Genomic DNA, 72,089 nt, shown 5'->3' with positions numbered 1-72,089 from the left:
TTTTTTCTAAAATGTGTTTTTGTACTTCCTCTTCTAACCGACTTCCTGGGGGAAAGTCCTGCACATACTGCAATGTGTCCCCGAGTAGCTGCAATGTATTGTTCTTCAGGGGCGGTTTACATTGAGACGTCTGCCGGAGCCCTCTTGTTTGGCCCGGGACAAAGACATCCTAAATATAAATAAATAAATATAAATATATATATATATATAAATAAATAAATATAAATATATATATATAAATAACACACCTCAGCAGGCACACAGGAACAAGCAGTAAAATAAACCACAGACGGATGTGTTAGAACCCCCCCCCCCCTCTCTCTGGTCCACATGGGTTTTTATAAATACTTCGATACGTTCAAAATAGAGAATGTGGCCAAAGAGAATATCTAAATAAAACTAGTTTCTGTGAATAGATTTGATCCAAAACAACCTCAGCCCCCCTCCTCTCTTAGTGAGGTCCATTCCAGAGCGAAGGCCAGCTGCTGCCAAGCAACCAGATCAACACCATAACTGGCAGGAGTGCAGCAATTCAACGCACACACACCAAAATGACTCACTAACTTAAAGAGAACCCCGCCCCCGCCAGCAAATTACTTGTCACTGAAATGTCTGACGGTTTCAACAGATTTCTGAGAGGCTTTCATTTACAGCGTTTCTATGAAGTGACGAGTAGAGGGGGGGCCCGACAGAACATGTTTAATACCAGGATGTTTATGCTTTGCCTGAGACACGACCGAGGCTGGAGCGGCTCCAACTACCGCTAACCGCTAACTGAGGAACAGTGCTGGTCCCAGGTCAGCCACGACCTTGAGGACACGCTAAGGGGTGTGACTCGGTAACTCATCTACTAGCTGGTGGTTTGCCCAAACGAGGCATTTGGGCAAAAAAAACAAATACGGCATCTGGGATGTTTGAGTCAGAGGAACTAGCAGCTTTTTGAGAAGATCAACCACAGATCTCAAACAGTTTCAGACCAAATCTAGAGAATCGCTGAAACTTGAGTGATGTTCTGCTGGAGTAGTTAGAAGACTCAGGATTTTAAAAGAGGAGCCAAAAAGGTCCTCTACCGGCCACTTATGACTGAGTGGTTAAGTAGAGCTGAAACGTAGCCTAGCAGCTAACGGTGCTAACAGTGTCAACGACGGCAACGGCGCTGAAAGAGCCAACGGTGTTAACCTGGGAAGGTGAACCTGCGGGGGGGGCACTGTGCTTCCGCAACACGGCAGCGATTAGCTAACCAGCGGGGCACGGTAACATGTAGCAAAAAAAAGGCGTGCACGGCCGACCCGGCTACGTAAACAAGGCACAGAGAAGCTTGGATTACAACGCACTCAAGAAACAGACACCCCTCCATTATATTTTTACAGAGACAATAGTTGTTTGATGCTATATTCATGCTCTGAATATCAAACCTAGCATGTTGAACGTCAGTTTTGAAGCAGGGACATCGTGGCTACGGCTTCTCAAATGTGAATTTGGTGGGTTTTCTCGGTCCTCTATGACAGCCGACTGAACACCACAAGGTTTTCCGTTTGGTTTAGTGTTGGCAAGACAAAACCAGTCAAATGAATCTTTAACTTAGTGTGTTTGGGCTCTTTTCTTTTTTGGGGCAAATGAATTACACTCAAAATACGAGTGTAGGGATTTCAGAGGCGCTAGGACGTGCAGCCGCTCTGTCTTAAGTAGGTAATGACGTTAGGGCAGACATAAAAATGGCCGAGCAGATAGGCTACCTGCTCCGGTTTTCACCGCATTTTTATTGTCTCACATTCCACACCGAGACAGATGTCCAAACACATGGGGGTCGTCGTGTCTTCCTACAGCCTTGCCTGCCGTCCCCACAGAGAGACGTCTCCTTCTCAGCAAAATACAAGACTAATGTTCAGAGTCGAGTTTAACTTGTGTGTCGTAAAGGCGGGTAAAAGGTCCTAACAGCTGTGACGGCATCCTCACACTTAAAGAGAAACTCTGAAAGTGCTTCAGGTATCATCCAGTGTGAGATCAGCCCCCCCCCCCGGGTGTCTATTTCTGCCTGATGCCCCCGCGAGTACAGGGGGGGTTGTAGAATGCTGTGCATGCTGGAGGTCTGCTGTTCCCATAAGTCTGCTATATCACCACACTCATGCGCCCCCCCTTCCTCCCCCTGTAGCCTCTTAACCCTCTCAGTGTCTTGTGTGATTTATGGGAACAGGAGGACCCCCCCCCCCCTTATTTTTAAAGAGACAGACTCCGCGGGGCCGGACCCCTCAACGACCGCACGCCACAGTTGAAAAGCGTTTCTTCACATCCACCGGACTCGTCCGCTCTGACGGAACCCTCTCTCTCAAGAGCTCTTTAGAAGCAGTCAATAAAAAACTAAAAGGGTTAAAGTGGAGTACGTGTTGAAAAGAGAGGAGGAGACGCCCTGATGCATTAACGGTCACGTTAAAAGTCACTTCTCAGGAGTGTTGCAAACACTTCTTTATCGGTGGCTAGTTTGAGTCAGGACTTGGACCCTTGTCGCAAATTGCAAGCTTCTCAACTCCCGCTGAAGACCTTCAACACTGACGACTAAATGTGTGTGTGTGTGTGAGTGTGTGGCTGCGACATTACCATATGTACGACGTAAAAACCATCACGCTGCCCATGCATGTGTGCATTTGACTGATCGGTGCAGCTAGACTGGAGTCGTGTGCCGGACTGAGTCTTTGTGGAACAAGAACCTCTTTTAACATGAACACCACTAGAAGGTCGGGTCCACTTTCTCATCAGAAGTCGTCGATGACCAACACAAAACGCTGTTTCTTTGGCCTTCTTAATTAAGCAACAAACTAACCCAGAGTAAGGGTGCTTCCATTGAAGAAAGCCTTTTAAAATGCTACATTGCTTGTCATATTGTGACTTGGCAATTCATGAAAAGTAACAGAAATCCTTTAAAAGACAACTTTAACCTGTTCAATTTGGTCAGTAACTTCCAAAATAGTCTTTAAAACCCATGGCATGGTGCCTGAACGCATCGTGTGTAGACGCAGACAGCTGGAGCTGCTGACTGAAGGCCTGTCATCTGTGTGAGATAGTGGTAGAACTGTGGCTTAATCATTAGCTCTCTGGTCCCTGAACAGTTAGACTGAGGGAAAGTGCAGCCCACTGCTTCCTTCTTCAACACCAGCACTTTAGTTGTCATTCATGGTTGACGGCAATCAGCTATGGATGATAGTCGCAGGTAACAGCATTTCCTATTGGGGTTTCCTGGGCCTTAAAGAGTTGGCGTGTGAAAAAAACACCAACATCAAAAAAACAAGTGTTGTTCAAGCTAAACGTGTCACATCTCTTCAGATTTCGCCATACTGAGCTGACCATGACAGTTCATTGTAACATGGTAGAGCTATGTTGCCTTCAGGTGCCCGCTGGAAATATCAGTTTAATGTATTTAAACATTATAAACATTGCAAATAATACATTATAGAACGTTATAGAAATGTATTTATTTTTAATCTGGAAAGGCCATATAAATGTGGCGACATTTTGAAAACAAAGTCGAGCACGAGACAAATAAATGTGACATTTAACAAAAGGATAAAAGGATAAATCAACAATAAAAAAAATGTGATGAAACACGACAAAACTCTGCCTTTCAATTTGATAAAATCCTAAATCCGACACTGAGTTGAATAATTTATTATTCAATTGACAGAATATTAATCTGCAACATTGTCTCCAAAGGTGAGCTCTGTGGAAGTGACCCGGTGGCTCTCCAAACCTGTGACTCATCACTACTTTCCATAGAAAATGAATGCTGTATTTGACAGTCTACTGCTGCGTGAAACAATGACGCAGCAAAAGTTATGCACGTCTAACTGGACAAAGAAACGCAAATATCTCAAGAAGCATAGGGGGGGGGGGGGTTACAATTGCACTTCTATTTTTTTAGGTGGAACCAATGTTGACTGCAACACCTTAAAACTTTCACCACCAGCTTGCTTACGGTCTGCAACATGTCGGCCTGTAGTGGACCTACTTAACATCCTCTGTTGTGTCTCCATTTCTCTCTGCAAAGAGGCTGGAAGTGTGACCTTTATCAGAGCGATTGATGAGTGGGCGACACCCCCCGCTTTAATCTGAAAGTTGCTATGGAAGAATGTATATTTAAAACGAATAGAAACGACCAACAAAGACATCGTCTGCTCTTATAATCACCTTCTGTTCAACCCCCTCATTTCTGCACAGACGCGATGAGACTGTCGTGGCACGAATCTGCGATGGCGCGTCGCGATGGACGCAAATTTGCGGCACGACGGACGCGAATCTGAAAGCCTCAATAAAAACCCACAAAAAACAAATCTTTTATTCGCAGGGGACGCATTTATTTACAATTTTTTTTAAATTCTGAATATGACTGATTTTTTTTCTTTGACTTTTTGTATTCTATACTAAAATATCTAAACTACCGTAGACGCCACGTCGACGGCCTGTTTAGATTGGTCCAGACTCCACACATGACGTGTGTCTTTTACTTTGTCTGAGAGGGGAAACAGCGTTTTAGTCTTTATTGTGCATCGTAAATATAAATTATAATTATTAAAATGTAAAAGTCTCCAAAGAACATATGTTCAAAGAATACTTTGTGTCTGTAGCTGATTACACATCAGAGCTGACTAAAATGACATGTGGTGTTCCCTAAGGTTCAATACTGGGGCCTCTTCTGTTCAACATCTACATGCTTCCACTAGCTCAGATTATGGAAAACAACAAAGTGTGTTATCATAATTATGCAGACGACACACAAATCTACATAACTATGTCACCAGGGGACTATAATCCCATACAAGGGCTGGGTAACTGCATTGAACAAATCAACAACTGGATGTGCCAGAATTTTCTTCAATTAAACAAAGATAAAACAGAAGTAATTGTTTTTGGTACCAAGGACGAATAATTGAAAATCACCGCTCAGCTTCAATCACTGATGTTAAAACCCACAAACCAAGCCAGAAATCTAGGTGTAGTTATGGATTCAGACCTCAACCTGAACAGCCATATCAAGACAATAACAAAATCAGCCTACTATCACCTGAAGAATATATCAAGGATTAGAGGACTTATGTCTCAACAGGACTTGGAAAAACTTGTCCACGCATTTATCTTCAGCAGACTGGACTACTGTAACGGTGTGTTTACAGGTCTCTGTAAAAAGTCCGTCAGAAAGCTGCAGCTGATTCAGAACGCTGCAGCTCGAGTCCTCACTGATGCTGCGTTCACACCGGTCGCGTTGATTTTTTGACGCGCGTCGAGATTACATACAAAGTCTATGCACAGACGCGATGAGACTGGCGCGCCTCGATTTTGCGATCCCGCGGCGCGTTGGACGCGTTATTGCAGTGCGGTGGACGCGGTGGACGCCGCAAAATCGCCAACGCGCGAGTTGAAATTTTTCAACTTCAGCGACATAATCGCGTGACGCTGTGGCGCGATAGCCTATCAGCGTTGAGTTGCTCCCCCTGTCGTCACTGGCTTCCTGCCGTTGTTGAATCAGGAAATAAATCCTGTCGCCGTCTGTGTTCACCCAGAGCGCTACGATACCTCATATCAATAGAGACCGGACCAAACTATGTGTATGCATGTGTGTGTGTAAACCATACGGTACAAACAATAAATAGACGCTGCCGTATTTACGTCTACGTGACGTTATTGAGTGCTGGTGGAGCTGCTACGATGTTAGCATAGCCTAGCACCGATCCATCAGAGCTCCATTGAGAAGACCAGTAACCTACAAATCGGTATCATTACGTAGTTATTTCGGAGTCCCTTTTTGTCGGAGAAGACAAGTACAAATCGGCATCATTACGTAGTTATTTCGGAGTCCCTTTTTGTCGGAGAAGACAAGTACAAATCGGCATCATTACGTAGTTATTTCGGAGTCCCTTTTTGTCGGTTTATTGCCGTTGAGTCACAGCCAAATCAGTTTATTTTGTGTTCCTACAGCTGTAGTAAACAGCGACCGGTGGCTTGCTAGACACAGTGAATACAGCTCGATACAATCCACGGAGCTCCTCTGAACAATATTATGAACCAGACATGACGGCGTTTGGCATTCCGATGTTTGAGGGACTTCCACAACACGTACAAAGCAGCAATTGTCCTTATTCCTGTCATGGTTGACGGCGGAAAACAATGGCGGCCAGATCGAGGCTTCCAGGACGATAAACCACGCCCCCTCTCCGGCGCTACGAGATTTTGCGGCGACCGGTGTGAACACGACCGGCGGCGCGTTGGACGTTTTTTTGCAGTGCGTTGGACGCTTTTTTGCAGTGCGTCAAAAAATCAACGCGACCGGTGTGAACGCAGCATAAGACCAGGAGGCTGGATCACATCACTCCAGTTCTGAGGTCTTTGCACTGGCTTCCTGTCCAACAAAGAATTGACTTTAAAATCCTGCTGTTGGTTTACAAAGCACTGAATGGTTTAGGGCCAAAATACATCTCTGATCTGCTGCTACCTTATGAACCATCCCGGCTCACGGTTCGGTACGCATAACGAGCCGAATAAGTTTGAATAAAAAAAAGAAACTTAAATTTTTTTCTTTTTTTTTTAAACCTTTATTTAACCATTGAGATTAAAAATCTCTTCTGCAAGATGTAAGTAACAATACAAGATGTAAGCAAGATGTAAGTAACAATACTACATAACATTAAGGAGCAGTTTTTGTTTTTTATGCTTATGTGTTGCTAAGAAGACACCCCAGAAGATGGGTCACTCAGGTATAGTTCCATCATTGTTCAAAGTCAAAGAATCACTTTATGATGTTAGTTGTAATGAATAAATATATTTTAAAATAAAGTACATTTATCTGGCATTTATAGTTTTATACTGTACCGAAACGTACCGAACCGTGGCTCCACTGTATCGTACCGAACCCAACCGTGAGTTTTGTGAACCGTTACACCCCTAATATATTAATTTCTATTGATATAGTGGCACTATTTGATTTGTAAGGACAAAAAGAAAAGTAAAAGTAGAGCAGATGAAGGGAAGGAGCCTACAGCAGCTCTCACATTGGGGAGTTGGGGGTGGTCTCTCGTGGTGGTTTCCATTTCCTGAGTCCAGGATGTTGGGTGATGGCTCGTGGAAAAAATGTGCGTGGCGTTTAGCTAACGCCACGCACATTTTTTCCACGAGCCATCACCCAACACGGGGCCTGGACTCAGGAAATGGGAACCACCACGAGAGACCACGAGAGACCACCCCCCCCCCCCCCCCCCCACAGAAATTGGGTGGAGGATGTAATCCAAACAAAGCCATTCTCCAAACCCGAGCGAATCTTCACCGCAGACCCACTCACTAAAAGACATTTCTACCGTCTTATTATCGACCCATATTGTTAAAAGAGCCTCCGTCAGTGATTCTAAGCGGTTCAACCGCGAGTTTGATTTCACAACAAACTAAAACTATCGCGTGAACTTATCCGTTTTGGGGCTAAACGCACTATTTTTCTCCATTTTGCTTTTTTTTTTTCTCTTCTTAATGCCGATTTAACACGTGAGGCGGCTCTACCTCGGCACGTTAGGGTTTGCTGTATAAACTATGATATTCACCAGCTCGTGGATGTTTATTTGAGTTTTGTAAATTAACCACACCCACGCCTTTTCTACCTATTTATCTTGGCCAACCATCATTTCGCCATAGTTTCCCTAGTGGCGAAGGAAAAAAGAAGCCCTCATGCGGTTATTCAGGCGGTAGAACGGTTGAACGTACTACATCCACGAGATGGAACGTTAACGTGGATGTTATCCCGGTGTCGTTCATTCATACAACGGGCCGGCAGCCTAAACAAACCAACACAGACCGCTGAGCGCAGAGAGAAGGAGGCGGAGGCGCCGAAGTGAACGCCTAATGTGTTAAAATGAAAATAAAACCAAGGCGTGCTGCTCACCCAGAAGATGAAGTTGAAGAAGAAAAGCAGGTACTTGATACATTTGGTGCAGCCTTCGACTCCCATGGTGGTCCGTTTAGTCGAATGTATTCGGAGAAAGAGTTTATACGGGACTGCGGCAGTACAGTGTAGTGGGCCGGGTGTCTCACGAGGTGTGTAACGGGGACTGAGTCTCGACTGGGAATCCTGAGGCAACACCCAACTCCTCCCTCCCTCACGCACAATCAATCCAGTCCATAACGCAGTGGACTTCCGGTAAACGCCTTCAAAATAACACGTCGATTTGCTAACACGCTTCGACACTTTTGGAGGGAGAGGTCTGCTTTGCTTCTGTGAATGAATGGTTTCTAATCAGGACATTTAGAATCTCCCACCGTTAAACAAAACAAAACCTTCTGTCAGGTGAGTATGGAAGACTATCAACGCCAAAAGATGTGGAGAAAAAAAAATTAACTGAGTTTACACACGCTGTAAACTCATTGCTATATTACTTATGACGGCGCCCTCAGCAGCATTATGGAGGTAGGTGGAAAACGTTGGTTCCCATGCAAACAAGACAAAGAAGAACTGAGAATCGGGCATCAATAATACCTCATACCTCAGGCATGTCCAAAGTCCGGCCCGCGGGCCAATAACGGCCCGAGGTCAGATTTTATATGGCCCGCACCGTCTGTCTTAAAATGCATTATTTATGGCCTGCCAGCACAGTCAAAACGGAATGAATAAATCATACAAATTCAACATGCAATACCTCTTTTTACCTCATGGTGGCAGCACCACTCTGTAACTGTCTGGCTGTTTGAAATTTACTCTGACCCTTGAACTGTCATGTCTACAGCAAGTAAAAAAGGAAAGTGGATAATGAGGGCCACCGATTCCAGGAGGTGGAGATCGCAATATTTTTTCACCGAAAACCAAAACAACTGTGTCTGCCTAATTTGTCATGAGACTGTTGCCTTGTTTAAGGAATATAATGTAAAGAGACACGACGAGCGGTGCTTTTCACATGAAAACATCATCAAAGTAAGCTACAAGTGGCCGTGGTAATTGCTAAACATGAGAAACCTTTTACGGAAGGTGAGTTTATCAAAGACGGTGTTATGAAAATAGCAGAAAACATAATTGCCCCGAGAAGAAGACAGTTTGCTAATGTTTGCCCGGCTCGTAACACTGAAGAGCGATCATCAGATACTAAGAGACAACTTGATTTTTTTCGTTAGCCTGTTTCATGTGTGTTGAACTTAAATGTGAGAACTTTTCATCACCTCACTAAGTCATATTTAAGATTGTCTTGAGGTGAGAATATTGATCGGTTCCTATGTAATTAGCTTTTAGATGGCTTGTTCTTTGTGTTATCTGACTTTCAAGATGTGAAAGAAAGGCAGAATAGTTGTTGAGATTTGTTCATACATGAATGCTTACATTTGGTTACATTGCTATTTGCTGTCATTGAAAATAAAATGATTAAATAACAATGTATGTATAGGCTACTTGTATTGTTTCAAATAATGTCAGCACGGACTGTTGGCCCTTGGGCATTTTCACATTATCAAATCTGGCCCTCTTTGAAAAAAGTTTGGACACCCCTGTCATACATGGACCCGACCGTACACTGTTTTGTGAGCTGTAAATGTATTTGATAAAGCATCGATGAAATGCCCTCACCTCACACTCCTGACTCTATAATACTCACCACGTTTATGATTTAATATTTGATCATTTATACTTTCTCTTATTATTGAACAACTTGCCAACTCTATAATTTCAAAACCACAAATGTGCACCAATTACACAGAGAGAAATGTTATTATGAGACGTCAGTATCTTGAATTGGCCTATAAACCTCAGGGATCACTACGTGTAGTCTGATGTGTACTTTCGGCAAACTCTGGCTACTCCGTCAACTGGTCCAAATCCTAAATCTTAAGTTTTTCTCTCAATATTGCTGTTTGAAATGCTGAGATCAGAAAACTTCCAGCATCAAATACTTAAGAGATTTCAAAAGTAAAGACTTTTGAACTCTACACCATTATGGCAGCCTTCCAAGAGGACCCAGAGAAAATTAGCAAATTACCACTTTGGTTCCGTCTTGGCTGCATCTCAACTGTAAAAATTAAAATACTCCCAAATATCCTTTACACTATTTGATATGACCCCCGTTTCATACCAGCACAATGGTTCAATAAACTAGGCAATGTCATCACATAATTCTATTGGGGGGAAAAAATAAATAATAATTAAATTGATGAGAGAGCAACCATTGTTTTCTTTCTATACCAAACACTGGGCAAATGTAACCACACAACTCATATGTTTGGACACATGGAGATCATATCCATTACAGAAAGATCTGTCATTTATCAACTCCTGAATTAAGACCATGCCGCTCTATCAAGACCCAACAAACGTCACTCTTCAACGTACACCTCCGTATACCATTTTCTCTGACATCCCATACTCGACTCTAACATCATCCCAGGTTCAAAACAAATCACTTTATCAGCCATTTTTCGGGAGCAGCATGGCGACTACAGAATCTCTTTCAGGATGGCTGCTTCATGACCTTTAACCAACTATCTCATAAATTACAACTCGTCTGATAATATGTATCACACATACAGTCTTATTGGTTGGGGTTCATTAGGTGGCTGTCCTACAGTTTATGCTGGAGTCTGCTTGCAATTTTAGCAATCATTACCATCAGTTCGGTCCAATGGGACCATCTCACTAACAAAAGCAACAATGAATCATCTTATTTCATTGGTTTACAGTTGAACAATGACTCACTCACCAAACTCTCAGCTCTGGTCCCTGGTTTGCAAATAGATTGCTGCATGGACTACATTTCCTCTTCATTATAACAATACAATCTACAAGGTTGAGTGGTACTCAACATTGTGGGATGTCAGGGTTAAAGGTTATCTGATGGCCCATCGCCTACATTTGATGGGAACAAAACGTTGCACTCTGTCAAAGTTATTTCAGTTTCACTATTACTTTTACTTTCTATATCACTTCAGGATGTCTTGGAATGTAGATAATAACTTTCAGATATGTAGATGGTGTGTTGAAATACTTTTAAAGTATGATTAAAAAAGGATATTAACAGTTGAGGCATTTTATATTTTCCATATATTTCTATATAAGCCTGTATTTTCCCAAAGTTAGAAACTGACATTCATTCATATGACTGGGTCTTGATTTAATGACTTGTTGTTTTCACCTTCAGCAGACTTATCTTCTAGAATCTAGAAGCACAACAGACGTGAAGGAGAGTATATAAAACAGATTGCTCTGTCACAGGGCCCAGAGTGTCATTAAATAGAACATAGTTACACAACTTGTAATATAAGTTACGACAGTAAAAACCTATTTCATGATTCCGTGACATTTGTGAGGAAAAGGGTCGATTGATACATTGTTAATGTGAATGCATGGCTACAATGTTGTTACTTTGCAGCGATCTTATTCAGGTCAGGATGATAAAAGCACTCTACTGGACATACATCATGTAGAGACCTGGACAAAGCAACTTAAAGCCTGCGTTGCTTTGCACAGATTGACTTTTTTTGTTCATGGGAAAGATGAGAAATTATCCTAACCCTTTTCACACAGAATACGTTTTCACATATCACAGGAGGAGAAGCACAGTTGTAAATAAAAGGCTGTGGAACTTTTGCATCAAGCTTTTGGAAAGTCACACCTTCAAATAATATTAATCATAAAGTGGCAATGTGGTAGCATAATATGTCCTGTTCAAACATGTCCTCACTTGCCACGTGTGTTAACAAGCTTAATGGAACATTTTAGAACACATTTGTGATTTCTTTACAGGGTTGTATCAGATCATTTTTATTGTTTGGTAGGAATATTTAGACTTACCTCCATTGTGTAGGTTCCGTCTCCCCAATGTGGGACCAATTAAGTTCCAACACCATCATTGTTTAAGACTGATTTGTCACCTGTTTATCTGTAAATACTTTAAATCACATAGTAATACAATTGAATGTCTATTTGTCCATTAAAGACAATGGTCGCTTTGTTACATATTGGTTGCTGGTCATTCTAATTAGGCCCACTTACTTGCAGAGTGTCTGCGGTGTTGTTAGCTTACCTGTGCTGAGCCTGTGCTTGATATCAGTAACATACATTCAATGTGCCCTCTTTCAACCATTTCTCATGTGTAAACGAGCTTGTTGAATTGCATTCACATGTTATCTACAAGTATGTTCACTGTTACAAGCAGTTACTATGCCTTGGCCTGCTAATATCAGTTGGATACAAACACCATAGGCACGGATCTTTATTGTAAGTTGCTGCCTACTTTGATAAAGGAGTGGTTGCTTCAGCTGTCGAAGGGATAATTGAGTGTGGATAGTTGGCACCATAGTGGTATCACGGTTCCACCTTGTGGCAAAGTTGTGCATATAGTAAATCAAAATCCGATCGCGTGACAAGACTTAATCCAGTCCTCCATTTTCCTAAGTGTAATAGTCTTGTAATCAGTACACCAGGTCTGAGATTCGTCATTTTGATCCTATGCTGCACGAAGCACACACACACACACACCAGTCTGAGACAAAAATGGAAGTGAGGAAAGCAAGCAGACGACTAAAATCAATATGGGAACGCACACACAGGCTTGTCTCATGTTTCATCCTCATCTCATCTGATTCAAGGGCAACGTTTTAGCCCAAACACAGGAGACGTGAGGCTGTCTGTTTTATGTGTATCCGGGCCTTTAGACACGCACTGTGTGACTGCAAGGTTACCGGTTTGAACGCAGCTCGGGAGCATCGGTGTGTTGTCTGAATCCTCCGGTTTCTCCGAACTGAACTCTGTTCGCACACTCTGTGACACTTGTGCTTTAAAAGTTGTTTCATGCATACGTGTCAAAAAACAATGTGCTCGGACGCCACTTGCAGTTATATTTGTTTTTATTGGATTGATATCCACTCCATGAAAGCCTGCTCCACACCCGTTTAACAAACGACGTTGTAATCCATTGTCGTCAACAACACCTCATAGTGCTCCATTAACAGAGGAAAGGTACAAATAAGCAGCGGCCAGCAGAAACACCAAGGATCCATCTTTACACTGTGAATTGGAGACATTAACCTTCACATTGTGGCAAATCTAGTTTAAAAATGTATATTTTTAATAGTGCTGGGCAAGTTAACGCGTCATTATCGCATTAACGCGTTCATTAATTAACGCCGCCAATTATATTATCGCGCATAAACGCAGTTTTTTTTGTTTTTATTGTTAAGCAGAAATTTTTAACACAAGAACCGGGCAGCGAGCACTGAACAGCTGTGTCGCTGTGATCGTCTCGTTACACGATCAAACGTGACAATATCAAAATACATATTGTCTTGTTTTTAAATGAACATATAAGCACGTGAGCACAAACTGCTCTTAACTGCAACTCTTTATTAGCATAACTTCCTCATACAGGTTACTGTCACGCTACAGACCCCCTACAGCACAGGTGTCAAACTCAAGGCCCGCGGGCCGAATCCGGCCCGCCTCGTCATTTTATGTGGCCCGCGAATCCGCCAGCAAAAAAAAAGAAAACCTTTGGAAAAATAATTAAAAGTTAGACTTTAAAATAAAAGTATCCCCATGGTCAAAATTATGAGATAGCATGTTGTCTGTGTACCAACATTAAAACTATCACAACAGGTAGACAGGAGAGGCAACAGCCCGAAAAGCGGTTTTCCAACGATTGAAAAAGCTCTTGGATGTAGCTGCCATGCACAGGACGACGACAGGGAGGAACATTAGTGATGCAGAGAGGTGAACAAACAGCTTTGAACAAAGTTAATGTCATAACTTGTTTGATATTTTTCTTTGTTATTTTCTTTAACAGTTTGATCTTTGATAGAGTCATGTGGGTTTCTTAACCCTCAATTAAAATGATTTATGTTATAATAACAGAAATGTGTTTAAATATCATTTTTCATTTATATAACTGAATGTACAATATTTTTACACTTGAATAAACAATAATCAAATGCAGAGAGTTATTTAACAATATGTCAGGGAGAAGTTAGTTATACAGTCTTACAGTTACAACCGGCACTTTGAGGGCGACTGTGATGCTGATGTGGCCCAGAGTGAAAATGAGTTTGACACCCCTGCCCTACAGGTTCCCTTGCTTCACCTACATTCCCCTGGGTCCTAAGCCCCTCCATGTACAGCTTCTTATCACCCTCTATGTACCAACATACATTTATAACAAATACCACACATATTACGGTAATCAGTGTTGCATATGTGTCTGACCAAATACCAAAAAAAGCTAAAAATAAATTATTCATTTAAATTATTTTTTTAGAGTTTTTAAAGTGTTTTGTTTGTAATATGTATAATAAGCATCATTTAGTTATCGCTACTGAGAATTTAACAAACATTAAAAAAAGAAGAAAAAAACATGACGTAGATTTCAAATTGCATTTGTTACACATGAAAGTAAAGTTGTGAACACCGGCTGAATATCTATTGTCAGAATCATTATAACTGTATTTTAACGGCTACTGTGTAAAGGGAATACTACTGTTAAAAATAACCTTATTTGTTTAAAGTGTTTGCAAACCAAATGTTATTGCACTTTTGTTCATATAGCAGTAGCCTACTTTTAAAATAAAAGTGCGCAATACACTTCTTTTGAATTCATTATTGAACTTTGCGCATAACAATGCGATTAATCGCAAAAAAAGCATGCGATTAAAAATTTGAATCGTTGCCCAGCACTAATTTTGAACTTTACAGTTTTTCTCGATTGCTAAGACACATTTCTTGAAACGGTCGCCCATTCTCTCAAAACTGTAAACACAAAACCTCATCTTCAAGCACTATTTACAAAACCTCTGAATCCTCTTGCAAAATGAAACTTTCGCCTCAAAACAGTTTTACCTGTGCTCAAAATCAAACACTGCTCTCAAATCACAAACAAAGTGATCAAAATAATATACACTATCAAGCAGTCAGTAAACAATACACCAATAAATAGAAAGCACATTGTTCAAAACATATAGTTCTCAGGGAGAAGTCGATTTTTAATCTCAAAACAAATTTCATATGAACGAAAACATGTTCTATTACAGTCGCTCAAAATTGATCAGAAATGACTACTGTGCTTTGCTCTTTGCAATTTATTTTGTTCTTCCTCCTCCTTGTACCCCTATTTTTACAGTGCTGTACCCTGCATCTCACAAACGTGTCCTTTGTCTCTGTGATACTGTAATTCTTGTTCTTTGTTGATATGAACCTGCAACCAGTCAACATCTATTGAGCAGTCAGTACTGTTACTGTAACAAATAGAAAGCACGATGTTCAAGGCCATACAATTTGTTTATTGTACATTATACAGCCTACAATGCACTGTAGGCCTACTACAGTATACAATACTACAGTGAAAGGGACAAAAATCAAAGGAGTCAACATATGATCAATGTGCTTCCTCTTGTCTTTGGGCTGGGTCAGGCCAGAACACTGCGTCGACATCACCTTCAACCACCTGTTTGCTCTCTAAACAGGCTTATATTGGTTGTGTCACATCATTTGATACAAGTGAAATCAATTTTGAGTGATTGTGTTTAATCAATGACATGTGTTCTCTATTTGTATTTGATTGTTGCCACTTGTGTTTACCAGTGTGGATGACATGTGCATGAGAGTGCAGAATGTGTTTTGAGACTGAGAATGTGTTTAGAGTTTTGCTGAAAAGTCTAAGTGAGATCTGCAAATTGTGTTTCACCATGTGACATAGTTTAAGGTATTGACAACAGACTGCACAATTAGCTAAATGAGTTCAGGCAACTGAGAACTTTGTTCAGCCAATGGGTTTTAGTGTTTTAGCAATTGAGAAAAACTGTAATATACATTTATACAAATTCAGACTGATAGGTGTTTGTTGAGTCGGTTCAGGGCGTCTTCTACAATGTCCAGCTCATGCCGGATGTCTTTCAGCATGCTATTGATGCTGTTGGTGTCCTTCAGGACATCCACACTCTGGGTGTAGGGGTCGTAGCGTACTGTGAATGGCCGCCAAATGGTCTTAGCAAACTCCCTGCAGACACACAAAAAGTCAGTTACATCAATAGCCCAGTTCAACCTGAAACATTGTAGCTACAAAATCATTCAACCAAAGCTTTGTGTGTGGTCATTTAAAAACAATTCATAAACATGATCTCAAAAAGAACAGTGAAATTCCAGGATCCATCACCAAAGTGTAAAAGACTTTAGGACTTTAACATACTCAGAGGTTTAACTGACTTGAATATATATACACAAACAACAACACTGTGAGTTACCGCCTTGGGAAAAACATTTTTACAGCTAAGCCATGGTCCAGATGCTTGGGTATGCAAATTGTCACCGCATGGAGAACAAAAACTAATTTTGTTGTAGATGCTGCTGGTGAAGAACGTTTTGGGGAATGCACTCATTTGTGTGACCTGACCTTGCTAACACATTCCATGTCTGTGCACCAAGTATGGAACTAGAGCCAGGAGGTGATAAACTTAGCTTAGCATAAAGACTGAAAGCAGGGAAAAAAAGGCTAGCCTGGCTCATCCAACTCTACGAAGGACAGCAAATGATGAAACTTTTATCTGATAATGTTACTACAGTGCTGGTGTAATGACAGAAGTGACCCTTTGCCAAGCTACCATCGAGCCCACACTGTCACTAACTGCACTCCCTGCATAAATATATGATAAAAAGTGAAAGCAGCATGTACAGTCAGTATACCTTCACTAGCTAGTGACCAGCTACAAGTCCACATAACCAGCCTGAAAATAAAGCAAATCTGAAATTGCATGAGAGTCTATGGAGCGGTCCTTGGTCCTTGGTCGGAGCTGGCCAATGATGCGCTATGATTGGCCAGTCTGCGTTCGAGGGCGGGACTCAACGAAGGGTGAGTTGGTTGGATTAGCCGCTAACTGCTAACACACAGTGATGTTGTAAAATCTCAAAATCAGGGAGTTGACCAGAGCTACATTATTAAGGGAGGAGGCTTCTACTGACCTCATTTTGTTCTTGGCGTCCTCAAAACTCTCAGAAACAAAGTACACGTCCTGAAACGTAGTTATCATGCACTCCTGATTACAGGTCACCACGGGGTCAAAGGGAAGGATATGGGCCTTGTCAGACAAAGCATGCTGAAAGAAAACAGAGACGTTGTGTGGTCACATTCACATTCCGAGAGAATGCCCCTCATGACCTAGTTGGTCAAGTAACACGGTTTGGGCTGACTGCATGTCAATACAATTATAGAATTAAAGTAACCTGGATTGCCACATAGGAGAAATGTGTTTTGTTTTTTTATTCTCATAAGTGGTAGTGAAAGCTAGATAAGAATTTCCTCTGAAAACCTTTTGCTGAATATGAGCTGATGCTACAGAAATGTGATTGGTTTAGGTCAGTATTGATTTATTCATTTAAATCACGAAACAAATTCAGATGTACAATTAATGTCGCTATATCAACAATCAACGGGTTTGCGGTAAACAAAGGAACTGTCATGGGAAAATGAAATGTTTCTCGGCCCAGGAGATACGATCCAAAATCTCAAGGCATTTATAAATGTCAACATTGTCACCAAACTTACATTACAGTCATTTAGCAGACGCTTTTATCCAAAGCGACTTAATTCAGAGTCTATCACATTTCTACACCATAGGCACAGCTACAGGAGCAATTTTGGTGTTAAGTGTCTTGCTCAAGGACACATCGACATGCAACTAGCAGAGCCGGAGCCGGGGTTTGAACCCCGAACCTGCTATCCACTTAGCCAAATATTTAATTCATGATATATGTAGGAAAACCTGAGTAGGACCAATTGGCAGCTACTCATACAGAAGTTCACAGTGTAAGCAACAAGTGCAGCAGATGCACATGCACTGTGTAAAGCTAGACAGCAGCTCGCGTGTTACCTTGAGTTCACTGATGGAGGACAGGAGTCCGGCTCCATAGGCACTTAGCCTGCCATCCTGCTTACATAGGCCAAACTCCACTGTGAAGAAATAACACTAGAACAAAACGGGTTTTCATTTGTACACCATCCTTTTCAAACACAGCATGAGAATGTAAGTAATATATGTCACTAACTGAGTTAGGTGTGTGAGTTTGTGCCTATGGTAGGGATGTTATTGTCTTTATCAATACTGCGTTGTCTCGGTTCTTTTTCAGGTGTATTGATAAAGGACTCACTTCATCAATACACCTGAACCTTTGGTTTTATTGCATTTACAGTACAAGTGTATTGTGCACAGTGTTTGTGTGTGTGTGTGTGTAGTTGGAGGACCTCAGCTCCAACACAGAGAGCAGAGGAGATAAATTACACCAAAACGTTAAGAAGTGCTGATAAAGAACAGACAATGTCACACTACTGTCTTAAATAATTAAGAACCGGGGCCTGTTTAATACCGTGTTTTGGTACCCATCCCATTACACAGTTCTATATCATTATAGCAAATTATAATTGACAAAGTTCATATCGACACCAAAAAGAAAAAAGTGTAATGACAAAATACCCATCGACCTCTTTAGTTTTAGTCTCCTCGTTGGTTCCTTTTGGTTGTGTGTTCCTTAAGCTTAAGCTTTGTTAAAACTCGCACGAGGCACCGTGGTGCGAGCCCCCACAGAGCTACCTCCTGTTTCTAAAGCAACTAATAACTAATTAGCTGTCTTCGGAAAGTCCTCGTGTTGATAGTGCTTTTATCAAATAATTATTCGTGTCAGTCCTGTCTGAAAAAGCCCTGAGCGGGTTTCCAAATATTCAGAGGTGCGCGACCAAGTGCAGTAACAACATCGCTCGATGTGCAAGCTGTGATGACGTCGTCATTAGGGGTCGTTGGCATGCCGCACTTTTTCCGTCCTCAAATCCTTTGTTGTCCATGTAGATGCGCAGAACGTACGCCCCAAAGCGCTCTCCTATTATTCAGGGTGTGACAGCTGCACACCGAAACAACAATAGTTAAAACGTTGTCATGTGACGAGAAACAACCAACCACAGCTGGCAAATATCTTTTCTTTCTTCCATAAATATCAGTCTGAGATGTTTTTAGACGAGAGGACCCTTAGCCTAGATCAGGGATTCCCAAAGTGGGGTGCGCGCACCCCTGGGGGTGCGCGAGCTGCCTCTAGGGGGTGCGCGAGAGGAAAAGTGTAATGGCGGTCTGATGGTGTAATAATATTAAATATTTAAAAAAAATGTAATTTTAATTTAAAAACTGTCAGGTGGGACATCTGAAGCTATCAGTCGTAAAAGAGGAGAGGGACAGAGAGAGAGAGAGGAATCGGAGGCGAGGGGAACGGAGAGGTGCAGCACAGACAAATCGGGAGCACATCGGCCCATCGCGGAGTCAAGGTGAAAAAAGAGGAAACGAGAGTGAGCATCAGACTGGGAAAAAAAGAGGAAATATGATGAAAAGTATGTGTGTCTGGGCTTCACTTGGATTGGCAACGCAGATTCCCCAAAGCCACAGTGCGTGGTGTGCAGTGAGGTTCTGGCTAACAGTCTGAAGCTCTTATTTACGTCGCCACCTGAACACCAAGCATGCCAGTGCAAGTCAAAAGCCCCTTACATTGTTTATATCGAAATTGGAGGAGTTACAAAACAGCCAAAAACAACTGGAGTCTCATTCATGTGTTGGTCTATAAATGACGCACTACGGGCTTCATATCTGGTTACAGAATAGCGAGAAAGGGGCTACCGCACACAATCGCCGAAGACGTGAGCTCGCCAGCTGCCAGAGAGATGGTGGAATGTATGATTGGGGAGAAAGAAGCAAAAAAGTTGTGCATGATCCCGGTGTCCAACAACACTGTGTCGCCGCATCGATGCTTTGTCCGAAGACATCCTGGCTACATTAGTCGCTCATTAATTGTAAATTAAATGTGATAATCTGCCTCTGAGCCTGTGTCCTCACATCCGTATTGCTCTTTAAAAGTGACGCCTTGTGTCACTGAAAGTTATTGAAACTTTGTTGCAGTGTTTCAGGGCGTTTTCACACCTTCAGTTCGTTTGCTTTGTTGCAGTTGCCTTTGTTCGGTTTGTGTTCACACTGCAACATTTAACAGCGGACTAAATCTTGTAAACAAATGCCACGCGCGAGCAAACTGTTCTCTCATTGGTCCGATTCTTATGCGGCTATGAAGGCTTAAAAGGCTCTGTTGCTTCTTTTTTTTTTTTTTTTATTAAGGGGGGGGGGGGGGTGCGCGAACCCAGTCGGGATGTAGAAGGGGGTGCGCGGCCTAAAAAGTTTGGGAACCGCTGGCCTAGATGAATGTAAGGTTATGTAAGGTCACCAAAAGCGACCTGAGTAAATGTGTGAGTGATGTGTGTGTGTTTGTGTGTGTGTGTGTGTATTTTCTCACTGTGGCCAGTTTCTGCACAGCATCATCTGAAGCTCCCAGCGATGCTAAACCAATTTCTTGAGAGAACTGGGCGAAGCTGGGCTCAGCGAGCAGAGGAACGTGACCCAGCAGCTCATGGCATGTGTCTCTACATCCAAACATGAGAAGGCAAATGCAGGTATTGCTTCACTGAAGCGCTTAAAAAAACAACAGTAGTATGAAGTGAATGCCTTTTGTGCGTACACGCGTGTACTCACGGTTCAGGTGTGTACAAAGGATTGGAGCTGTGGCGGACATACTGAGTGCAGTGGAACACTCTGAAGGCCAGGCCCGCTAGGAAGTCCCTGGGGGAGAGGTACCCAGCTACTGGCCGGATGATGAAGCCTGAGTGCTCTACACACACACACACACACACACACACACACACTGCATGTTAGTTTCTTTGGTAGAGAGAAGTTCCGTTGAAAACTGTCGACAGCGAAGTCTATAAATTACCAAGATAACCAGGATCAATTGGCCCTTAATCAAGAACCATGAACAGATTTACACTTAAGTGACACATACAAGTGATTTAAAGGTCGTATTGATAACATTATTACGTCGACGAATAATAATAGGCGATGTAACCTCACTATGGTGAGAAACTTTAGTCTTTTCCTTGGAAAAGTTTGGCAGAAAATAATGTACTTTTTAAGATTGTAAATAAAATAAACAACTATAAGGCACGGTAGAAGTAAATAAAATAAACAACTATAAGGCACGGTAGAAAAAAAGATCATGATATTCATGTTTTGTCTTTCAATCTTTCTATCTCTTGAAGATTTTGAGAAGCTGGCATCTTCTTGTCATTAGAAAAAACTGCTGTGTAAGCACTCGGCCCTGGCGAATGCTGAAACACACTTGTCCACAGCTTTGACCACACTGAAATGCGACCCACCTGATCGGAAAGAGATCGGACATAAGAAGAGTCTGTAAAAGGCTGGATAAACATTTGTAATTTCGCATAAATTCCATACAATAAAAGTCTGTCGTCACTTTCTGTCGTCTTCATCCCTGCGGTATTAGTAAACCTGTTTTATTGAAGAACAGTCACTAACAGTATAGTCCCTATAAAATCCCTAAAAAGCTTTTAATTTGAAGGAGCAAAATTGGGAAATGTTGAGTTTTTATCAGCCATAAACAGGGCTCAGCTGGGCTCCAGCCCCAGTTTCTTGATTTGGCGGGAGGACGATGTGAGACCTGTGTTTGATAAATTGTCCGGATTGTTCCCACATGCTGTCCACACCTCACTCAGCTTTTGAACTCCATGCGAGCCAGACCACCTCGGCGCGTTTGTCTGACCGAGCGAACAGACTTGACGGTCGATGTGTTCATCGGGCGTGATCGGGTCGCATTGAAGAGACAAGTGTGACCTCGGGATTCAAACAGTTTACCCCTGAGGAAGTGCGAGACGTCCTCCAGCTGGGGGATGTTGTCTTCGCTGTAGTTGCAGTGTTTGATCAGCAGGGGGAGGTTCTTCAGGTGCTCCTTGCAGGCGTGGCTCGGGTACAGCTTGTTGAGCTCCCTGAACACCACTCCCCAGGTACGCACCTCCTCTGTTGTGAAGTCGATACGAAGAATAGGATCGCCACTGACCAAACACGAAGAGGTAGTTAGCTTATTGACGTCATAAAATAGAACTTTGAGAGATGGAACATAAAGATGGGAGAAACAATGTGAATTAATTAACACCGTCATTTTGTGGTACAGTATTAGCATATCTCGACAAGCATTACTGTATTTAACTCTTAACTTCGCAACAGTGCGTTTCTTTCATCTAGTTGGTCAGATTAACACCATTACTTCTTTATTAGTATTATTTTACCATTTTCCAACTGAGAAAACTGGCTCGATAATTCATTCCAGAATTATTTCCGATCATCGGTGACATAAAAAAGCAACTTCAAAACACATCTTCATCCTTCAAATGTAGTTTACAATCAGGGCACCGGAACCAGGGCAACCATTTAACCAGCGGCAGTGGTTGTGTGATGATGCATTTAACTGGTTCCCACTTGACTCTGAGGCATTTCCATCGGTTACTTTTTTTTAACGCACTTTTGTCAACAATTCTTCATATTATTCCATTTAGCTTCTTACACTTAGACACACTAAATTACCTTTCTTTGTTATTTCTTTCTGATTTCTAAAGAAATTGGGGGGGAAAGCCTTTTCAAAAATTACACATACTATATTTACCCAAATATGTGTGACATCATTATATTTCTTGTCAGTATCACCTCTAGACTGGACTATTGTAATTCTGTGTATGCTGGAATCGGCAAAAATCTTTTATCACGCCTTCAGTTGGTGCAGAACTCTGCAGCAAGACTTTTAACTGGTGAACACATTTCACCGATCTTAAAATCTCTTCATTGGCTACCAGTCGAGTACAGAATTGGACTTGGTCCGATCTGCTGCAGCCCTATACCTCGCTCACCTCGCTCACTAAGGTCTCTCGACCAACAGCTTTTAGAACGAAAATGACAACCCGGGCCGACCGGTCTTTCTCTGTTGCTGCCCGTAAGCTCTGGAACAACCTTCCCCTTCATATTAGGTTGTCATCCACCTTACCAATGTTTAAAAGCCGTTTAAAAACCTATTTGTTTTCCCTGGCCTATCACCTTTGATCTTAACTTGGCACTTTTGTGTGATTTGTGTTAGTTTGTTTTGCTTTTACTTTTAGTAATCCAATCTTTTCGAATGTATGACTGCTTATCTATGTGCAGCACTTTGGGCAACCTTTGTTGTGTGTTACAATGTGCTGTATACAATCAATTGTGTACATCAAAGCAAAACGAAACAATTTGCATCAGTCAAAGAAACAGTGGAACTCACAATTTGTAGCTCATAGCCAAATCAGCAAAATACTTTCTTCTTTTAAGGTACATGCTGTCTTTAAATCCCTGGGAAAAAAAGAAAGAAAGAAAGAAAAGACAGACTCACAATGTCAGTTTTCACAATTCCCCTCATTATAAAAGTAAAGAATGAATCAGAGCTGCTCTGTAACTGTGTAAGCTGTGTATGTCTTTACCGGATGGTCGGCATCTAGTTCAGAGCCATACATCAAAACCCTGTTTGCAGACTGATCCAAATCAGAGATCTTCTTAGGGAACCAGGGCACTTCAGCCATAACTGTAAGACAATTCAGGTTCAGTTCAATTAGAGGTCTGCTTGCATCTCATTACATTAATGTCTGCACTTGTTGACAGGCCTTGGTTATGGTATTTACTGATATTTAAGCATGGAAAGATACATTCTCTTATTGTCAATCATGTGGGCCTACTTTCATCAGGTAGAGTGGAGTTCTCAAATGGAGTAATCTCAACAACATCGGTGTGTGTCCTTAACAGCTGAGTCAGCTCCTTGAGCTGTTCATTGTCAGTGTCGCAATCCACAAAGATCTCAAAGTCTGAATTCCTCCGCTGGGACTTGTGGGACTCGATATGAACGAGGTTGATGTGTTGTTCCTGCACACACATAACATGCAAGATGAACAGAACATGTGGAATAAGCTTACGTGCATGATCAGACTCATCCAGGTTAGATCACTACAACAAACAAAGATTAAACAATTTGAATTTAAAGATAACAGCATGCGTTTTTAAAAAGCTTTCAAAATAAAACACCCACCTGAAAAAGCCGAAGTGCCCTGACGAGACCACCGACTTCATTTTTCAGTGAGAATATGATGGCTGCAACTCCTTTCGCAGAGCTGGTGGGCCTTCCAGTGGAGATGCTCCTGTTGTCCTGCTTCTCACCAAATTCCCTGAATGCAACCTCGAAGGAAATAAGACATATGCATCAGTGATTTTCCTACAGTCTGAAAAAACCCCACATATTCTTCAAAGCTCACTGAGATCAGATCACTCAGCAGCAAGACTGTAAACGTATGCTAGCATGGGTTCGCAAAGAGTCAGTGAGTTTCCGGAGATTTTCCAAGGTGAGTGTGGGGACTGCCCATTGTTCCGAAAATACACAAACAGAAGCACATGGCAAATGATTATGCAGAATGAGGACATTGGAATGATATACGTTAGGTTCCGGGTACAAATATCAGGGTATGCCTACCAGAGGCAGAGTAGGGCGGGTCATGCCTTCGCCATGGTTGGAGGAAAACAAATATTGCCACTGCAACAGCCTTTTGCGTAATAATTAGCCATGCGCTGTTATGTGTTGCAGGGAGAGTTTGTGTTTTTGTGGCATTGGGCCTTCCGAACAAAGGTTTGTTAACTTTGAGATAACAGGCTGTAGGATAAATGGACTTTCCGATAACTTTCCGAATAATGGCATGGCACCAGTTAAGCTGGGGAATTCTGCTCAAATATGAAAATCCTACGCTGTTGTCCGGTTTGGATGTTCGTAACATCTTGGTCGCCTTAAAAATGTCTTGTTCAGTGTTCGGTTGAAGTCTTGTGTCACTTCTCTTTCAAAACAACAAGATGGCAACGACCAAAAAGCAAGACTTTCGGGTCAGATGTTCCTACCAGCCGAAAGCGTAAATTACATTCAAAACATGCAAATCACCAAAACTGACTGGACGTCAAAAGCCAAGATGCCCAAACTCAAGGCATCAAAACGTTCGTTAACAAACCTATAGTTGTCTTCACGGTGACTACATCCGCTTCTCATATACGGTCTGTGACAACTTCTTGATTGGCTTTGTTGCAAGTTGTAGTGAAATGAATCAACACAGAAAAAAAATGGCTGAAATGATCCCTTAAAGTCCAACTGAATTTAAAGGTGCAATCAGAGAAATAATATAGCAGCCAACAACTAAGTGCTATTTAAAGCGTAGGGCCACTCTTTAAGTGTCAGTGTGTCCCACTGGTTAGGTCACGGCTGCCTCTGCACTGCTCCCATGCTGCGGTCACAGCTGTTAACGCCACCCCGACCCGTATACATTGACTTTAAGTATTTCAATTACATATAAAATTTTCATTTAATTGTATTACATAAGTTCAATGTAAAGGGTCACATTAAACACTGTTTTTCTATCACGTTGAGTCAGTCTGATTAAATTGACTAATCCTAATGTGATTTTATTAAATAAAATGAATGCAAACTTTTACATAAACCTTATTAGTATTAATTCAAGTATTTGTAATAAATCACTAAATGCATACAAGAACAGTTCTGAAGGCTTTATTGCCGGATACATTCAAATTTATAAAATGCACTATGACATGGGTAGACCAACAACTGAAAATGCAAAATGCAAATGTTTAAAATGCACTATCACATGGTGTTGGGAAAAATCTAAATAACTAATTATTGTGAATTAATAATTAGTGAATGTTACACATTTAACATAGGCTCATGTCCTGTGTAAGTGTTTAGAGCTGTGTGCTCAAATGGTTTCATGTGAACTTTCTGTAACACCAGTCTCAGCAAATGTTTAGGCTATTAAGAAGCAGTTGACGGTCGAAAGAACAATTCAAGCTGTTTACGCTACATAAGCCATAATAAATGTGGAGAGGCGTCAAAACTTACGCCTGGCTGATTTGCAACCATGACTTCCTGATTACGAGAAAGTGACCTTTGTACTAGAACTAATTGTGCAAGTGATGTTCCCGACTTTGTGATAACTACACTGCGTGAACGCAGTGTTTGTGTTTTCCTTAGTGACAAATGCCTTATCATAAATGACCCTGTGCCAATGTGTTTACAAGTATACCAGAGGCTCTGAGTCAGAACTCCGAGCGGTTTTGATGTACATTCTGTATGTGAATCAACCCTGTCTCCTTCTTGCAAGAATAAATGTCCTGTGATTAATGATTTTTACATCGGCTCGAGTGAACAACTGAAAATACAAATGTTTAAAATGCAACACCGTAAACTTTTGGAAACATGTATAACACAAACTAGTCACACGTGGCTTCATTACAGTCTTTAACAGTTGAACAAAATGTCAATGTCCAACAGGCCAACATGTGGCTAGCTCTGTCCTCGTGCGCTCAATGAAGCATCTTCATTTTAAGTGCTTGGACCTTTGGGGACAGTTTCTTGCCATCGAAGTTCATCAACACTTTCTGGAAGAACTCAAATCAGGCCAAAAAGCATGGCACATCCAAAGGCAATGCTTCTCAGATTGCTTAGCAGCTCCACACCCTCGATCACCACTCCAACATCCTCTGGCTCCTCCTCTTCATCAGCATCTTCTTTGCGAATCACGTAAAGCCCCACGGTGGTCTGTGCAATCTCTCTTTCAGAGCATTGCTGTCCTCATTGAGGTAGACTCTCAGACTTCTAAGGACACAGTCCCTCTCGAGTTCAATGTCCTCACCATTTTAACAGAAGGGAAACACTATTCGACAGCAGAATACACCGGCAACATGAAGGAGATGAAATTACAGTAGAGGTGGGGAAGAGGCTCACGGCGCACGTTGCCTTTGTTTACAAGTGTTTTTTGCAGGCGAGACATTTTTCTATCAGCCTATGGCAAGCCATTTTTATATTTATTAGCTAGACTGGATATGCATTGCAGATACCCGCAATAAGATTCTTCCTAGTCAAAAAGAACATTTCCGATATCCACAACGCCATTCTTCCTATAGTGTTAGGACCGGCTCGGGAGTCGCAACATATAGGAGGGGCGCAACACCAAGTTAGGTTAAAAACAACCACTGCCAGTTCATTTACAGGACACAAGTAAACTATAATGTGCAAATCCCACTGCAGACCAGGGTCTGGTGTCAGGCAGATGAGAGAGAGTGAGGGCGGAGTGTTGGGATCTAAAGGAGCGTGTTTGGGTTATCAGCATTTAAGAAACTGAATTCTTGACATCAATAGAATTATTGATGTATGTAACAATTATTAATGATTATTAATATAAAACGGGGCACCACCCTGCGAACAGGGACCAATAACCAAACGATAAAACTAAGTCTCATAATTAGTAGTCACTCATGTCAATAGTCTGCGTATGACTATACATTCAGTGACAGTGAAGGGTTTTAAGTTCGAGCACAGGCTACTACATACAGTCTTATCAAATACATATGCACAAGTAATCACAGACGACTGCTCCTGAAAGTATAACAGAGTTTATTAAATCAAAATAATAAATGATCAAATCAATTAATATTGCAACCAACAAACGTTATCATACAATTTTATATGCCTAAACTAAAGAATGAATAAAATGGATGAGGGTGTATGTCTGTGTGTGTAGGTGTATGTGTGTGTGTGGGTCTGTGGGTGAACAGGAAGGAGAGTCTTACAGCTACTGCTAAAAACTACAAAGATGGCGGAGTCGAGTAACTCGGACAAAATGGCAGTTAGGCTGCTGTATGTAATCACGTGTGCCTGGGCAGCACGTGATGTGAGGCGCTCGTTTGAACGGGGTTTCTCCCGGGGCAGAGAGAAGAAAGAGAGAGCAAAGGTGGGGGTCATGAATCAAGCTTCTGCGTGCGGTCCGCGTTGTAGTGATAATGGGGGTCGCTGGCGTATCGTACACAACGTGCCGTTGTCGGTAGAACTGCCAGCAGTTATGTACGATAGCCGAGATTCCACACTTCACTCACAGAGCTGATTTAATGAGCAGAGAATACTACACGAAGTGTAGTAAAACAAATGAAAAGAAATCAAATAAATCCCAAGCAAACAGTCATAGTTGATACACAAATACAGCGGAGCTTCTCTCGTCCGCGAGGAGTTGCGCCATATCTCGATATCACGCGACAGTAACTTAAACACACAAAAACACGGGAATATCAACATATAAATGAATGGCCTGAATTAAACTTAAGTTAATTTAAGCTAAGCTATGCCCAGACGCCATGAATCTTACTTGTCGATGCTTCGTTGCAACGTTGAAGTGTTCGTGAGCAAAGTTGTCCTTTTTCTTCGAGAGGAAAGGGGGGGGGGTGCTTCTCAGCGCGGCGTTTGAGCTGGCGCTGTTTCGGTCCGTCGTGGCGCAGCTCGCTCTGGAGCAAACGCAGACGTGATCTATCCTCGCGGCAGGGAGGGTGATCTAACTTCGGCTGACGGCGTGGTCCGTGCGTCTTACCGGGAATCGTCGGTGAAGGAGGGAGGCGTTGTCGTCTTTCCTTCGCCGGAATGTGTGCACCAAAAGAAAAAGAAACAAAAAGCACTGAACTGATCGCTGAAGCAGATTCGTTATCGCGGGCTGTTTCTTCCAGCGAAATGGCTTGTCAGGGTTTGAGTAGGGGAGAAGGGCCGTTGCTTCCTCGTGGTCTCCGTCGTGCTGGAGGGGGGAGGAGAGGCCGATGTGTCTTCATGCGTCCAGGACGAAGGTCCGGGCGAAGAGAGCGTGGTGTGCTCCCTGTTCGACGGAGGTCGACGGGAAAAAGCGGAGAAGTGTGAACCTGCAGACAGTTTTGTAGAACAGGGGTTGAACCACAGGGGTCCTGGGTTCTCTTGGCTCTCGGCCAATGAGATTGCCGCGGTTACCATGGTTATTTGGGGGGGGGGGAATTCACACCTGAGTGTGAAATTCCTTTGCTCTCCTCAACTACAAATCAGGATGAAACCTTTGCTTGAAACAGTGAAGGCCTGATTCTCTTTGTCCACAGCACATGTTTAAGCCATATGGCCAGAGCCCAACAGGAGCAAGGAGGCGCTTATATAGGTAAACCACATCCTCATCCAGGTGCCCTCAATCACTCGTTAGGGAGCTGCACCTAGAAGTCAAAGACACAGAATACACACACACCCAAGCTCAAACATTCACAGCAGGACATAGAACCATACGTAACAATTTCCCCGGGCGCCTGTCATTGGCAGCCCACTGCTCCCTCTATACAGGGATGGGTCAAATACAGAGAAAAATTTCCCCCTAAAGGGATAAAGATAGTATAAATTCTATTCTATTCTATTCTAACACTCCCTTCCTTAAAATGACAGACATAAGGGTGTCATCCAAAACATACTGTTATAACAGAATAAACCCTCATACGCATGAGGATACCAACCTCCCAGTAAAAGTGGCATGAGTAGTACCACTCTCATCCTTAGGCAACACTGCTACCATACACTTGGCCAAAGGAGGGTCAGCCTTCTGGGCTGCTATCAGCTGTTCCTTGCCAAACCTCATCGGCAAGCACAGCAGCCTCCTCCACTTTAGTCACTCTTTGCTCACTCAGATAGGTGGCCACCACTTCAGGGACACAATTTCTAAATTCTTCCAGAATAATCAACTGCTGAAGTTCCTCCTTGGTTAGAACCTTTTGTGATGTGAACCACCTAGTGAAAATGATTTTAAGCATGTTTAAGCAATTCATCACATGTTATGTTACCCACCTAAATTGAAAGGTTGCCTAGACAAGATGTGAACTACTTTGTTCATTTTATTTGTATTTTCAGGCCACCTCAGTATAACGAGCCAGTGAGTGACGCAGTATAGCTGGTACCGAGCTCGAGCAGCAGGTGCCAGCCGGTTAAGATGTAGGTAGCCTGTGTTAGCAAATGACGCAGCCTGAGCGGCATTAGCCTAACCGGCGGTAGCAGAAGGGCGTTCCGTCTCGGGGCATAGTGAAACAAAGCCTAGAAAGCCTAGAATCAGACGTGGGTTGTGTGGAGGGAAAAGTCCTCCCCCAAGGAGCGTGGAGCAGCCAGCACACGTGGTACTGATAGCTTTTCAGTCACACGGCGCTAAAAACGTTACCGAAACTGGTTCACCGTCAGAAAGGATTTTAATCCTGCTGTTACAATTACAGTTATGCAATGGTGTACATTAATCTTTGAAATATTAAACAATGAACCCCCCCCTTGGAAAAAACTCTCCCCGTCCCAGGACAACACGTCTTCCCAGGACTTCTAAATAACAGGAGAGAAAAAAACTCTTGGCTATCCCCTCCCTTATATTCATTCGCGACTCCTCCCCTTTTATCTATCTCCATTTTTATTGGCTGCCTACGCTCACTCCTCAGTAAACGCCTGTCTCTGCATCTCGCTCTGCCTGCAACAAACACATTCAAATCCTGTCAGTTATGACTTACTCCCTTGTATAATCCTACAACACTTTATGTTTATCTTAATTATGCATTCCCAAAACCCTTATGATTATGACTAATTATGAACCTTAATTATGAATTATTAAACACTATTATATCTACTAATCACCCCTGTTTTGCTCAAATTTCTTACAATTCCCCCCTAACCCACAGTTCACTGTGAGTTAGTTACTCGAATGTAGTAAGTTACTCAAATGTACTTAAATGTTGTTAGTTTACACAAATATCGTTAGTTACTCAAATGTCCCTGGAGACCTCCCCCCTACTCAATCCAGGAAGAGGCTCCCTATCTATCTAAACAGAGGCAAACTATTCATGCATACAGATAACATTTCAAGTATTTCTGTTCAGTCCGTTTCAAAATTGAGTCCGTAAAAAGAAGACAAAGAAGAAAATTTAATCCGTAAAAAAGGGAAAAATTGAGTCCGTAAAAGGAAGACAAAAAAATTTAAAAAGGGAAAGATAGAATCCGTAACAGAGGAAAAGATCGACTGCGTTGAAAATCACTGCCTTCCATGTCTTGGGGCTGGCAGGATCAGGATACAGCCTGTAGGCTAGAGAACACATACTGAGAAGCCTTGACTGTTCTTTTACACCTGTCAAAATTACATTTCTTAATCTTTACACCCTAAAATCCCATTATAACCCATTAATTAAAAATAAAATCTCAAATTACTCATCCAGAACAATCAGTCTATTTCCCAAATTTCCAATATCTCACCGGATGTGTTAGAAGTCCATCTGGGCCTTTATCAGGTCCTTCAGGATCTCCGAGAGGATGGTCAGGAACCGCTTGTGAAGTTCCGCTATGGCACCGCTGGTGGCCTCATCTAGACTGTGGCCATCAGAAGCTCCAATTCTCCCTCATCCTCGACACATAACTGGTTGCCCTGGACTGGTGTCTGGCTCATCATTGAAGCAATAAACCCCTGTAGAAGTCCACGGATGCAAGGGAACCCACATCCACAGACGACTAGGAGGCCTACGACGACAACACACAGAGTAATTACGATTGACAAAATTGTATGTTTCCACTTGCCAAACATACTCTCCAACCAGTCGGTGAATGGATCAGCGGCACCAGAGTTCTCCGCTAGCTCTTGGCTGAGTGCTGTCAGTCCCTCCAGAGCCCTGGTCACCGATCCATCAGGAGCTGTGTTATTTGGAATGAAAGTACAGCAAGCAGTCCCAAACATCTGACAAACGCCACCTTTCTCTGCTAATATCATATCTAATGCCATTCTGTTCTGCAAGGTCATTAAACTAGTCTTCGCCAGCTGTGCATGCAGTCCTGATATGGCATCTCTGGTGAAGTTTACAAAACGCTGTTGGTTGTAGTAAATGTAGTTGATCCAATCGACATTTTTATTAATCGTTACCCACCAGAAAAATGCAGATTCAAAACCGGCAGCTATCTGATTTCTGGCTTTGAATTCATCCGGCACCCCCCTTGGCACTCCTATGCCATCTATGTATACTTGGTCATCGAAGGCTCCCTTCGGCCTACCAGCATCTCTTTTGGATCTTCTGTTAGCATGTGGGTGTGGAGAGATGAGTTCTTTATATGTTACATCATTGACAGGCAAGATATAGAATGGTAATATAAGTTGCACCAATGCACATCTGCCTGTCCAATCTTTAGGCAGGATTGGATATATGGTTCCTCCTCCACACCACCACCATAAATCAGCTCTGGGTGCGGTCTGTCTTAACACACTGTTATATAGATAGTCGCTAGCATTGTGACTGTTGCTACAATTTGCTTCAATAATACTGCCTACATTGGGCCCCATAGCTGTATCTGAGGCTATACAATCAAATGGACCCTCTGAAACCTTGAACAGAGGTGGGGTATTATATTCTACAGGTGGGTAATCCCAGTGCAGCCCCTGACAAGTGTGATGGAGGGGCAAAGTGTCATCAGTAAACAGAGTTAAAATACAACTAAATTCAGGGCTTAGGGGTCTAAATCTTGAAGGAACTGGTGTTGCTAGGGGTCTAGGCCCTGAACACACAATGCAATCTGTACTTCTCTGACTTGAAGCCGTATATTGTACCCACCGGAGCCATAAATTCCCATCTGCCATCGCAGTTTCCACCCCCGGTACCTCATTCTCTGCATCAGTCGTATGTCGAACCTGGTCATCCATGATCTTTTTGGCAGGCTTAACAATGACCCTAATAAGCCCTTGTGGAGCAGGACTATCAGTAGTTGCCTTTCCCTGTACTACGTAAAGTCCTCCGTCAGTCAGTTTTGGGTCTGTTAAGGTAAGTCTTAAAGGATTACATCTACCCACCCCTTTTCTACACATGTGATAAGAAGCTGGGGCATTTAACATCTTTAGTCGGTCTTTAAGACCTGGGTTGGGGTCTTTTCCTAAACCCCCGCCAGCTGTGTTCATCGTTGCCCATCCCCAATCTTCACAATCACAGTTATGATACGATAACAGCTTACCATACTTATTTGTGGCGGGCCCACACTCGTCAGTTATGATGCACAAGGTCTTGGACATCCAACCGTAGGTGTGTTCATACCTGGGACAGGAAACGACTTCACAGAAGTCGAACTGGACCGTTGATGTTGTACCTTCTTTGAACGTAAGAGTGAGAGTTACATTTTCATAGGTGAGTGTCGTCGGAGAAGCCTCTCTACGTGGTCTGAGATCGGTTTGATTAGTTACTGAAGCTAAATTTCGAATCCTGATGTAGTCATGCATGTGTTCTGGCTCCTGTCTGTGGTTAATTCCCCACACTAAGAGGGAAACTACTGAAATCAGGAAGAAAGCAATTACAGACTTCCATAACCTACTGAAGCTAGAGTCTCCCAATGGAAGGCCTCGCTTAAACTGTGGGGGAAACGTCATTGTCAGTACTGTCTAAACCCTCTTTTGAGGTGTCTTTAACTTCAAATTTTGCCTGTCTGATGTTCAATCCTGTCTCTGCGAGTGTCTCACTCGTTACCTTTGCTGCTGCACAGTGTGTGAGGTGGTGCCAAGTAGCTCCAGGTTTACCTTTCACCTTTACTGCATGTGAGGTTGCCAATACTACCTCCCATGGACCGGTCCACCTTGGTTCACTCCACTTGCGTTTGTGGACTTTTATCCACACCAGACTGCCTGGTGACACGACAGGAGGCGGCTTCCTTTCGTCAGCTGCTGCTTCTGCGTTTGTCACCTGAGAAAACAAAACTCGGCTCATGTTAGTTAGCGCTCTTGTGTATTCCTCAATTTCTAAAGTTAGCAAGTCTAGGCTAGGTCCATGACTACTGGTCCGTGGTGGGCCAGACATAGGCCTCCCTGTGAGTAGCTCATGTGGTGTTAAGTGTGTACTATTGTGTTCTGTATTTCTCATGGACATTAGTGCCAAAGGCAAGGCGTCTGGCCATTTGATAGATGTGGTGTGACAGATTTTAGCAATTTTCCTTTTTAAAGTTTGATTAGCTCTCTCCACTATTCCCTGAGATACTGGATGATAAACTGATCCAAACCTATGTTGGATTCCTAGACACTTTTCTACTGCTGCTAAGTGTACATTAGTAAAATGAGAGCCATTGTCTGAATGTATAACTCTCGGGAGACCATATCTCGGAACAAGTTCATTCCTGAGCCACTTTACCACTGTTGCACCATCTTCATTTCGGCAAGGTATTGCTTCAACCCATCGGGAAAACCGATCTATCATTACCAACATGTATCGCAACCCTCTCACTCTGTTGTCTGCTCCCATGTCTGTATAATCAATACAAATTTCCTGGAAAGGAGCTCGTGGTACAGGATAGCTCCCCATTGGGCACTTATACACTGGTTTGTTATTATACCCATTACAAGTTGCACAGTTTGTTACAAAGTTTTCTACCATCTCTTTAGAATATGGATGCCACCAATGTTTCTCCAACGCTGCACATGTTCGCTTTTTCGACTCGTGAGATGGACCATGTGCTTCAATCATTAGTAAGTGTACCAGCTCGGCAGGAGCAACCATTCGTCCATCATGGGACCTCCACAATCCTTCCCTGCAGGTTGCTCCATGAGCTAACCACTGTGAATGCTCATATGCACCAGCTTTTTTCTGCAACAAAACAAGGTCACTTTCATCGGGGGCTTGCTGTGGCTCGTTTACACTTATTACCAACATTTGTGTGTCATTACCAATGTACCCTCCAGCTCTCTTAGCTGCAAGGTCAGCTGCGTTGTTACCCCTTGCTTCTTGATCGTCCTCCCTCGAGTGACCCCTGCACTTTATCACAGAAATTTGTGCTGGCAGCATTACAGCATCCAATAGATTCTTCAGCGCCTCATGGTGTTTGACTGGGGCTCCTGAACTCGTCAAAAACCCTCTTCTCAGCCATTGCGGTCCATCCAAGTGTACTGCACCATGAGCGTATGCAGAATCCGTGTAGATGTTTACTCTTCTGTCCTTGGCCAAAGTAAGGGCTCGAGTTAGCCCTATCACTTCTGCCAGTTGAGCTGAAGCAGGTTGAGGAATGATTGCTGCTTCTGCCTCCACCAATGTTCCATCAGGTAGTTGCTCCACTACCGCGTATGAAGCCACATTACCTGTTGGTCCTCTGTAACAACAGCCGTCACAAAAGAGTGTCATCTCTGCATCTGGATCTTTTTCTCCTTCCAAGTCTGATCTTAACTTGGTCTCCTTTCCAGCCCTTTCTGCACAGTCGTGGGTGCCTTCATCATTTGGCAATCCAGTTGCCATATTTACTCCCTGTGAGGTGAAGGATAAGTGGGGCTGTGTCAATGTGTCTGATACCCTAGCTCCTCTTGTAGCTGTTAGAGTAAAGGCTTGAGTCTCTAGATAGGCGACTACACCATGCTGTGTGTGTATTTTCAATGGGTGGCACATAACTATATATGCTGTCTTTTGGACAGCCCTGACTATTGCTGCCAAATGTCTGGTGCAACCTACCTGTCCTAGCTCTATGGGGTCTAGTTTAGAACTATGGTAAGTCAAAACTGCTCTTCCCTCTCTCCTCATCTGATATAAGACTGCGTTTACTACCCCCTGCTTTTCCCCTATATCTAAATGGAAGTCAGATCCATAATCTGGGACTGCTAATGCGGCTGCCTGAGTCAGACACTGCTTGGTCTTGATGAATGCTTCCTCTCCTTCAATTGTCCAGATCAATTCTGCCTTCAGGTTTCGGTTACCCACTTTAGTCAGCATGTCACGCAGAGGCTGAGTGAGGTTGACATAGTCTGGCACATAGCTTCGGCTGTAACCAGTCAATCCCAGAAATCCAAGCATTTCTTGGACAATTTTGGGTTTGGGGTAGGTCAATGCCGCTGATTTCTGTTCAGGTGAAATCTTTTTCTTGTTTCCTGAGAGTACTCTTCCCAGGAATGTCACCTGTCTTCTCCCAATTTGAGTCTTCTGTTTTTTGATCTTGTAGCCGCGCTCTGCTACTCTCCTCAGCACAGCTCCAGTTGCTGCCAGGCAACTTTCTGCTGATGGCGCTGCCAACAGTAGATCGTCAACATACTGTATTAGGGTCACTCCTTCTGGCAGTTTCAAATTCTTCAAATCGTCTTTCAATGCTGCATTGAATATGCCGGGGCTGTCTTTGAACCCTTGAGGCATTCGGTTGTAAGTATATCTGTGTCCCTGAAATGTGAATGCAAACATCTCTTGACTGGCAGGATCAAGTGGCAGACAAAAGAATGCGTTTGCCAGATCCAGTACTGTGAAATACTGGTGTTGTGGGCTTATGTTCTGTAGTGCCACATATGGGTTGGGCACTGCAATTCCTTTCGTCTTTGTGGCTTGATTTACTTCTCTTAAATCATGTACCATCCTCCAACCTTTTCCTCCAGCTTTGGGAACTGGCAATATGGGCGTGTTCCAATGAGATTCTGCTGATCTCAACACTCCTGCTTCAAGCAGGCCATGAATGGTGGCTGTTATCCCTTCCACAGCTTCTTTGCGAAGACGATATTGTGGTTTCCACACCGATGGCTGTCCAGATTTCTTTTCTATGGTTACCAAATGGTGTGGAGTGCAGCCGACATCATAGTCGCCTTTTGCCCACAGATGTTCTGGCATTTCATTCAACAAGTCTTCTGCTGCGGGGTGGTCAGTCAACTCACGGCCGTGATGTCTTTCCAATTCCTGCCTCTCCGATACTCCATTCTCCCTGCTGCAATGTGCTATTTTCCAGATTGTCTTGTCTGGACTGTGATGAAGTAGCGGTGAGGCAGTGGAACACCAGTCTGTTATTTCCTGGGCTCTCTTCATCATCGGTCCTAGTGAGCGGGCCTCCTGTCCTGCTGCTATGGCTAACGTGACATGGGGTTCACTCTCATGGTGCAGTTCATACCATTGTGCTTGAGTTTCAGTGAGTTCACAGTGTGCTGCAACTCCTTCTGCACCCACAAAGATGTCTGTGATCCTGATCATCTCTTGCACTCCTTCTCGTTCTTCCTCCCATGCGTCAGCATATTCTTCGTCAGGTGTCCTCAAGTAATTATAGGTGCAATGGAATGGGTCAATAGGGGAACCATATGCTCCCTGGCTGTTGATCCATGGCTTCCAGTCTTGGTATGTTTTGTTGACACTCGGCTGTTCTCTCTCTCCTGCCACCAGCCTGGTCCAAAACACTTCAGTCTTTTCTTCTGCTTGTTCAGAATTTGTCATGAAGAGAATTCTTCCCCCATGTGTCTGCCATGGAGTCAGTGGTTGACCTTTGAACGTAATTCTAAGTCCGTCTGCTGAACATTGTATTTCAGCTCCAACCTTTGTCATCAAATCTCTTCCCATTAAGTTGACAGGGCATTTGGGTGAGTACAGGAATTGATGAAGCAAACATTGTCTTCCTAGTGTAGTTTCCAATGGTGTTGTGAATCTCTGCACCTCTGTTTTTCCCGAATATCCAACCGTTCTCATCGTTTTATCCGAGAGTGGGGGTGTTTTCCCATTTAGGTTTCGTAAGCATGAGGCTGCGGCACCAGAGTCAACCATCATCTCTGTGTCAACTCCGGCAACGCTACAGGTCACCATTGGTTCTGTCTGAGCCCTGTAAACCACCCATGCTTCTGGATCTTCTGGGCCTCCTCAGTACTCACTCTGTTGGTGAGCCTCCTCCCATTGTCCTTGTGACCTCATGGGCATCTGTTGGCGGTGAGGTCCCATGATGGGAGGTGCAGGTGGTCCTGGTCTTGGGTACTGCTGCCGCTGGGGTGAGAATGGAGCCTGTCGTGGTGACGCACTGATCTGCATTCCTCCTCCCATTTGCCTTGGGCAGTCTCGGGCCCAATGGCCCCATCTCCCACAGGTGTAGCATTCACCAAACCTGTCAGGGTTTTCTCTGTTTCCTGGTTGGCTATATCCGCCTGCTTGGTAAGCTCTGCCTCTTCCATATTCTCTGCCTCTGTCGGATGCACGTGCACGTCCTCTGCCTCTATAGGGCGGAGGCTGGTAGTACTCCACCATGGGGGCTGGCTCTGCTGGAGTTGGTGGCTGCTGGGCTTCTGCTGCTATCATCTGTTTCTTGTCCTGAAGTTTTTTATTGAGTTCTCTGTCAGCCTCTTTTATTTGAAGTTTCAACAGTCGCTGCGTCATTCTCTTTATGTCATCTTCTCCACTTGTCTCCTCCGCTAGATGCCTTTGGGTGTAGTGAGTAAGGTGTTCTCTCCACATGGCATCAGTCATGTTACTCAATCCCACTACTCCACGCAGTGCTGTTCGTACTGTTGGGGGCAGGCCCTGCTGTACAGTGTGCCGCCATACAACAGTGGTGGCCTCATCGCTGTCATGTCTCCCTCCTGTGGCCATAAACCACTCTACTTCAGCTCTTTTCAGATACTGATGTGTCTCTTCCTCTGATTTTATCTTCAGTCCAGAAAGAGAGTTCATATTGGGTTTTGTGGCCCAGATGCCCCTCATTGCTGACCAGAAAACTCCTCGGAAGTTGTCAAATGAGGTTTCATCCCCCCTATTGGTCGTTCCTGTACTTACTTCCAAAATATTCAGTTGGGCTGTTCCTTCTGTTCGGATTATCATGGCACGGATGTCTCCCAATGCCAATTTATCAGCTGCTGTGAGTTTTTCAAAGACACGGATCCACGGATTGGCTCCACCGGCCAGCGGTGGCAACGCCTTTTCCAGTGCGTCCATGTCTCGATGTCCCCATGGCACAAACTCAGCTTGTCCGTTGGATTTTACCAGCAGGGGGTACTGTTGGGTATGGGCTAATGGTGTCATCTCACCTCTTACAGGATAGATATGATCTCCATAGCGCTCTGGTTGACGCCTGTTCCTACTGGATCGTCTGGCAGGTGAGCGACCTCCATCTTCTCCTTCTGCTCTCTTTCTTCTGTCCTCATCAGTGTCTTCATCGCCACTGGCGATTGCTGTCCGTCTGTTCTCAGGGGTGAGGAACAAGTAACCTTTTGCTTTATACTCACCCATCCTCAGATTCCCTTCCTTTTCCTCTTCACTTTTTTCCTGTCTTCCTTTCTTGTCTGATGTCAATTCTTGATGGTTTCTAAACCACTCTTGTTCCCAGATAAGTTGTTTGTCATGACGTTGTTCCCGGGGCAACATCTCTGGAGCTTGGATATCACCGAAGGGCCCTGAGGTCTCTCCTTCAGCTCTGCCACTCTTTGCCCCTTGCTGGTCATGGCAACTCTCTGGAGTACTTACCGTCACTCCTGTACTGTCAGTCTGTGAGCTGATGTCTTCAAGCTCGTTCCCAGACCTGCTTCCCTCTTCACTCTCCTCTTCCATATCCAATGTTCCCCCTTTGACTCTGTAGACAGGTGCTTGGATTGAGGGATAGATTGTTCTCTTCACTTTCACATATGGCGGGGGAGGTGAGGAAAGCTCAGTCTGTCCATGTGCTTCTGTCAGCACTGACGGGTATACTGCTGTGTTGCCAGGGGTGTCAGGTCTGGTAGTGGTGGATTTGAAGCCAGTCTCCTTCAGGACCTCAGGTAGTCCTACTGCATCTGGAAGGGTGTTCGGGTCGACCGCTTTCCAGTACGTGAGCAGACGCTTGGTATCTGCACACCTCTTTTCTTCCATATTGCGGGCCCTGCTCCTACCTAATTTGTTCAGGCGACCGGCTCCCACATGATCTGCAACAGCGTTGTTCCTAGCCTTCGCAGCTTCTCTCCACACTTTGCATCTGTGTTCAGCCGTGGGTGCCGTCACCGTTGGAAACCACCCGTTCCTCTGCCACTTCTTCAGATATTTTCTCATCCTCTCCCATTCCTTTCCCCTCTCTTTGGGCACCGTTTGGTCCTCCATCCTTTCTCTGGCTCTTCCCAACATTTCCTGAGCAGTTAAGACGGCCATTCTATCTCCTAGGTGAGCTCAACGTTCACACACCCGTCGTAGCACCGTCCGCGTCAAAGTCGATTCTTCGGAACTGTGTAAATTAGTGAATGTACCAAAATTAGTCAAGACGGGATACGTGAAGAAATTTTGAACCAAAATTGAACCTAGAACTCTTAAACAAATGCAACACCTAAATCAGAATCAAAATCAGATCCTAATTCGAATTCAAAAGGTTTAAAATCAAAATTACGCTTAAATTAAAAAATCAATAATTAATCAAAAAAATCAATAAGTAATCAAAAAAAAATCAATTAAGATTAAGATTCCAAATCAAATGCAAAATCGAAATTAAAATGAAATTAAAAGTGAATAATTAATCAATTACTAATAGCAATAAAAAAATCAATTAAGATTACGATTCCAAATCAAATTTAAATGGTTTAAAATCGAAATTAAAAATGAAATTAAAAGTTAATAATTACTAAAAGCAATAAAAAATTATCAATATCAAAATTCAAATAGTTCAAAATCAGAATTAGAATTAAATAAAAATTAATAATGAATCAATTAAAAAGCAATTAAAAAATTATCAATATCAAAATTCAATAACTGTATTCAAAACATTCAAACAGCAAAGCCAATGTAAGTCAAACTACAATTACAATCCACACTGCAATCATTGACACCTCAGCAACACCACACAGCACAATAATAAATCACATTTACTAATGAATCACTATTAAGTTCAAGAATTGAAGGAGCACAACTGAAACCATTAATCTTTGTTAAAATGCTGAATTAAAACCAAAGTCAACAACTAAAGTTATAATGTTTAATTAAAACTAAAGTCAGGATGTAAGCACAAAGGTCATAGACAATGAATTTCTAAGACTGTTTTGTGTAATTTATCTAGGAAGCCACTGGGTGGCATAAAACTATGCTGTGGTTGTCTCTCTAAGCCACCAGATGTCAGCCTTTTTAGTACTAATGTAATGACAGATTCAAAACACTAGGTTTAATATTATTATTATCATTAACTAGCAGTTACTCCTCCTGGTCACTAGTTGGTGGAGTTGCTTTCTGGCGTTTTCTTCTTCTACGGTTTATCTACCTTCCTGTTTACATTCAGCCTTTGCCAGCAAATATACTACGTAAATGCTAACGGAATATGCTAACGGAATGCTAACAGCAAAAACGGAGCTTCTAATGGCGCATACGCACACACAAGTTTCACCAAAATCCCACACTTTATTTTCACTCATACGCCTTCTGTCTCCTCTCACACTCCAGCAGTTATTTTCTTTACAAGCACTTTTATTTTTCATACACAGTACAATAAACCCGGAGCTACGTCGTAGCCAACGTTAGCTCCTCACACAGCTACCACAGGTCATGCAACGGTATTCATCATGTTAAACGTATTTCCACGCTGCTAAAACACAGACTAGTCACACGTATTATTGGACTTATTTATTCATCAGTTTAAACGTATTTCCACGCTGCTAAAACACAGACTAGTCACACGTATTATCGGACTTATTGTCCGGGTTTTTTTCCCTTAAACCTCCGTTAACAGGCTTTTAGCTTCTCCAGACCCGAGGTCATTGTTACGTTTGATCACGAGTTATACACTTCCAGCGTCACCCACTCGCCCAGTCCGCCTAGCACCACCAAAAGCCTTTATTCTACGTATTCTGAATCATCCACACGACCCTCTAATTATACATTCACAGCCAAAACAAGCGAGTGTGTCTTTCCTGAAGTCACAGCCTCAGAAGCTAACTCCCGCTAGCCTAGCTTTCTAAGCAACTTATGCGACGGGACCCGAAACTCGTGGACAAAGCCCACAAAGGATTGCACACCTAAGCCTCTCAAAGCCACAACATCTCAGTTCGCCTCGCTACATAACTGCTTTTGAACAGTTGTCAGCACAAACCCAGCCATGCACCCCAGAGCCGGAGGATCTCAGAGCGATGCAAAGCTAGCCCGCTCTAGCTAATCAACTGCTTGGTACAAATGTGATGATTTAATTACACAGCGCTGTCTGTCTTTAATTGATTCTTAGGATCCTTTTACTCTTGACTTGTCCCTTTAATGCATGCTACAAATATACTCTCATTGCAAACTGCAGCTAGCTCAGCTCAAAACGGCCTGCTCACACACGCGCCTTTTTTTTTTCACACCATTGCCTCACAGAACAAAGGCACGTTAGCAGGGCAAACACCGGCCGGCCACATCTCCAAATAAATTGTCCTATAACTACCTAGACAGACTTCGTTAGGTGCTGTTCTTACCTTGTATTGGCGCCTTGGAGATGTAGGTGGCCGATGCCGTCCAGCATCCGTGTCTCGTCCCGCAAGCTATCTCCTGGCTAGCTCGCCAAATTTGTGGAGGGAAAAGTCCTCCCCCAAGGAGCGTGGAGCAGCCAGCACACGTGGTACTGATAGCTTTTCAGTCACACGGCGCTAAAAACGTTACCGAAACTGGTTCACCGTCAGAAAGGATTTTAATCCTGCTGTTACAATTACAGTTATGCAATGGTGTACATTAATCTTTGAAATATTAAACAATGAAAAAACTCTCCCCGTCCCAGGACAACACGTCTTCCCAGGACTTCTAAATAACAGGAGAGAAAAAAACTCTTGGCTATCCCCTCCCTTATATTCATTCGCGACTCCTCCCCTTTTATCTATCTCCATTTTTATTGGCTGCCTACGCTCACTCCTCAGTAAACGCCTGTCTCTGCATCTCGCTCTGCCTGCAACAAACACATTCAAATCCTGTCAGTTATGACTTACTCCCTTGTATAATCCTACAACACTTTATGTTTATCTTAATTATGCATTCCCAAAACCCTTATGATTATGACTAATTATGAACCTTAATTATGAATTATTAAACACTATTATATCTACTAATCACCCCTGTTTTGCTCAAATTTCTTACAGTTGCGACAAGCCCCGCAGTGCACTACAACCAGTGTTGTTACCTTTCACGTGGTCAAGCGAGTCAGCACGTAAAACTGTGCTGACTAACAGCTTGGCATGCAGAGTGTTCTCTACCGTAGGTCTGCTTTGGAAGCAACGTTTGCGATGAAGCGAGTTGTATTTCACTATCAGCGCAACTATGCTAACAGGCGCCAAAGCCGCTAGCTCGTGCTAAATCACATAGCAGGCCATTCTGTATTCTCGGACACGTGCTAACCTAAATTCACCAACCTCTCAAATATAATTGCCAAAAGAACCATATCTGTCTTTGTAAAACAAATACTTCTAAAATAACATGTTACTTAAGATGGCAAATGATTGGACTTACCTTATAACTTGGTCCTGCTCGGTTGGTCAGAATCTGATTAAAATGCCAAGTCCACACTCAGAGTTCATGTGTGACGTCGGTGAAGTGACGTTTCCTTACGCAGAGCGTCACTTTAGGATTCAGTCAAGTAAAGTTTACTTGATTTGTCTACATTCAGGTTATACTAACGCAGTAAGTGTTTGAATGAATAAACATTTGATTTCATACATTTCAGTTCCATTTTACTTAAAAATATTATTTAATGTTTCTGAGGGCCAAGAATCGTTTTTTTGTTGTTGTTTTTTCAGCTAACGAAGGCAAGCCGCAGGCTCAGCCTTCACCATGTTGAGAGCCATTGAGAGGCAATAGAAATGCAACCTTGTATATAAGCATGTTTAAATAGCTTGTTTTGTCTGCTGCAGCATACATATCTCTTTAAATCACCAACAAACAAATTCATGAACCAAAAGAGAGAATTTTAAATATTTTTGGTTTCATGATCATGATTCCCCTAGTTTTGCATTGATTTTAATTATTTTGATAAGGCGTACATCTTAAAGATCTTAAAGATTTAAACAACAACACATTAGCTTTCCTGCTAAAGTCTTCTTCTTATCTAACTTACGAACATGGACAGTCTTGTCCTGCACATGATAGCTTGTTGATCAAGGCAACAAACATTCCCTGGGGAAATTTATACTACCAATGCCAGTTTGCGGCTGAGTGGCGAATTAGATGGTCAGCTGCAGCACATCAAACAGCATGTAAACGTTGGTTGTATTGAAGAGTTTGGACCGCTGGTTAGAGAGCTGCTGCGGTCCAAACTCTTCAATACCACTAACAACACTTCGCCCATGACACGTCAGCTACAATGTAACTTAAAAAAAAAATCGGTCTCTCTTTCCCTACAGTGTGACACCGGCACTCTTGTCAAACACAGATATTGAGATGAAAAAGGCACTTCTGATATTTCCCCAAATACCTTTTTTCTTCCTTTTAATAATCAAAAGCCATTACCAATAATACCAGTGATATAAAAACACGTTGACATTATTTTTGTCTTCAAAAAGTGACTTCATTTCTGTTTTCACTTCAGAGAAATAATAATATAACAATAAATAATAATTTTACAGTTTTGATGGGAGCCATGCCAGCTCTAGTCGTTAACTTACCAATCAGGAGGTCACCTCAAAGTAACATCTAAAACCGCTACTGGAAAAAACACAAGCATTATCAGGGCTACTTACTTCATTGTTGTGCTGCTTCTCCTCATAAACAGGATTAACCGGGTCAAAAGACCCTTCTCTGCGTGACTCGTGTTCTTCGGAATTCTTGGCGTACATGCCTGTCTCCAGATCAGAAGTAGAACTGCAATTCTGTTGCTCGATCAATTTGTGTATTCTGCCCAAGCTACAGCTCAGCTTGAAACTGGATGCGTTCTCTGAAAGGAAGACGTCTCTTTTAGCAGTAGAAGGCTTTCCAGATCAGATCCAGTGTGAGTTTCCAGCCGTACTGTATCACGGAGTAAAATGCTGTGGTGTTTATGAGGCTGTGGAGGAGGGGAGGGAGCAGCAATTTATTTCAGCAGGAGGGATATTAGTACAAGGCAAGGCAAGGCAAGTTTATTTGTATAGCACATTTCAACAACAAGGTTGTTCAAAGTGCTTCACATAAAACCATTAAAAGCATCAAAAAATAAGGCAAAAGAAAAGGAGATTTAAAAACAATTAAGAACATTCATTGCATTAAAACATTAAAAAACAGTGTAAGAAATAAAATACACCAGTAAAATGCAGAAATGCAGTAAATTGATTAATATATTAATTGAATGTGGTTCAATTAAAGGCAGCAGCAAACAGAAAAGTCTTCAATCTTGATTTAAATGAGCTGAGGGTCTCAGCAGACCTGCAGCTTTCTGGGACTTTGTTCCAGATATGTGGAGCAGAAAAACTGAACGCTGCTTCTCCATGTTTAGTTCTGACTCTGGGAACAGATAGTAGACCGGTCCCAGACGACCTGAGGGGTTGGGATGGTTCATAAGGTAGCAGCAGATCAGAGATGTATTTTGGCCCTAAACCATTCAGTGCTTTGTAAACCAACAGCATGATTTTAAAGTAAATTCTTTGTTGGACAGGAAGCCAGTGCAAAGACCTCAGAACTGGAGTGATGTGATCCACCCTCCTGGTCTTAGTGAGGACTCGAGCTGCAGCGTTCTGACGGACTTTTTACAGAGACCTGTAAACACACCGTTACAGTAGTCCAGTCTGCTGAAGATAAATACGTGGACAAGTTTTTCCAAATCCTGTTGAGACATAAGTCCTCTAATCCTTGATATATTCTTCAGGTGATAGTAGGCTGATTTTGTAATTGTCTTGATATGGCTGTTCAGGTTGAGGTCTGAATCCATAACTACACCTAGATTTCTGGCTTGGTTTGTGGGTTTTAACATCAGTGATTGAAGCTGAGCAGTGATTTTCAATCGTTTGTCCTTGGTACCAAAAACAATTACTTCTGTTTTATCTTTGTTTAATTGAAGAAAATTGGCCAAGGACCCCCCCACACCTTCACTCCAGGGCCCTGGCCCGCTTTGCCCACGCAGTTATCCATCTGAGTAATTGTAATTACAGCAAGAGACAGGAAGTCTCCATCTGGTTCTTTAATTTATGTCTGTAAACGGTAACCTGTCTCTAGGAGGCCTCCATACGAGACCTGGTGCATTTAAACACATTTACAGCCGGATATGACCTTCAGCAACCCTCTTGACAAGAGAATCACTGGTGCAGGTTTGTTCACTTTAGTAACAAGTTATCTGCAGCCAGGAGGTTTTTTTCTGAGAGGTACATCTGACCATCCGTGCAGCTCTCCTTTTGAGAAGCTGAATGAAAAGCGATCTCAGAGTGCGATCCATCTGCTCTCTGTTTACACAATTAGAGAGCCCAGGCCCTTTGTGGTTGTGGCAGGTAACATTTAGACAACTGGTATTGCAGTCAGAGTCGGATTCATACCGTACTTATAGCAAGAGATTAGTTGCACTCTCACTACAGGTGACCTAGACTGGTGACCTATCCAGGGTGCATCTGTCTCTTGCTCAATGCATGATGGGTTGGCAAAATACCAGGGTGGTGGGGGACCAAAATGTATAACCATAGCTGATAGAATCACAGGTTAAGCCCCGCTTACCTCGTTCTTACTCGCTGCCATTTTGGTTCAGCCAATTGTGTGTCCCAAGTATGCAATCATGTTATTTATAATACATTGTGTTCTTGTTTTCCCTCTGGCTCACTTCCCCGTTTACTGTATTCAAATATATTTGAATGTTTGGCTGCCTCCTGAAACCGTCTGCCAGTATCTTTCTACTCCATAGGGCATGATCACCTTCTAGATTTTTCAGATTTAAAATGTATCTTTTAAGAAAAAAGAAAAAATGATAGAAAGGTTGCTAAAAGGTTTTCCTTGTATTAACTTTAGATGTAGTTGCCCTTCTCCATCACTAGCTGCTAAATTGCGCATGCATGCAGTTCCAAATAAAAGCCCAATATATTTGCTCAAAGTACTGTATAACAGACCATCATTATCACCACCATCATATTATTCACAGACTCATTTACTCAGTGTGGAAAGTTTTAGACAGTACATTGTGTCCAGTCGATTTCTAACCAATTAACTTCTACTCCCTCTTCACTACATATCAAAGGCAAAGATTGTACTTTGTACTCCACTACATTTATTTGCCAGGAATATTTACTAATCACTTCAATTTTACGTACAAAATGTGCTTATGAAATATAAAATATGATGCAATCTTATAGATTAGATGCCACACATGCCCACATAGGTATTTGTTTTGAATGCAGGGCTTTTATTTGCAATGAAGTATTTTAAAATGAGTGTCATTGTAACTTTTACTTCAGAAAAGCATCTGAATATTCCGTCTCAGGATGATTTGAGCCCCACTGGGTAATCTCTATGGAATTTAATTTCCTCTTTTACATATGAAACATGACTTCTTCTTAAAAAAAATGTCTTAAAAATATATTGAGGATGAACCCTTTATGATTTCAAGTATGTCTTGCTGCATTGTGCTCTGCTGGCCACTGTGGTTTGAATTATTATTTATTTATTATTTATTCATTATTATAACTACAGGGCCAGATGAGAAGGATGGAGGACTACAGGACCAGATGAGAAGGATGGAGGACTACAGGACCAGATGAGAAGGACAGCATTTCTGGCAGTTTGATGACTTTGCACCATTTTTCATGGGAATTAAAATATTAAAGGTATAGGGGGTTCAGGAGGTTTTCGAACTCTGACTAACTAAAGACATACAGTCGAATTAAATATTCCTAATGAGGTTGTAGTGACTAAGTTTGGGTCTTCAATAGGTTCCAATGAAATGATCTGCTCTGGTATTTCTTTACTTCAAGACGTTTTGGCCTCTGGGTGTGCACCAGGTCAGTGACTGGATCAATCAACTATCTTAACTATGTAATCCCTTGTAAAGTCATTTGTCACGGCTCATCATAAGATCAGGAGAAAGAGCAAAGGAAAGTCAAAGGAACACTGTTGTGCTATGTTGGGAACGTAGAGGAGCGTGTTTGGGTTATCAGCATTTAAGAAACTGAATTCTTGACATCAATAGAATTATTAATGTAAGTAACAATTGTTAACGATTATTAACAACAACGGGGCACCACCCTGCGAACAGGGACCAATAACCAAACGATAAAACTAAGTCTCATAATTAGTAGTCACTAGTGGTGTCACGGATCACGGATCGATCCGTGATCCGTTCGGATCACCCCTCACGGTTCGGATCACCCCTCACGGTTCGGATCACCCCTCACGGTTCGGATCACTCGTGAACCGCGGATCAATCGAGTATTCTTCTTTTTTTTCCAGTGTAATCATCATAGTGTGTAATAAAGTTCTACTGTTACTGTTCCTTTTCAAGTAACAAGTCCCCGAATATCAATGCAGAGTGTCAGTGAACAGATATAAAGCAGTAGTGTGTTCAGTGAACGGAGCAGGTTAGAAGCATTTAACGGTGAAGTCATGGCGAGCGGAGGAACGTCAGAAGCCACGGCGTCATTTAAGTCGCAAGTTTGGGAACATTTTGTCTTCCCTGTAACGTATAATGACGGATGAGGGTGGTGGACGAAACCGTTACGGTATGAAGGCGTTATTTAAAGAGAGACACACGACAACGGCAAAACATCGGGCATGTCAGCGACAGGGGACACTCCGGTGTAGAAAACAAAGGATTTCTAAATCTGGTTAAAATGCTTGAGCCACGCTACGAAGTCCACTCACGCACCCACTTCAGTATGAAGCTGTTCCAGACCTCTATGAGAAGAAAAAGACTGCAGAGACTGCTTTCACCACGGCGGAGTGATTCTTAGTCCGGTGCTGTAGACACGCCCCCTCTGTGACAGTCACACACACACACACCTGGGGCAGGTGCTGTAGACACGCCCCCTCTGTGAGAGTCACACACACACACACACCTGGGGCAGGTGCTGACAGAAGTATCAGAGTGGAAGCTAAACAGGCCCAATAATATTCCAGTCACCACAGAAAGGTCGACCCTCTCCCCAGACAATGGAGATATTCTCATCTTTTTGAAAATAATGTCACAGTAATGGTAAACATTGTTGTGTATTTGAATGGCATAACCTGACAGGAAGTAAACATAGACCCAAGTTGTTGCTGAGGAGTTCAGTTCAGTGTAAACAGTGGAAGCTAGCTCACTGGCTGTTTCTTTCTTTCAATATTGATGAAAGGACATATCAACATACCTCATGTTGCACTAAAACTTAACAGAATTCTTGAATGTATTATTTTTATTTATTTATTTCATTTTGTTTCAAATTGGACATCTTCAATATTTTTGTTTGCATGTAAGACTATAGCAAAAAGTTCTTTGCTTTAAGTGTTCTTGAAGTTCTTTAATTAATAAATGGAAAGCAAAGTTATGTTTGTCTCCTCCCATTTTCTTTGTTGATCCGAAAAATGATCCGAACCGTGACTCCTGAACCGTGATCCGAACCGTGAGGTTTGTGATCCGTGACACCCCTAGTAGTCACTCATAATGTCAATAGTCTGCGTATGACTACACATTCAGTGACAGTGAAGGTTTTAAGTTCGTACACAGGCCACTACATCCAGTTTTCATTACACACATATGCACAAGTAATCACAGACGACTGCTCTTTAAAGTACAACAGAGTTTATTCAATCAAAATAATAAATGATCAAATCAAGTAATATTGCAACCAACAAACACCATCATACTCTTTTATGTGTCTAATACCTAGAGTCAAATTAATAAAATGGGGGAGGATATATGTATGTAAGTATGTGTGTGTGTGTGTGTGTGTGTGTGTGTGTGTGTGTGTGTGTGTGTGTGTGTGTGTGTGTGTGTGTGTGTGTGTGTGTGTGTGTGTGTGTGTGTGTGTGTGTGTGTGTGTGTGTGTGTAACGAGGGGGTGTAACCTATTCCATCCATCGGGCCTTAGAACTACAGCTTAGAACTACAAACGAAGATGGCGGACACGAGTGACCTAGACAAAATGGCGGAGAGGTAGCTGTGTGTAATCACGTGTGCCGGCGCATCACGTGTGTCGGGACAATAGAGGCGAGAGGTTTTATGTGTATGTACGTTAAGGGAGAGAGAGAAAGGAGGGAGACAGGAATCATCAAAGCTTCTGCGTGCGGTCCGCATTGTGGTGAGAATGAGAGCCGCTGATCGTATCTTGCACAAGTCTGCCGTTGTCGCTTGCGAACTGACGGCGCTTATGCACGATAGCCGGGATTCTACACTTCACTCACAGAGCCGATTTAAGGAAAATAGAGTAAGAACAAAATGAAATGAAAATAATCCCCAAACAAAACAGACCTTTATCACTGCGGTGAGATAAGCGTATTGCTTCCTTATCACATCTTTCAAGTTATAATACACAAACTCTACATTCACTCGCAGCGACAGATCTAATGCAGGCAGTTACAGCAGGGAATACACAATATAGCGGAGCTCCGTGGTCCGTGATGATTGTGCAATACCTCAGTATAACGCGGCCAGTGACTTAACACAACAAGATACGGGAATGACAACACATCAGCGAATAGGCTATATTACGCTAATGCTAAACTAAGCTATGCTAAGCTATGCCCAGATGCCGTGAACCTTACTTTGAGAAGCTTCGGAAAAAAGGTCAGTCTCCGTGGGGGAATCGCTTGTTCCTCGAGGAGTGGGGCTGCACCGTGTCCGCGCAAACGCCGCGCCGACACGGTCCATTTGTGGCATGGCTCTCTCTCTGGAGCAGATGCAGACGCGATCTGTTGGTGGCGTGGCTCTCTCTGGAGCAGACGCAGATCCGATCTGTTCGTGGCGTGGCTCCCTCTGGAGCAGACGCAGATTCAAACTGTCCTCGCTGCAGAGAGGGCGATTTAACTTTGGCTGAGGCGACGTGGTCAGCGCTCCCGGTAATCATCGGTGGAGGAAAGAGGGTTAGTCGTCCTCCTGCCGGCTGTGTACACAAAAAGGGTGGGGATACGGGATAGAAGCTATCCGTCCTCGCATTCGGATCCAGAACTCAAAATAAAACACAGTCTGTTTTCGACCAGCGAATGTAACATGTGACCTGACAGGATTTGATGAGGCCGCGGTTTCCTCGTGGCCTTCGGTTGCCAGCATGATGCTGGAGGAAGAGGCTGATGGACCTTCTTGTGGCCTGGACGAGTCCGGCGCGAAGAAGAAGAATCTAGCTGTGTTAGCGCTCATAAGCCAGGTCTCACAAACAGCGGGGGGCATTTTCTTGGCCAATGGAGGGCCAGCATCCGGTTTTGGCCGGAGCTGGGGGTGTGGTTATCCTAGGTGGAGAACGCTCTGATTCCAGGTCAGGCTTATGAGAGGCAGGAAAACATGTGAGGGGCTCAGCCAGCCAGGAGGTGGCACCAGACCCCAACAGCTATCAGGAACACAAATGAATCGAAGCAAAGTTGTCAACATCTAAATGCCAATAATAGCATGTTGAGGCAATGACAAAGACAAAACTGCAAACAATGGAGAGGTGATCAATACGTGGAATTGTAATCTATTGCTGAAGCAGTAGTTGGGTCAAAGACTTGAAGCTGGATTGAGATTTTTGGATCTGACTCCTTTGAAGTTAGACCCACAGGACCACAGAACATTCTGCCCAGTCAGCGTTTTCTCCTCAGAATTAAATATGGCATCTCAGACATCACCAGTTGTTTGCGTACTGCAAAGTGTGACCAGACGCAGTACGTCCTGCTATTTGTGGCAAACTGTATTTGATATACGATGTATGAGGACATTTTTCTGGCATATTAATGGAGGTATGGTTATTGGAACACACATACACAAACCTTCACTAAACCACTGAACTGATCAGTGGTTAGGAAAAAAATGCAACACAAATGAGCTTTTATGTTGCTGGTTTGGGAGTTGACCAACAAATCGACTAAAAGAGGAGATGATTGTTTCCACAACTCTGCACTACTACATGTGAGATCAAATAAACGCAAGTAAGTGTACAACAAAGTAAAGCACATAATGCCGCTCAAAATGCTGTGTGAATAATTACAGCGAGCATAACATCATTACATTCTACAATAGTAGCCAGTTGGGCTTTCAGTGTTCAATAGATCTGTTCTGTTATGAGACACTTTGCCCAACAACACATGTACCCATGTGAAAACATGACAACAATTGTGATGGTGGATATACTGCGCAAATAGAAACCACCGCTTCCTGTCCTGACTTTCAAAATAAAATCAGGACGAACCCTTCTTAGTATACGGGCGAACACAATAACGTTTTGATTTGTGAGTAATGCTTGTGTACTTTTGCTCGAGTAAAGTTCTGAATGTGGGACTGTTACTTGTGGCAGAGTGACTCTGCAGTGGGGTGTTGCTACTACTGTGCTACTACTGTGTGCGAGTAGTTGCAGAATTGCGGCAGTGTGTGGTTGATTGCGTACAGCGTAATGTCTCAGAGAGACATCGATTAAGACCTCAGAGAGGCCGGGTTAGAGTCCCGAGGCGGGGTTGGAGTCCCACGCTATTTTGTGTTTTAATGACTGTTTTTATTGTTTCAATGTATGTTTTAAATCGCCTTTACTTTTGCCTTGATGCTTTTAATGGTTTCATGTGAAGCACTTTGAATTACCTTGTTGTTGAAATGTGCTATACAACTAAACTTGCCTTGCCTTACTGAAATAATATACCTGATTTTTCATATTCGATAATTAATGTTTTGCTATTTTAATTATGGATGCTGCTGGACACAATAACATTTAAAAACAATACAGTTTTAACGACGATTGCAAATGACAAATTCTTTGAAATATGTTTCCCTCCAAAATTTTGCTGTTGAGGCATTCAAGGAGGGTCTCAAGTGGCAATCAAGGGATTGTCTAAGAGTCAATTCATCCTAGCACTCATGTACAAGGCTCTCTGAAACGCTCAGGGAATTAAGACAACTGCTATGTCCATTCACACAGCATCTGTAATCTTAATTACAGATTATCAATAATTTATAAATTAAAAAATTGTTCAAATGTACTCAGTTGCCATTATCTTCTATTTCCATCGCACATGTGGTTAACTATATGCACCAATACTGCTTTTATCGTGGTTGGCAAACACCACATGTACGGAACGCGGCCCTCCTGTAGGTTGTAGTAGGCGTAAGCGCGATATATGGAATGCGGCCGCAGCCTGTCTGGTTCCTGTCTCCGTCACATGTCGGGGCTTCCTATCGGACACAGCACTTTACGAGCTGTCTTAGCAAACTTTGAAACAAAGTTACTCTACATAGCTAGACTGTCTGAAATATAAAAGAGTACGCGCCCCATTAGCAGGGAGTGGACAAAATGCCTGCGGTTTCTAAAGGCGATGGGATGCGTGGCCTGGCCGTGTTCATCTCTGACATCAGGAACTGTAAGTTTTGTTTATCACCTTCACAGACCGTCTCTTGGTCAGGCTCGTGACAAGCTAGCTGGTGCAATGTTGACAAGCTACGCGACCGGCGGTTTCCAGAACGCGTCAGAAAAGCGTGTCCCTTTGCCCGTTAGCCGCGATGGCACCTTTAATTTATCAAAGTGGGGTTAGACGACCACTCAGCTGGGCTTGCCCTACACGAGCTAACCAACGTTAGCCGCTAGCTTCCAGTTGCTAACGTCACGTCGAAGGGCGTGGACGGCACGGCTAACCGGAGATAATGTCTAAACGGCCGTTTGTATTTTGGAAGTGAGCGTTTCAAGTCTGTAGTTTACAAACAGGTTCCTGCGAAAAACCGCTCATACAATTCACATATTCTGTTGTTTTTAAACTGACAGTTTAGTCCTTGTGAGGACTATTTCAGGTGGCGTTAGCGTCAAGAGGACGTGCACATGTTTTAATGATTAGCAGCTGTGGTGTGTTTGACGTGGTTTTTTGCCCCAGTTGTTTTTATCCTAAAGTGGGCCTAAAACCCGCCCAGCACGCGCTTAAACGGTCTCACTGGGTTTAAGCGTCCAGGCCGGAGACCTCCAGAGGAACTAGCTCTCAGTTTAAAGTCACATACAAATATTACACATTCAAGAGTATTTTAGAGGGCGGAAATGTTGCCAAATACGTTGCTCAACATTTCCCTTCTCACAAAGTGTTTATCAAGCATTATAGAAGTATTCACAGACTCGTGCTGCTCAGAGTACCACATGTATCCAAGCACATTGCACTCTGATATTATCACAAGTTAGTTTAAACGTCCCATAATCATGATTTATAATCTTGTTATTAGGGGGAAAAAACGTAAACACAGTTGTTCCAAATATAACTTGAAATTATATGGCTTTATAACAGCGATAATACTATTACTACTAATTTAGGGACAATGCAAAAAGTCATCATCTGATACGACACTGATCTATGGTTCAGCTCGACAAAAAGAAGCAAAGCAGGGAAAACAAGGAAGAAGTATTGTATTCAAATGGGTGATCGCAGCACTACATAACATAACAAATGTCTTCATCTGTTTGCAGGTAAAAGTAAAGAGGCAGAGGTTAAGAGGATAAACAAAGAACTGGCCAATATCCGTTCCAAATTTAAAGGTAGGTGAACAATTCTGACAAAACAAGCTAAACTACAGTGTATGGCATGTTATGGTCACTGGTTCTCCTTCTAGCCAAAGACTGATTTGTAGTACCTGGTGTGTTTTTTGTTGTGTTTAATTGGAATAAAACTGTTGCTTTGCATGATGCAAGAGCGGACACGAAGCAACTGGCATTTAACAAATAAGACGTCCTCGTCCCGTAGCCGTCATTTTAACGAGACATCAACTAAATATGACGCGTGTCACAGCTGCATCAGCTGTCCCATTGTTTCGTTATAACACTGTATTCTATGATCTCTGTCAGATGAGCATAACAGTGTTCATGACAACTTATATATTTCCTTTTAATTCAGTTCAGAATGTGACAAGAACATTGCACTCCTGTCTATACGTCAACGTGAAACACAACAAATTAGTGCTAATTGCAAAAGATTGTTTTTTAAATAGTAATTTGTCATTAGCAGCTGTTTGCACTAAACATCATGTAACTATTATAGCAGTTGAATTGGATTCAGCCTTCATTCCAGATAAAGAAGTATTAAGTATTATCAAGGTGAAATGTCTGTTAGAACAGAGCCTTCCGAGGTGAAATGGTGAAGGCCAAAAAGTTTGATCGTGCATCTGAACGTCTGAATATCTACAAGTTATGAATTCAAAAGGAAATTACATTTGAGTCCTGCCGCGGTTTGAGACTATCCCAGCTGTGTGTCAAGCCTCTTTAATATGTCACGGGTGCCGGGAAGACTTCCGGCGTATCCTCGCTTAAAGCTCCTCGAACAAGCCTCCTCGCTCTCTGAGATGCATGTTAGGAATCGGGCCGTTCGTCAAGGCTGAGCGCTGAGCTCGATCCTCCGGACCTCACACCGTGTCTCTGCTTCGCCCCTTTTCAGTTGCTTCATAGTTGTTGTTTTTTAATGGCTGTCGCTGTGTCTGCACTTTTAAAAGTTCCCACACCTCACCGTCTGTCTGCCTTCACAGTGTGTTGGTGGTGTTCCTCATGCCACCTGTTCCACGCTGCCTATAATTAGTTTGCTCCGGAATGAAGCTGCCTCATCTGCCTCACAGTGCCCACTCATTCTGGCCTGTGCACATTCTAGCATATTCCCTATGTGATCCCCTCTCCCCCCCAGTATTATGCCCAGGTTTGACCCAGTATCATTAGCAGTGATTGTTCTACCTATGTGCTCTTTAAAAGTCCAAAAGGCCAAACCAAATCCAGCACTGGAGCCTCTGTAATGCATTTGCACTTGGGCTGAAGAGTTTAAAGTGTTGCATGGGGTCTGATATCAGTATGACGAGCAACACTACTGTAGTCTCTGAATACATGCGTCCTGTGTGTAGAAATACTGCAGTTCACTGTGTCACACTTCACATTGATTGTTTGACACTTCCTCTGAACAGAAACTGTCTGTCCTGCAGTGAGTTTAGCTCTGTTAGCTGTTAGCTCTGTTAGCCAAACACTAGCCGTGAGCTAGCTGCTAACAGCTAGCTAGTTCTCCTCCAATCAACATGAGAAGACGCGCTCTGTTGTAGTCAGTGCTAAGATTTAGTTATACATACATATATGGATGCACCGTGTCAGACCAAGTACAAGTACTTACTTTTGGGTACTTTCTAATACACATTTCCATCAGCTGTTCCTCACTTTCTGACTGTAACAAATGAAATATACAGCATAATGCTGTTTTTTTAAAGTTCACCTTCGTGTTGTGCTGATACAAACAGCATAGTTTGCAGTAGGGATGTTAATAATGAACCGGTTAACAGATATTTTGACTTATTAATACAATTGAAAGAAAAATTTAAAAAGCTAGGTTAAATTCAGAGGAGCACTTAAAGGAGAACAGGTGGTTCACCTTAATGGTCAGTCCACCTTAAGTGAGCCTGGGCTTAAGTTGTCGCTAGCTTCGGGGCTAACCCCCTTCACTTTGATCAGCCGGTGGCAAGCAAGACACGGGAACCTGCCCGGACTCCTCAATAGCAAGAAAACATTAGGCGTACCACTCTTGCCAATTACCAATCGTAGATCATGGATGGATTGATTCAAATTGATTATTTGACCATACAAATTATTTAAAAGTTTCTTCTTTTCTTCCATTACTCACTGGTTTGTGTAAAAAGACTGAATCTACTGACTTCAATGTCAGACCATTGAAATCCCTGTGTTTTTAACTTCATGTAGACATTCGTGTGTGTGTGTGTGTGTAGGAGACAAGGCTCTAGACGGCTACAGTAAAAAGAAGTATGTCTGCAAGCTGCTCTTTATCTTTCTTCTGGGCCATGACATCGACTTCGGACACATGGAGGCTGTCAACCTCCTCAGCTCCAACAAGTACACGGAGAAACAAATTGTAAGTTTGTCCTCGCGTTCATCCGGTGCCTGAAGTTGTCACGCAAATATGTTTGTGTGACGGGGCGGGGGACTAAGGGGCATACAAATAACCTGACGTGTATTGTTTCTCCTGTGTATGGTGGAACTGCGCTTCAAATCCATTTCCTGCTTTTCTAGGGTTACCTGTTCATCTCGGTGCTGGTGAACTCGAACAGCGACCTGATCCGTCTCATCAACAACGGCCTCAAGAACGACCTGAACAGCCGCAACCCGACCTTCATGAACCTGGCCCTGCACTGCATCGCTAATGTGGGCAGCAGAGAAATGGCCGAGGCGTTTGCTTCTCAAATCCCCAGCATCTTGGTGGCAGGGTTTGTACATGAACGTTAATGCATCAATGTTTCAGCTGATGTGACGTCTCTGAGAAAACACAAAGTTGGGACTGTTGGTCATAAAAAACAACAACAACAACAACATCAACACAGGCTTGTGTGCACCGTCCATGCGAGGTGTAAAATTCTGCATTCATTGATGTGCTCATCATTGCACATTTTGATAATATAATATGAACTGAAATGTTAAATTGCTCTTTCATTCACGCCGTTTTTTACCGCTTTGCCTTGCTAGCTCTTTTCTTCCCCACGGGGAAGTGAAGCAGTCATGTCCATCTATGCCCTCTTCAAAGACAGTAATCTGACCTTGCAGAATACAGGAGTGGGTGGTTTGTGTTATTGTGTGACTTTGGTGTTTTAAAGGGTTCAGATTCACCACGGTCAACTGTAGACGGTCATTAATACACTAACTATGGATAAGTACCTCTTCCAAACCCACTTTCAAAAAATCCAAACCATCACTTTAAGTTATAATCCGTAAGATTTCCATTATTTCAGACCAAACTTGTGTTTATTATCAGCATTTCTTCTGCAATAGCTATCCCACTGTATTTACATTGTGTCATTGCCTCTTATGTAGCGATTTTCATTTAAATCATGATCATTTGAATATCAATTACTCACCCTGTGTTATTTGGAGTTCTTTTATGAAACTTAGTTTTTCTCACACGCTGAATGGGGAAAGAGCGGAGAAAAGTCTTGATAAATTGCAGTAAATGGGGGCCGTGTTTAACAACAGCATGCCTATATCAACTTAATCTCTCACACAACTCGTCCAGAATAATCCAAGTCTCCTTTATCCGGCTCTATGCTCGCTATTTAAAACACTTTAGACTCGTCCGGACTGTGGATGAGATTAAGATTACAGGACTGAAATCTTAAGGATTATAATTTTGAGTTTCAAAGTTTTGACCTTGACCATTCGTGATGGATTAGGATGAATCAAGTCGTGTTGTGCTTGGCTCCGTCAGGGACACAATGGACAGTGTGAAGCAGAGTGCGGCACTGTGTCTGCTGCGGCTCAACAGGACGTGCCCTGACCTGGTCCCCATGGGTGAATGGACAGCACGAGTGGTCCATCTGCTCAATGATCAGCACCTGGTAAGACTATATATATATTATACAATACATACCGACTCTAAGCGGGTTTTGAGTGTGTAGGTGTGTGGCGGTACACAGAGGTCACAGTTGCGTTAGTCCTGCTGATCAGAACATCGAGGGGATCCCATTGACATGCAGCTGCATGCTGGACAGTGGTGGTTTGGCACGAATGCATGAGCAGTGTTCATTCTAGGGATGTGACAAAATAGTTTACTCAAAGCAGACTGTATGCATACTAAATATGTTTTCTGGGTGTGTTGTGGATGCACACTATTGTCCCACAATGAAATGTACAAAGGAAGTAGAGTCGCTCACAGCTGGAAAAACGTTGCACGCACTATCATTTCCTGTTAGTATAAAATTCGAGTGTACTAGCTGCTAAAGCAGTCTGTGATTGATGTGTGAGGTGTGTCTGTCTGTTGTCAGGGAGTGGTGACATCAGCCACCAGCCTCATTACCACTCTAGCCCAGAAGAGTCCCGAGGACTTCAAAACATCCATCGCACTGGCGGTGGCCCGGCTCAGTAGGGTGGGTGTCTCTCTGTAACTTCACATAATAATCTTCATCTCACTGAGGTCAGCGATGCGCTGATGTGTTGTGTTGTTCTTGCTGGACCAGATCGTGACTTCGGCGTCCATCGACCTACAGGACTACACGTACTACTTTGTTGCAGCGCCGTGGCTGTCCGTCAAACTCCTGCGCCTGCTGCAGTGCTACACTCCACCCGGTATGGTACAGTGTGTGTGTGATTAGAGTTTCAGAAATCCTCCAATAGAGACTAATAATGTTCATCCTGAGCTTACAATTCTTGGCATAATTCAACATTTTGGAAAATGTATTTTAATATGTATATTTTTTGTTCTGAGAGTGAAATGACAAGCTCTATATCAATCTCATGCAATACGTTCAGAGCAGGAACATAGAATGTGTATAGCCTAGCTTAGCATAAAGGCCGTAGGCGGGGGAACAGCCGCTCTGGCTGCTCTGTCCAAAATGAAAAACACACAGACCTTCACATCTAAAGGGCAACTCATTGTCACTCATTGTCACAATGACCCGTGGTGGTATCTGTATTATTCATCCGTTCGTCTCCTTTTTCCGCAATGCTGATTTTGGAATGCTTTTCACCTCTTACTGCTGGACAGAAGTACTCTGTGGATGGATAAGATAAATCCACCCCAAATCACAAAAGCGTCTTCTTTTTTTCTTTTTTTTTTACATTTCTGTTCATGCACAGGTTGAATAATAAACAAAATACATTTTATAAGTAAGGCTGTGTTAAAAAGCATCTTTTCCACTGTATGTCCCACTACCTCCTACCCATAAAACAAGAGTCATCATTTCATCTTTAAGCATACAGTACAGTTGCAGGAGGTGATTTTTGACACCAGATGGCACCAGAGTCGAAACAGTCAAATGGAAAAAACAACTAATGCTGTGAGCTTTGAGATAATATATCAGTTCATCTAATTATCTTGAATAATGAGGTGATAAAAACATCGCCTGAGTTTAGTGAGACATCCAGCAGAAAACCAGCAACGTGGGCATTTGTCTCTCTTTGTAATGTGACATTACATAGTGATTCCATTCATTGTTATTTCATAAAAAATTACGCCCTCATACTAAGAGTTTGTGGACGTTATTATGTGGTGAGACTGAGTCAAAGCTATGAGGTGTTCAGAACATAATCTTTGTCGCTGCAGAGGATGCGGCGCTGCGAAGTCGTCTGACGGAGTGTCTGGAGACTATCCTCAACAAAGCCCAGGAGCCCCCCAAGTCCAAGAAGGTCCAGCACTCCAACGCAAAGAACGCCGTTCTGTTCGAGGCCATCGCCCTCATCATCCACTACGACAGGTTGGCCACCTCCACCGGGTCACTAGATAGGCTTTAAGCTAACCGTATTTGCCTCCCGACATGTTGCATTGTGTGTTAGTTTTCAGTCCGTCTGTCGACGCCGGACTGTAACACTGCATTAAAAACACTAAGCTTTATGAACCGCTCATCTAGGTCACAAGGCAAACCCAGCCATCATTAGTTCACATTCTAGTGTATTTCTTTTGGAAGTTGAAATGTGTGTTGGCATTCGGACCCTGCAGCTAGTCGTTGTATCTCGTCCGTTGCAGCGAGCCCACCCTGTTGGTACGAGCCTGCAACCAGCTGGGCCAGTTTCTGCAGCACAGGGAAACCAACCTCCGTTACTTGGCTTTGGAGAGCATGTGCACGCTGGCCAGCTCCGAGTTCTCTCACGAGGCAGTGAAGACTCACATAGACACTGTGATCAACGCTCTGAAGGTGAGTCAGGCGAAGGTGTGCCTTTTGACAAGCTCCGGTAGGGTAATGTGGAAATGATGAAACCTGGTGTGTGGTTGTTGTTTTTAATCCATCTGATCAGTGGGGACCTATGGAGTCTTGAAAGTGCCCCTAAAATTGTTATGCACTTTTTCAGTGGTTATTTATGATCACTTAATTGATAGTTTCCTCTAAAGACAACTTATCGAGTGGGGTTTTTGCTCTATGAAGGATTCATAAAACCTTTTAGTGTTATTATTTCGCCCTTAAACAGGAAGTTGTTTTAACAATCTGCTCCATTCCTCCCTCGGCTAGCAGGAAGGTGCGAGGTCCCGTTCATTCTTTAATGAGGTTAAGGCTCATTGTAGCTGATAATAATAGTGATAATAATAAATATCATATACCGTGGAATAATGACATTTTCTGAGATAGTTATACTGTGAAAGTCTTAAACATTACAACCCTAGAAGTTAAATCATGCAAATTATTTTCCCAGATCGCTCTGCCATAACGGTTTCACGTAAAATGAGTCATTGCTTATAAAGTTGTTGGTCAATTTATCGTAATTTGATGATTCAACATAATCCACACTGGTTGTCTGTGACACTAATGAACCGAGACGTCGCTCAGGCTCCGCTTTATAAACGTTTCCAGGCTTTCTCTTGAACCTTCTGACCAAGCGGATGAATTCAATCTCCACGGGACATACATACACCTTCTTTACACAGATGTATCATTGGTGCTGTGGATGTATTACTCAGCAGAACTGTGTGTGCGTCCACCACCAGCTCTTCTGGTTCTAAGTACTTCTGAACGATCAAAAGATTCTGTTCATTTCAGTCTTGGAGTGCTTAAAGGCGTAATTTACCCCAATTTGCAACAGCCTGCATTTAATTCAGCAATTCGGTCAAATCGATCGGCTGCAGTGGGATTTAAGTAGCTCCAGCTGATCGGAGACATTTGTCATGCATTCTGTTGGTGTTTGTTTTCCTCACAGACGGAGCGAGACGTGAGCGTCCGCCAGCGGGCCGTGGATCTGCTCTATGCCATGTGCGACCGCAGCAACTCCAAGCAGATCGTGGTGGAGATGCTGAGCTACCTGGAGAACGCCGACTACTCGATCAGAGAAGAGATAGTGGGTCACCAGCGCAGGCCTGTTCACCATTCCCCCCCCCCCTTCTGTGTGCGGCTCCCACCCTCAGCCGGTTGCTTTTTCTCCCTCAGGTGCTCAAGGTGGCGATCCTGGCGGAGAAGTACGCCGTGGACTACACCTGGTACGTGGATACCATTCTCAACCTCATCCGCATGGCCGGCGACTACGTCAGCGAGGAGGTGTGGTACCGCGTCATCCAGATCGTCATAAACCGAGACGACGTCCAGGGCTACGCGGCCAAGACTGTCTTTGAGGTGAAGATTTATCGAAGTCAAGCTGGGATGCATCTTTGTCTTAATGCACTGTGAACTACATTGATTTTGTGATGACTACGGTCAAGTTTTACCGGTGGCAATCAAAAGAGACCCTTTAGCCCAATAACACTAAGAAATCCTCAAGGAGCCTTCACATTGGGAAACCAGTGAGGGATTGTATCCTTGTTGCTGGACTATGTGAGGTCCGCATGGACATGGTTGGCTGGCTGGTTACCACCTGTTCCATTGTAACAGCATACTTGCAGTAGGTAGCAGTGTACATTCCTAATGTCATCATGCTTTGTGAACCCTCGTAGGCGCTGCAGGCTCCCTCCTGCCACGAGAACCTGGTCAAGGTGGGGGGTTACATCCTGGGAGAGTTTGGCAACCTTATTGCCGGTGACTCGCGCTCCAGGTAAACAGCATCGACATACAGGACATACAGGACAGAGCAATCCACGCTTTTGAAAATCTAATTTCAATATATACGGTTCTCACAATCTACAAAGAAAAAACAAGTTTTGAGTATTTCTTTTTTTGGTTCTCAAAGCATTTAGCAATTCCACATCAATGTCTCTTGTTCCACTTAGTTTTGGACCTATTGTTTTCATAAGTATTTTTATGAAGCCAAACTATCTGCATGGCTAAATACAACCAGCCTTATGTTAGAAAATATGTGTTTGATGTGTTTGGGTGAACCAAAACTTTAAAGAAATGCTACTGACACCAATATGCTGTCTTACAACTAAACATGGTGCCGTGTTGACCACAGGAAACAAGTCGAATATTGTATACAAAAGCAATATTGACTTCATTTTGTTACCGGAGCTGAATGTGAACGTCCGGAGGTTTCACCGCTTCGTGTCGTCTTCTCCTTCAGCCCGCTGGTCCAGTTCGACCTCCTCCACTCCAAGTTCCACCTGTGCTCTGTGCCAACTCGGGCGCTGCTGCTGTCGGCCTACATCAAGTTCATCAACTTGTTCCCTGAAGTGAAGGCCACGATCCAAGAGGTCCTGCGCTCAGACAGCCAGCTCCGCAACGCCGACGTGGAGCTTCAGCAGAGAGCCATCGAGTACCTGAGGCTCAGCTGCATCGCCAGCACCGACATACTGGTTAGCGAGTTATTAATGAAATACCGATCACGCTTAACCGTCTCACACACACTCAAGCTTTCACGGACATTCATTTGGTTTTGCTTCTGCTACTTCAGTCACTTGGTTGTTCTGTGTTACTCTTCCTGTGCCAGCGATGTGAGCCATTATTCCATGACTTTCTCTGTCAGGTTCACTTTTGGAGATAGAAATACTCTTCAGCTTCCCGACATACTATACTCACATTAACTCACACACACTTTACGGTAACCTGCTACATAATAACTCTGCCGTCTGAAATCAATACAAAGATTGTAAAACTAAAACCTTCAGGAGAAACTGCAGAGACGCTACATCACTCAGTAAAAGCCAATGCATTTAATGAGTGAGGACAAGATCTGTCATGTGCGGTTTAAATACGATCAGCGGATTACAATGGTTGAGTGAGCCATCACGTCGTGCAATTGCTTTCGCAGGAATTAGTAGTTAGTAGTTAATTACAGCAGCATGTTGCTCTGGCTCATCTATTTTCTGTGAAGTCGAGACACAAACACACAATCAGTCACAGTAAAGTTAAGATTGTGATTAAAATGCAGGTCAAAGTCTCTGCAAGTCAGGACAGTTTGATAACCGCCAGCAGGGACACATTTAGCCGAGTCTGCATGAGTCTCATCCTGTTTGCTAAGGGGGCTCCGATTGGGATTTTATGGGCCGATCGCTGGAACCAGCCTCAGCTGGTCTCGATCACAGGGGTCTACTTGCAGCCTCCTATTTATTGTGTAGCATTATTCATTTATTTTTACCAACATTGTATATCATGTATTCAGTAGTTTCTTTATATTTACCTGGCAGTCCTTTGCAAATGCCCAAAAAGCGTAGCTATGCTCCGACCCGAGGTGTCTGAAAACCCGCAAAAGCCCTCAAGGACATTTGAGTCATTCTTGCGTCTCCCCCTCCTCCCGCATGCTTTTCCTCCCTCTGAGTGCAGCCATTTGGAACAGCCATAAACATTTTGTTGCCCTCAGACGTGGTCATGTGACACGTTGCTTGGAGCATCAACGGTGTAGTAAAAAAACATTAGCACCCTGCCTATCTCTACTGCGGGATGCACTATGATGTACTACTTTTTTTTTTTTACCACTATTTGTATCATGTTGCGTGCCATATGATTTAATGCTATTTCTCTAGACCTGTGAATCACCATTGCTATTTGCTGTTTGTATTGCACAGGTTTAAGGCGTTACAGTATTCTCTCTCTCGCTCTCTCTCTACAGGCCACGGTCTTAGAAGAGATGCCTCCGTTCCCAGAGAGAGAGTCGTCGATCCTGGCGAAGCTGAAGCGGAAGAAGGGCCCGGGCAACGTGCCCGACATCGACGACGCCCGGTGGAATGTCAACGGCAACGGCGAGCAGAGCGAGAATGCTGAAGGCACCAACAAGGTAAACCCCGCAGTGGGGCTGTAGAAGTAGCTGTGAAGGAAATCTGGCCAGCAGAGCTTTTTACCAAAGATGTTTTTAATAGAAACCCCCACCCAGGAAAAAGGTTCACTCCTAACAAGTAAAGAAATGTCACCAGTTTCAATGTGTTCGACTGGTAGCATTCATCCCTAAAACAAGCCTGCATCACACCAACGATATTCTTAAAGTCATGTGCTTTTATCATTTCCTTGTTCTTCACCTTTACTTGTCTTCTCTCCTTCCTTCCCCCCTCTGTCCTTGTTCTCCTCTTTCTCGTTCCTTTTCTCTTCTTTTCTTTCTCCATCAGTTCTCTCCTTCACTGATGGCAGACCTTCTCCCTACCAACAGACCCCGCCCTGCTTCCTCTAGTCCCACCATGCTCTCTGCTGGGACCATGGTACACCGATAGCTAGGAAAGACACACCGTATGATCAGTTACATAATTATTCATTGTCACTGGAGTGGCAGGCAGCCGCTTTTGTCTCTCATATATCCCACATTATATTAGTCATGTTCCTTCCCCTTACTTTGTTCTTGTTGTTTGGGTTTTGTTTGCTTGCAATTATAAGGTTTTGACAAATCTTATTTTACTTTCTCTGAAATCCCCACATGCTACACGGCATTAAAGTCAAACGTAAATTCAATGTTGAGCCTACAGAGGGCTGAAGTCACAGGACGACCAAAGGGTTTTGATATTCTTCTATCCATCACCAACACACCTTCTCATCTCCATAACGTGGGACCAACGAACACAACGCATGAGTGTGCTCTGTGCTGGCTCTGCCGATCAGAGAAACGATACACTTGTGTTCCGACGTTGATGGGCTTTGTGTGTAGCTTCTGTATGTTAAAGTGGATATTTCTTGATGTTCCTCTTCCAGGGTTCCGCCCACCCCTTCACAGACCTGCTGAATCTAAACTCCAGCCCTTCAGCAGGAGCCAGCCTGCTGGTGGATGTGTTGTCCGACAGCTCCACCCCTGCATCCGCAGACGTGTCTGAGGAGAACTTTTCCAGGTGGGACCGAACTGTGAGCTCAGTTGATGAAATCAGCAGAAAGCGCGGTTTCACGTACTGTAGAGTAATCCACATTCCATTAAGTATTACTGGGACAGTTGGATGACACACAAGAGACACGTAAAACAAAAAGAGAGGTCAAAATCCAAACCGCAGAGGTATCCTGACTTTTAATCAAAACGCTGAAAACACGGGATCTTGCGTTCCCAAAATGGAACTGGATTGTGTCTTTTTATTATGTTTTAGGGGTTTTACGTACGTCTGATGTCTCAGGAACGTCCGGAGGGAATTCCTTCCAATTTGGCACAAACGTCCACGTTCATCAAGGATGAACTGATTATAATTTGGTTGTCAAAACACGTTTTTGGCTTCGAGAATCCATACGCTAAGCATGACAATTTCACACAAAGGTCTTAATAGGATAAAGTGATTAAGTAATTACATTTTGGACTGACATGGATGTAAACTGCAACCTGATTGGTCGGCGGAGGCGTACAATCACAAGGTGGTGTTAGGGATGCTCGACTTGCTCTACCTTGGGGGCCAGTTAAAATACAACTATCAGGGGTCTGGTCGATCCTTTTGTGTTGTTGTTTTTTTGAATGCACTCTGGCACCTTATTTACATCAGAGGTACAAAAAATAAATTGTCATTGTGAATCAATTAATTTTCATAGTGTATTAGAAAATGATCTGCGGTCATCCTGGCACCCTACCTGACCCGCAGGCCATCAGTTAGGCATCACTGTATTAGACCCACCAAGTGTGTGTACGCTACGTTTAGTATATTTTCTCTACTTTACCTTCCCGCCGGAGAACTGAAGCTGTTATATGTGCTCTCTTATCTGCTTATTTCCAGCATAGACAGAAACAACTTCAGTCCCCCATCAGAAAGGGCTGTCTGACCTCAGAGTAAAGAGGTGGAAATATTCTAAATATACACTTATGCTGATTTTATTCAAGGTGGGCCTTTCTTATAGGTGTTTTAAACCGGTTTTGCTGCCCTCATCCTCAGCAGTGCATTGCTTTGCTCTTGTGCTGGTCCTCTTGTTTCCCCAGACCAAGCCAACTTCTCCTGTGGGGTAAAACCACGGCAAGTTCTCAAGAGTTCTTTGTTGTAACTTTGTAATTGTGTGCTTGTGAATTCCAGGTTCGTTTGTAAGAACAACGGTGTTATCTTTGAGAACCAGCTGTTGCAGATTGGACTGAAGTCCGAGTACAGGCAGAACCTGGGTGAGCAGCTTTACTATAGTATTCGTCTCCAATGTGTTCGAGTTCTGCATCTTTTGCTTTTGTGAAATCTCATCACACCGCATCAGTTTTTAAAGATGCTTCTGACCGGCTAGCATTATTTATATCACTTTAAATGTTGTGGTCAGATGTTGCTACTGAAAGAATGAACTCAAACATAGTTTCCCTGCTGTCGTCTCACAGGTCGCATGTATGTGTTCTTCGGCAACAAGACCTCCACCCAGTTCCTCAGCTTCTCCTCCTCGGTCACCAGTAGCGACACCCTCAAGACTCATATCCTGACCACTGCTTGGTAGCTTCTTGTCACAGACTTGACTGTCCCTGTTCCGCCCACAGGAAAGCCCTGCGGTTTACTTAAAACTCAATCAACAACCAGATGTATGCTAGTGTCCTTTATGTATCTGTAGAGTCCTTGACCCGTCGTCTCCACAGCTGAATGTCCACACCAAGCCGGTCGACCCCACGGTAGAAGGCGGAGCTCAGCTCCAGCAGATCCTCAACATCGAGTGTTTGTCAGATTTCACAGATGCACCGGCCCTCGACATCCAGTTCAGGTCGGTGTCTGGATGCGTACTTTATTCTTCACGTCTTTTAGTTTAGTTCCACGTGCTAATTTCTCTCTCTCTCTCTCTCTCTCTCTCGCTCTCTCCTCGCTCTCTCGCTCTCTCGCTCTCTCGCGCTGTGTGTGTGTGTGTGTGTGTGTGTGTGTGTGTGTGTGTGTGTGTGTGTGTGTGTGTGTGTGTGTGTGTGTGTGTGTGTGTGTGTGTGTGTGTGTGTGTGTGTGTGTGTGTGTGTGTGTGTGTGTGTGTGTGTGTGTGTGTGTGTGTGTGTGTGTGTGTGTGTGTGTGTGTGTGTGTGTGTGAACAGATACGGCGGAGCTCTTCAGAACATTGCAGTGAAACTCCCAGTGATGCTGAACAAGTTTTTTCAGCCCACGGAGATGGCGTCCCAAGACTTCTTCCAGCGCTGGAAACAGCTCGGAGTGTAAGGCTCACTTTACATGATCAACACACCACTGTGTCCTGGTTCCTATCATCTGTCCCTGTCAGGAAACAAAAGGCAGATCTCTTTAATTAATCAATATCATTGGATCGACAGTGATCTGAAAGTATAAAAGAAGCAACGTCTTGAGTGGACGGGGAGTTATTGTAGTTCAACAAGGCAGACAGTGTGCTACGTCTTCACTAGGGAAATAATCTCTGAAACACAGCAGTGTGAAGTGCTTTGGACTGCTCGTGGCATTTAGGTCATGTATAAATGTTAAACTATTGACAGAACGAGGTTCAAACAGGTCATTTATATTGTAAGCAGGCTATCAATATAGTAACATGTCCTGTTGCTGTCCTGCTGGAGATAAGTGAGTCTCTTCTTTCTCTCCTCTGTGTCCTCAGTCCTCAGCAAGAGGTTCAGACGATCTTCAAAGCCAAGCACCCAATGGACACAGATGTCACCAACGCCAAGGTAAGAACACTGACTTCTTTAAGGGTAACTGCTCAGCATCAGCCATTCACTGAGATTTGATGGTTCATAATGCTCAATTTATAGCAGCTTTTCTCAAAAACGGCGAAGCTGTTTTGGACAGTTTGTTTTGTTGTTATTTTGCACGACACTACTATAGTTTTTTTAAACAAAGTGTGGCGTTTAAGTAACTCACAGATGGTCTTGAATCTATTTAGTTCCCATAAGAGAAACCTGTACCAATAGAATGAATGCTATAGTTTTATATAATTCACTAACTCGTCAACATGAACGGATTGTGACAGTCCCTTTAATAGTTGGTGGGCGATGGTCTTCGCCAGCCACGGTGAAGGCGGTTTCCTGTGGGTTCATAAAGTTGCGACAACACAGGTCTTTTTCCGTCTGAATCCCTGATAACTCGCTTGTTCTGGACCTTTAAACCATATCAGCAGATAGGGGTTTCCTCCGTTAAAATGAAACCTCTCAGTATTTTAGCCCTTTTAGGATTTCTCAGTCATGTTGGCTTAAAAGAAACAGAACGAGTGTATCTTGAGTGAAGATTGTTTCGTCACCGGCTGTTTCCTGGGTCAAGAAGGAACTGTCCGGCAGCGGACGTGGATGAGGAAGTGAAAACTGTATGTGCACTAAAAGTACAAATTCAGCATTCAGTCGCCAACTTTAAGACTTAAATTGGTGAAGTTGAGGTATTGAAATGACTGTGGTGCATTGAGACTTGGTCTATGATTTCCTAAAACCAGATTATTCCCCTCATCAATCTGCGGTTTTGTCTATATACAATCATGATGTTTGTTTAATTTGTCTTCTGTAACTTATCTCGCAGATCTTAGGTTTTGGTGTAGCTCTGCTGGATGGGGTGGATCCCAGTCCTGCCAACTTTGTCGGAGCCGGAGTCATTCACACGAAGAACACTCAGGTGGGCTGTCTGCTCAGACTGGAGCCCAACACACAAGCACTGGTAAAGAGACGCACACACACACAGACTCATCCTTGTATTGAACCTTCATATAGCTGTTGCAACCGTGTGTGTGTGTTTTTCCCGTTCAGATGTACCGTCTCACCCTCCGGACCAGCAGGGAGTCTGTGTCTCAGCGACTGTGTGATCTGCTCTCTGACCAGTTTTAGACTCGACACAGCTCCAGCATTTCTACGCCTTTTACTCTCCTAGTCTCTCTTTACATATAATTGATGTATTGTACAGTGTAAATTTTTTATTTTTTTTTATTTGACTAACTCCACATGTAAATGAAGTGAAATGTATTTTTCGCGCATAGCTTTACTAATATATCACTGCTTTGAACCTGCCTTCATGTACTCACACCGAGCACCTTAGCCGAGGGGGAAAAGGCTCTGGATGCTTCTCTGCAGTGTTCCGCAGCTCCACACTTCTGAACAGTTTATGAAATATTGTGTTTTACTGCTCGGGTGCTGCCTCTCTCATCCAAACCAAGAGTTGGTTTGGACGCATTAATGAGATTGAGTTCGTTGAAAATCTCCGTGGCATTGTAAGCTTACCAGTGATCTCAACAATGACATCCGTTGTTCCGGCTGCCTTCCAATGACACTTTTGTGTGTTTAAAAAAAAGAATGATGCACAGAAATGGGAAGCTTTCCTCGACTTCTCTGCCATTTTGCACTTGATAGTTAAAAAAGAAATTTATCACATAAGTGGAGCTGTGGAAGTCCTGGGAGGGGAAAATAATTTAGGGAGGAAAAGGTTCCTGGGATCCATTTTCTTAGTCTGCTCTAAATTGTTTTCTCTCCTGTGCTTGAAAAAAAGTTTTGGCCAAGATAATCTTCCAAAGTTCCTTAATTATTCCTGATTCAACAGGTGAAAGAAAAAGAAAAAAAACAAGTGTGTTTTTGTAATTCCTACTTTGGTCACATGGGGCAGAAGTGCACCACTTCCTCATGTTCTAAATATGACTAAAAGCATCGTTTTCCTCGAGGTGAGTTTTATTTTGCGTAAGTTGCGAACACACAGTAAATGTACCTATGTTTAGAGTGCATGGAGACATTAACACTCACCTGGAAGAAAACATGAATGCGTTTGGTGAAGACTGCCGACCGAAACTTTAAAATGATTACGGAAAACAATTTCAGATCAGACTTGGGGAATCGATCACCAGAATAATTAATTTTATTTCCTCACTTGCCTCTCGGGGCTTCCGTATTGACAGATTTAGATGAGGTCGTCTTTACTTCAGTGTCAGAATTCTCAAATATTTCACTCATTTTACGCGTCTGTCATCTCCGGAGAAGAAAGCTAAGCTTTGCATTGTGGTATTTTCTAGCAAAAAAAATCTCTTTGGATGCTACAATTTTTGATGGTGGCATTTTTTTTTAGCTACACTGTGCACGAAGTTTACACGTCAAATTCAGGCACTCTGATAAAACGGGAAATAAAATCAATATAGAACACTAGGTAGCACACGGATATGAATGTCTGATTCTGTTTCCAGAATATAGTAGTCTGATTTTCACGTATTTCACGTAGCATTCTCCTCCCTCTCCGCTATCTGCGCTTTCTATTTGTGAGGGCGACATCGCTGCATCCTGCGCTCAGTGCCGCCATAGACTACTGTGATCGGTGCAACGAAGTGCAAAAATATATATATATATATATATATATGTGTATATATGTATATGTATATGTATATATGTATATATGTATGTATATGTATATGTATGTATATGTATATGTATATATGTATATATGTATATATATATGTATGTATATATGTATATATGTATATATGTATATATGTATATATGTATATATGTATATATGTATGTATGTATATATGTATATATGTATATATGTATATATGTATATATGTATATATGTATATGTATATGTATATATATGTATATATATATGTATATATGTATATATATATGTGTATATATATATATGTATATATATATGTGTATATATATATATGTATATGTATATATATCCAGAAAGTCTTTGTGCGCGACGATTAGAAATGGTCATAAACCCAGTAAAACGCCAACTTGTCACTTTTATGCTGCTTTTTTTTTTTGTACGTATTAAACAAACAAGACATAGACAGGTTTGTGACATTTTTTGATTGGCTTGTGCTACACTAGCTTCATGCGTAGCTTAATGCTAAGCTAACCAACTCGTGGCTGTAGCTTCATATTCACTAGATGAGAGCGATATTGATCCTCTTATCTAACTATCGGCAAGAAAAGTGAATGTACCAAAATGTTAAACTATTCTTTAAAGAGCATTTGTTCAAAAGCATTTTGAAGAAAATTTGTAAGAAGAGACAGAATATGAGTCGGGGTACTTTAATCTGGACCCAAAGAAGCTTTGCTTGTCCAATCTAAAAAAATATATATTTTATTGTTCACCTCCACTTAAAAGCTGGACTCTTAACACAGAGCGGTGTTCAATTCGAGAACAAGATGATGCTAAACTATACTGTGGATAGTTGGGCCCTAAACCATGACATTAAGATGCTACATCCAGCACACACTCGGTGCTTACTATCAGTTACTGTACTACTTTAACTTTACAAATTGTCACAATGCTGATGTTTTTTGTGCCTTCTAACAAGTGTTTCGGTCTCTGTGCCAGATGGCTGGATATCTTGTTATTTCAATGTAATGTCATTTCAACATCCAAACAAATTAAAACTTATATTTCTTGCTTTTTAATGGAAAAAAAACATTAATTACACTATTATACATATTATACATTATACAATAAGTTCACTATGACAACTCACAAAATCCATTACAGTTGACCACCTGGATCTCTACCTTTCTGCTGGCCGGCTTACCGTGAGTACTACAAAGCACTCGGTTTAGTATAAAGAGTGCTGTTTTGCCTCCATCCCACATATTTGCACAGGTGACCTCTTTCATCTGTCTCACTGTAAAGCTGTAGAAAGACATCGTCACTTCAGTTTTATTCAGCGCTAAGAGCTCAACTTCATGCAGCTCCTCCAGTTATCTCACAATTTGACCTTGATGTAAAATACTCAATGTAGCAGCAGGTCTAGTTGTTGAACAACAGGAAAATCGTTGTTAAAATAATATTTAAGTTTATTTGTTTTCCACTGATGACCATGGCAAATAGGTGACAACCAGTGCAATACATAATGTGATTATAAAATAAATCTACTTTGATTTCTACTTCGTATTCTTCATCAGAATACGCCTGTCTACACTGTAGACTCTACAGTGTTGAACGCAGAGCTGAGTTCACGACGTACTAACAGAACAATCGCCTGCATTAGAAGACTGGATGCCATTA

The 72,089-nt window shown here is 42.9% G+C and overlaps 3 protein-coding genes across 4 annotated transcripts in view; 1 reads left to right on the top strand and 2 right to left on the bottom strand.

Annotated features, from left to right (window-relative positions):
• LOC306792594 (CD81 protein-like) overlaps positions 1-8,071 on the bottom strand; it is a 28,058-nt gene extending 19,987 nt beyond the window's left edge. The window contains exon 1 of the mRNA XM_079289839.1: positions 7,913-8,071. Within this exon, the coding sequence (XP_079145965.1) occupies positions 7,913-7,978 (66 nt within the window). The 5' untranslated portion in view covers positions 7,979-8,071. The remainder of the gene's footprint in view (positions 1-7,912) is intronic.
• A 7,178-nt stretch (positions 8,072-15,249) lies between these two features.
• Positions 15,250-50,501, bottom strand: LOC306788297 (tryptophan 5-hydroxylase 1-like). The gene is made up of 12 exons (XM_079283763.1): positions 50,067-50,501; positions 44,124-44,317; positions 23,951-24,097; positions 23,604-23,787; positions 23,352-23,452; positions 23,156-23,223; positions 21,712-21,908; positions 20,536-20,671; positions 20,300-20,426; positions 17,854-17,949; positions 16,946-17,079; positions 15,250-15,986 (listed from the first exon to the last, which is right to left on the bottom strand). Exons 1-12 carry the CDS (start codon positions 50,179-50,181, stop codon positions 15,812-15,814), a joined length of 1,674 nt encoding a protein of 557 aa, XP_079139889.1. The 5' UTR covers positions 50,182-50,501; the 3' UTR covers positions 15,250-15,811.
• A 2,150-nt stretch (positions 50,502-52,651) lies between these two features.
• On the top strand, positions 52,652-70,400 carry LOC306786718 (AP-2 complex subunit alpha-2-like). 2 transcript variants are annotated; one of them, XM_079281563.1, is made up of 23 exons: positions 52,652-52,838; positions 53,921-53,989; positions 56,200-56,342; positions 56,501-56,694; positions 57,687-57,816; positions 58,243-58,344; positions 58,435-58,543; positions 59,520-59,670; positions 59,940-60,108; positions 61,103-61,240; positions 61,330-61,512; positions 61,830-61,927; positions 62,393-62,624; positions 63,878-64,042; positions 64,368-64,457; positions 64,942-65,075; positions 66,225-66,307; positions 66,509-66,599; positions 66,757-66,879; positions 67,193-67,309; positions 67,717-67,786; positions 68,625-68,759; positions 68,849-70,400. In XM_079281563.1, exons 1-23 carry the CDS (start codon positions 52,772-52,774, stop codon positions 68,924-68,926), a joined length of 2,871 nt encoding a protein of 956 aa, XP_079137689.1. In that variant the 5' UTR covers positions 52,652-52,771; the 3' UTR covers positions 68,927-70,400. The 2 variants fall into 2 exon arrangements, with proteins under 2 accessions (XP_079137689.1, XP_079137690.1); XM_079281564.1 differs by lacking the exon at positions 64,368-64,457.
• Positions 70,401-72,089: the final 1,689 nt, after the last annotated feature.

Source organism: Melanostigma gelatinosum (genome assembly GCF_949748355.1).
Source record: "Melanostigma gelatinosum genome assembly, chromosome: 2".
NCBI lineage: Eukaryota > Metazoa > Chordata > Actinopteri > Perciformes > Zoarcidae > Melanostigma > Melanostigma gelatinosum.
The sequence above is the reverse complement of the archived record's forward strand: the minus strand, read 5'-3'. Positions and strand labels throughout refer to the sequence as shown.

What these genes read in the sequence shown, in the direction of transcription:
- LOC306788297 (XM_079283763.1), bottom strand. Translation starts at nt 50,181, where the DNA reads ATGCCACAAATGGACCGTGTCGGCGCGGCGTTTGCGCGGACACGGTGC. An exon ending in TTGGCTATGAGCTACAAATT is followed by an intron (nt 21,909 to 23,155) that starts GTGAGTTCCACT and finishes GTGTTTGGTCAG; the next exon opens with TGGCGATCCTATTCTTCGTA. An exon ending in CCTTTGTACACACCTGAACC is followed by an intron (nt 20,427 to 20,535) that starts GTGAGTACACGC and finishes GTTTGGATGTAG; the next exon opens with AGACACATGCCATGAGCTGC.
- LOC306786718 (XM_079281563.1), top strand. Translation starts at nt 52,772, where the DNA reads ATGCCTGCGGTTTCTAAAGGCGATGGGATGCGTGGCCTGGCCGTGTTC. An exon ending in CATCTCTGACATCAGGAACT is followed by an intron (nt 52,839 to 53,920) that starts GTAAGTTTTGTT and finishes ATCTGTTTGCAG; the next exon opens with GTAAAAGTAAAGAGGCAGAG. An exon ending in TCGCCAGCACCGACATACTG is followed by an intron (nt 62,625 to 63,877) that starts GTTAGCGAGTTA and finishes CTCTCTCTACAG; the next exon opens with GCCACGGTCTTAGAAGAGAT.